The 72,089-nt window shown below is 35.5% G+C and overlaps 1 protein-coding gene and 1 pseudogene across 1 annotated transcript; both read left to right on the forward strand.

Moving 5' to 3' along the window:
• The first annotated feature begins 17,719 nt into the window (after window positions 1–17,719).
• On the forward strand, window positions 17,720–42,881 carry LOC131857736 (DNA replication licensing factor MCM4-like; annotated as a pseudogene).
• A 9,543-nt stretch (window positions 42,882–52,424) lies between these two features.
• On the forward strand, window positions 52,425–55,094 carry LOC131077574 (putative disease resistance protein RGA3). Its single transcript, XM_058015102.2, has one exon. The coding sequence runs from the start codon at window positions 52,425–52,427 to the stop codon at window positions 55,092–55,094; it is 2,670 nt and encodes an 889-aa protein (XP_057871085.2).
• Window positions 55,095–72,089: the final 16,995 nt, after the last annotated feature.

A 72,089-nucleotide genomic window follows, 5' to 3' on the forward strand; every position in this document is an offset into this window, starting at 1 on the left:
TGCTTCAAACTCTTCTTGTTTCTTGATTTCCTCATACAACTTGTGTACTTTTTCCATATTCTTGCAAAATCTCTCACTTGCTCCATTGTGATCTCTTTCAGTGTACTTACTCATTCTATCATTGTAATCATCAGATTCATCAAGATGAAAAGAACTGAATGCAGATTCAACTTTATTTACCGATGACCCACTGCTATCAAAATTACTTAACTCAAAAGCATGTAGCTTACCAATAGTAGCATCAAAGAAACTGGCATATTGGGTACAGACCTCAATTCATTGATTGTAGAGACTCGAATTGCATAAGCTAGTAGAAGGGTTCTTAACAACTTACTTGTTATATCCTTTTCTTCAATGGTTCCACCTGCTCCTTTGATTTGATTGACAATCTCTTTTGGCCTTGTACTATACTAGGTTATGTTCTCACCTTCATTCATCCTCATAGATTCAACTTGTCCTCTTAGACTATCCACTTTTGCTCTTTGAACATGTTCATCACCACCATATACAGATATGAGCTTATCCGACATTGCCTTTGCATCATTGTAGCCTTCTAGATCATTAAACTCTGAGTCAGTCAATGCAGATGTTATTTCAATCATTGCTTGGATATGTTCTTTCTTTGCCTTTATCTCTTCCATTGTCAATGGATAGGTGCTTGGTGTAATGAAATCATTCTCCAGATAATATAGAACATATTCTCCAACTTCTGATAAGTGCAGCTTCATCCTTTTCTGCCCTGTAGAAAAACTTGACTTGTTCAGCTTCGATGCATCCCTTTTATACATCTTTGGCTCTTTGCCTCAAGTACCTTTAAACTTTTTTTTTGGAGTCCCTGGTACCAATTGAAAGTTCTGATACTAAATGTTTAGTATAGATGCCAAGCTAACAAGATGAGAGGGATGGGTGAATTATACAAACTTATTCCTTCATAAAAATATCAGATTCAACCTCAGTTACCTATACATCAGTAATATAACCAAAACTGCTAAACATGCAAACTCAAAAGTATATAAACATCATAACACTCATAACACAAGATTTAACATGGAAACCCAAATAGGGAAAAACCATAGTGGGATTTTGGACCCACTAAGAAATATACTCTTCTAGAGTATGCTCGGTTAAAACCAAATCCTGTTAAAGATTACAAAACACATTGCTAGATGTGACCTAGTTAAGGGATTCCCCTCAGATCTATTAGGATCTTCATTTTGTTAGAAGTGACCTTGTCAAAGGATTTTAAACACTCAATCAGAATGTCACCTTGCTAGAGGATTTACAAATAAGACTATTAAGTCCACTTGGTTAAGAGATTTTCTATCACTTTACAGAATAACAGTAATAAAAATCTATCTACAACTTCACATCTAAAATGCTAAAGCAGATTCTTATTTGCTCAATACAATCTATTCATAGGACTTATCTTGTCCTTATGCTGGGCTCTATACTCTGTTTCTCAAACAGGTCTTCAAGCTTCAGTGCTCGGTAAATACTGTGTAGCATCCCCTTTGCTTACACTTTCCCACATACATTGTTTATCAATAGTTTCCTATTTATAAATAATTTTCTAACCGCTTAATCTCCTTGATCACATTTCCCATGATCAATCATAGCCATCAAATCTTCAAACTTGACTAGGTTCAATGTATCCTTTGATCTGAAAAATGTTTTACCCCACCTTGGAACTTGCATACATTTCTTGGCACTTGTGCTAGGGTATTGCGGTTCAATCTGAGTTGTAGATCTTCTTGCCAATTTTCTTCCTTTGCAATAGATTCTTTAACAAACTTGATGCACGACATACCAATTATTTAATCAGTTCCAGCTCATCAGCTTCCTTCATTAAATAATGCTTTTATTCATTCAATGCATTCTGTTATTACTCAGTTGCAACTCGGTGAATACTAAACTTCACTCGGTAGACATTTCGCCTTCATTAACCGATAGCGATAACCTTAGGGTTTACCGACTAGGTTCCTTAGGGTTTACCGACTAGGTTCTTTGCTCGGTAACATAGAATAGTATTAACCTTTTAAACAACAACATATGTAAGATATCAAAACAATATAAAACCTCATGATCTCATCATTGTCTAGCTCGGTAATAGTTGCCCATTGAATAACTTATTTCTCCCCTCATTCATCATATTCTTTCTATGTCTTTTACCGACTTCTTTATACTCATCAAAACATACTTGTGAAGATATGGCAACATCATACTAAATTAGAAAATCAATTTATTGACATCAATGACAAAATAAGAATATTAAGACAGTAAATATCCTTAATCATTTATATCCATAATCATCAACAACGTTCTCAATATCCTTATTGAAATGCCAACAATCTCTCATTGTAATTGGAATGCCAACAATCTCCCTTTGTCTGTTATAATGCCAACAGTGGGTTCCTCTAGGCTCTTGGAGGAAGGGTCCAGTGGGGGACCCATCCCACATGACAACTCCGGGGAGAGCAGAAAAGATCCAAAAAAATGGTCTTCCCTCTTTGGAACAAGACGAACTGGTAAATCTTCTCTTTCTCTTGTGAAGAATATTTCTGACCTATCTGGTGGTAAGTTTCCTATCTATATCCCTTATCTGGTTTTGGATCACAACATAAATAGTATGTTGAACTCCTTGGTAAACAAATTTATGGGACCACGTCAAAATATTAAAGTTGTTACGGCCTATGCTAAGCCAAAATGGGCCCTTAAAGGCAATGTGAAAATTCCAGCTTTCCGTAAAGGCCTTCTATCTTTTTATTTTTCATGTGAAGAAGATAAACTCATGATTCTCTGCGGGAGCCCTTGGTTGGTAGGAAAGACAACCCTATTCCTTCATAAATGGCAATCTGTGTGGGAGAAAAAGTGACACTAAGCAAACATGCCCTAATCTCACTTTCAACCACACACTTGTGGAATACGAAAGAGCCTAGAGGTATCACACAATTGGCTACTTCTTCTTGTGGAAGAGAGAGCCATGGGCTACCTATTAGGATTTCTATTCCCTTGTTGTAATTGAAAGATAAAATAATGCAAGTTCAATTCCTAACCCCAAAGTGCAAGTATGAACTACTAACAAGATTGCAGAATTGAACTTAAACAATGGAAAGCTGTAAACACAAGGACAAGACAAGAATTTAAATGCGTACCTAGTGTTAAAATCTAAGGGAAAATGTTTGAGATGGGGGCGTGGGCGCCACTATCCTGATTTTGCCCCTGAAACTGCTCTGGAAACTGCTGTTTTGCAACCTGGAAAGCTGTCAAAAATGCTGAAAATGTTGTCTGTCAGGAGGACCAGGGCGCCCAGCGCCCCTGTCCCAGGGACCAGGGCGCCCAGTGCCCCTGTCCTGGCAGGACCAGGGCGCCCCATGCCCCTGTCCTAGTTTTTTGCTTTGAGATTTGGTGTGTTGTTCTGTCTCGGTCTGCTTCTTTCGGATCTGCAACTTGCGGCGTCGTCTGAATTCTGAAACCTGCACTTATATCTGAAAAGGTGTGGTGGGCGGCTATATAGGGTTTTGCCTTAGTCAAACCCCCGCTTCGGTGATTTCCACCTCCACGAATAGCCAAGTTGTATTGTAAAAGTAATGTGTGTGCAGACCTTGTGTGTGTGCAAGATCTAAAATGCAAGTAAGCAAACTAGAGCAACCTAGAAAGTAAACCCTAATTGCTTGTTAATGATAATGTGAATGCTCTAAATCAAGATGCAAAGTGATCTAAAGCATGAATAAAGGATATATTGAAGCTTATGCAAAGACATGAAAACAACATGAAATCATACCCAACCCTTAAGGGAGGAGTACAAGCCAATCTTCAGTCGGTAATCTCCTATTGTTCTTCAATGTCTCCCAAGCCCTAAATGAATAAAATTGATAAATCCTTGATAGAAGGATGTTGAATGTTATTGAAGTCTTCAAAGATCTGCTCTTTCGCTGCATAGAAGGTCCCTGAAAACAAAATTCGGATCCTTTCAAATGAAGAAAGAGAGCTCTTATATATGAAACCCTAGATCTTAATTTCGACTTTTGGCCGACCTAGAGATTGAATATCCCGCCAATTTCTTGGGGTTAAGCTTTATTTTATGATTGGATCGCGCTCCTAAAATTTCGGGAAAAATGTCCGGGACCATGTGCACTCCGGGCGCCATGGTCCCGACAACTTTTCACCAAATTTTCAGGGCCGTCGGATATGATGATTTTAGAGAGAATCCTGAAGTTACAGCTGATTTCAAGATGTTTTGACCCCTGAAATCAAGCCCCCAAGTTCAAAATAGGACCTAATTAGGGTTTTTGATTAAATGATGTATTGGAAGAATAAAATGAAAGGGGCACACTTTAATGAAAAGGGCCCAACTTTATGATATAGGAGATGATAAAATAGGACCTTAGACCTAATTAATTTAATTAATTAAGTGCTAAAGGGGAAATGCAATGCAAAATACAAAATGCGCCAAGGCGGGTGCTAAACTAGGTGTGAAATTGTACCACCCTAGCAAGTGCGTACAATTTACGACGCTACATTTAGCCCCCACTTTAGCGGTCATATGAACACTACGTGCATATGCAAGCTAAAGTACAAAAAAGTAAACATTATTTGAAAAAGGATATATCCATAAGTCTGTCGAACGAAGCCCCCAGCGGTATCTGCAGTACACAGTTAGGAACCGCACCCTACAAAACACACGTTAGATCAAAAAATCACCTAATGCTTACTAAGGAAGGTGATGAAAATTCGAGGGTAGCTATATGCCCCCCCCTGTTTCGGCTTGCTAATTTTAGTGAGTTGAAATAGGGTATCATGTTTACCACTTCAAATTGTTAAAGAATATTGATGACAAATGCTCACGAGAAGATTTGATATGAGATCAAAAACTAATGGAGAATCATTTGGTAAGAAAGAGGACTAAATCTCAATTCCAACACAACAAAGAGTGTGAGGATTTGAGAGTTCTCTAACACAAGATGAAGGATGTAAATGGAAACAAAATGCAAAGAAAAGAAAGGAAAAAAGCATGAATACACACATTGGTGATCCATGAGAAGAATAGTGAGAGAGAAAAACACGGACTTCTCGCCCCTAGATCTTGTCTAGGTGATCCATGGGAAAAGGGACATGGAAAACTAGCCCCTAGAGTTTGTCTAGGTGATCCATGTAAGGGAGGAGAGTGAGAAAGTCTAGCCTTATGCCGCTAGTTCCACTCAACCTCGTGCATGTGTGTGTAAGGGAGGTTAGAAGCACCTCATAGGAGTCTATGCCCGAGTATGCTACAACCTGTATATGTATAGTACAAAAGCGTGACATCTCACTCTAAGAGTCTGTGCTCTGGTTCCGAGAATAATCACCTTGCATAAAAGAAAAATGGAGACATCTCGCTCTAAGAGTCTGTGCTCTGGTTTCGAGAATGACCCATTGCTCAAAAAGTGTAATGTTTATGTCATAAGCAAAGTAGAACAAGGATACCTACCTTCATCACAAAAGAGGATACCCCAAAAATGCAACAATGTCATAGATCCAAGCAAGAGAGTTTTTTACTCCTTAAGCAAGGATAAGATAGTTGAAAAGGGATATCTTGTAGTATGTGTAAAGGAGATCCTTAGAGGAGAAGAAATCTTTGTACAAAAGACACCTATCCCCAAGAGGAATTGTCTTAGACAAATATAACATCTTCCAGAATAAGACAAAGAAGAGAATAAGAATGCAATACTTCCTTCTTTTGCGAGGTGAAAGTGATTCTTAATGAAGGATGACGCTCTTTTTAACCCAATTAGGAGAGTGAATTCGCTATGGATGTATTTTACCAAGTGCAAAAGAGGTTGTAGTCAAGGACTTACACCTCTTGTAAGAGAGAACCTTTGAACAAACAACAACAAATGCGTTCAAGGCATAACATCAAGTAATAAAGTCCACACCATCCACAAAATAGGAAAAAGTGGATCCTTAGATAAAAATAAGGAAAGATCATTGCCTCCCAAGGATAAGGACAATGAGAAGGACTTACACAATCTTCTAGGGAGAGATTTGGACATAAGCAAAAGAAGAGATGTATGAAATAATTCTTGTCCCCATAGGAACAAGAAAATTAGGCTATTATGTTGCTTCAAAAAATATGATTGCACTTGAAATTGTACCATCATGAATGACAATGAGCCCCCAGTAAATGAGCTACCAATGTCACATAATGATGAGCAACATAATAGCCATTAATGTTATTTAAAGACATGATAGATTGAATGAGGTATTTGAATATGACATGCTAAATGCTCAACTATAAGTGAGATCAAAAACATGTATAAAATGATAAAAATTGAAGAAGAAAAATCACAAGAAATCTTAGAAGAGGGATGAGTGTAATTTATTAGAGCCTTATCCCTGGAGGAAAGGACTTTATGATGAATAGGAGATAAAGATTCATAAGTGGATTTAGAAATTTGAGGGGATTCATAAAGAGATTTGTTCATCGCCAAGATTTCCTTATGAGGGGAATGAGAGTTGATAGAAGTAGAAGATGATTTAGTTGAAGTGAGATCATCATCACTATTAAATATAGCATTTACATTGAGAGATGGTCTTTTAGATGCTTTGGTACGTTTGCAGGGATTATAGCCGAGTCCAAAGGCATAATTGTGAAAATTAGTCTCTAGAGGAACTTTTATCCCTTGTTCATGAGCGCCACAACCATTTCCATGATACCCATGCTTAGCAAAAATGCGAAAACCATGACCATAACGATCAGCCATTTCAGGAAGAGAAGGTGGTTTTTCATAAGACAAAGAATCAAACTCTTCATAATTAGAGGTGTGAGGAGAAGAAGTTTGAGAAGCGGCCACAAAATTATTGCTCATAGGTTCAGGTAAGATTGATTGATTTTTAGTTTCTTCCTTCTTTTTAACTTTAAACTCTCTAAGAGGAACCCTATACTCACCTACAAAGGTGGGATTAAAGTCAAGAGATCCCCAATCGTCATCTGCGAGAACCTTCTCAGGATCAAAAGCCTTTTTATGCATATATTCAAGTCGAGAAGGATCTTCTTTAGGAGCTTCAAACTCATCAAAAGAATTTTGATTATCAGAGGGTAAGGATTCATCCATAGGTATCTTGTTCAAAGAGTCATTACTAGAAGAGGAAGGCTTAGATGTTTGCAAACAAGCTTGAAAATTAGTATCACCTATCAAGGTATATGTCTTATTGTTATAAATGAATTTAACTTGTCTATGCAATGTAGAGGGGACAGCTTGCATACCATGAATCCAAGGTCTCCCTAATAACAAGTTGTATGTTAGATTTCCTGACATAACATGGATAGGAGTAGGCAAAGTAATGGGTCCCACTGTGATGGGTAAGGTGATAATACCTAATGAAGACTTAGCCACATTATCAAAGCCTCGAATGGGACGAGAGTCGGGCTCAATAAGGGATGTATCCACATTCATCTTATGCAATAGATTAATGCTACACACATTAAGGCCAGAACCATTATCTACCAGTGTTCGTCTTATAGCAGTGTCATTTATGATAACCACAATCATCAAGGGATCATATTGATGTTGAATTTCACTAGTAGGCAACTCATCTTGAGTAAACACAATTTGAGCTTTAGGATTCATCACAGAGTTAACCAAAGACCCTATATTACTAGATGTATTAGGTGGAGGAACATTCAAATCTTTCAAGGCATCTTGTAACATTCCATGATGAGCAGAAGAAGTTTGGATCAAATCCCAAAGGGATATCTTAGCAGGGGTAGCTTTAAGTTGTTCTATGAGATCATATTCCTTACCAAGAACTTGTGAAATACGAGGAGCTTGAGGAAGAATAGGTTGGGAAGGAGGAAGTGAAGTTGGGATAACTAGAGGAGGATTAGGTTGCCTATTGTTTCTAGTATTATAAGTATGGGCAACCGCATGATAACTCTCTCTAGTCAATTGCTTAGCATACTCATAAGGGCTCTTAGAGGAATAACCTCCTTGCACAGTAATAACTGGTTTCTTAGGAGTGCAAAAAGAATCATTAGCATAACCACCTTGAACCACTAAGATAGGCTTATTTAAAGGTTGAGAATTTTGAGAAGGACAAGCACCTTGGACAGTGAAGAGAGGTTTGTTAGGTGTTTCATTCACATGTATCAAATTGATTGAGGATGGTTTAGAGGAATGAACAAAAGTGTTGGAAGAATTATTGATAGTCTTCTCTTGCACTAAAATCTTATCACGGATCAAATCAATTTTAGGAGAGAGACAAGGGATAGGCATTGATGTTCTAGTAGGAAGAGTAATACTAGGAAAGGTCATATCATCCTCTATCATCGAAGGATCTACATGGGGAATAAACTCTCTAGGAGAAGGATCAACATTACTCTCTAAAGTCTCACTTTTGAGAGGGAGATCTTTGAAAGAGATGTTAACCATTTTGCTTTGAACTAGGGTTTCCTTATGAGTAGAACCAAGTTGAGGAGAGGGAGAATAATTGAGATCCAAGGAAGGAGAGAAACTATCAAGGGAGTTTCCAATCTTGATTTCATCCCCTTTGGCTAGGGGTAGAGAATAATCTATACCTTCTTCTAATGGTTCATCCCAAATAGTGAGGTTGTTGAAAGGAATGTTTGAATTATTGTCAATTTCGGGAGAGGAGATAACATTGTTTATTAATTCGTCATCCTTAGGAGGGAGAGCATCAATAGATGTGTTAAACTCATCCTCTTTCCTCAAAATATGTTCAATATGATCTTTAGGGGAGAGAGAATTAAGGAAATTGCTTATTATTTCATCTTCTTTCTCTAAGGGATGCTTATGGGTAAGACAAACTTTAGGAGAAGGGTAAGCATTTACCATTAATTAATCATCTCTAGTGGGAATTTTGTTGGAAAAGGAAAGGCCGTCACTAGGAAATGTAGGGATAATGTCATCTTCTTGCACAAAAGGATCCTCATGAAGGGAGTGTTTTTTAGGGGACACAAAGGCATCAAGGGCATCATTCAACAAAGCATGATCATATCTATTAAAAGGTTTACCTTTTGATTCAAAAGGAGATATCTCTTCATAGAGGGGATCATTGAAAACAACCATGTTACTAGATGTAGTGGAAGAGCTGATAGGAATGTACCCTTGAGAGGAATCATTCGACTTATCTTTCTCATCACAACGAAATGGCATAGTAACAATGTTTATGAGTTTTTGGTAAAATGAAGGTTTGGTATATTTAGGTTTCAAAAATTCATCTAAAGCTTCATCTAACTCATAATCATCACAAATATGAACATCTTGCAAATAAAAATCTGACATTTTGAAATTGCATAAAATTTTAAACACACAATGACAAGAAACACACTTTTTTTTTTCTTTTTAATGAAAATGAAATGAAAACACACTAAATCTAGATCTAGATCTAACAAATGCAATGCAAGAGGAAGCAATGATAGATTCACATCGGGTTCACCAAAAATGTGTGGGAGAAAAAGTGACACTAAGCAAACATGCCCTAATCTCACTTTCAACCACACACTTGTGGAATACGAAAGAGCCTAGAGGTATCACACAATTGGCTACTTCTTCTTGTGGAAGAGAGAGCCACGGGCTACCTATTAAGATTTCTATTCCCTTGTTGTAATTGAAAGATAAAATAATGCAAGTTCAATTCCTAACCCCAAAGTGCAAGTATGAACTACTAACAAGATTGCAGAATTGAACTTAAACAATGGAAAGCTATAAACACAAGGACAAGACAAGAATGTAAATGCGTACCTGGTGTTAAAATCTGAGGGAAAATGTTCGAGATGGGGGTGTGGGCACCACTGTCCTGATTCTGCCCCTGAACCTGCTGTTTTGCAACTTGGAAAGCTGTCAAAAATGCTGAAAATGCTGTCTGTCAGGAGGACCAGGGCGCCCAGCGCCCCTGTCCCAGGGACCAGGGTGCCCAGCGCCCCTATCCTGGCAGGACCAGGGCGCCCCACGCCCCTGTCCTGGTCTTTTGCTTCGAGATTTGGTGTGTTGTTCTGTCTCGGTCTGCTTCTTTCGGATCTGCAACTTGCGGCGTCGTCTGAATTTCGAAACCTGCACTTATATCTGAAAAGGTGTGGTGGGCGGCTATATAGGGTTTTGCCTTAGTCAAACCCCCACTTCGGTGATTTCCACCTCCACGAATAGCCAAGTTGTATTGTAAAAGTAATGTGTGTGGAGACCTTGTCTGTGTGCAAGATCTAAAATGCAAGTAAGCAAACTAGAGCAACCTAGAAAGTAAACCCTAATTGCTTGTTAATGATAATGTGAATGCTCTAAATCAAGATGCAAAGTGATCTAAAGCATGAATAAAGGATATATTGAAGCTTATTCAAAGACATGAAAACAACATGAAATCATACCCAACCCTTAAGGGAGGAGTACAAGCCAATCTTCAGTCGGTAATCTCCTATTGTTCTTCAATGTCTCCCAAGCCCTAAATGAATGAAATTGATAAATGCTTGATAGAAGGATGTTGAATGTTATTGAAGTCTTCAAAGATCTGCTCTTTCACTGCATAGAAGGTCCCTGAAAACAAAATTCGGATCCTTTCAAATGAAGAAAGAGAGCTCTTATATATGAAACCCTAGATCTTAATTTCGACTTTTGGCCGACCTAGAGATTGAATATCCCGCCAATTTCTTGGGGTTAAGCTTTATTTTATGATTGGATCGCGCTCCTAAAATTTCGGGAAAAATGTCCAGGACCATGTGCACTCCGGGCGCCATGGTCCCGACAACTTTTCACCAAATTTTCAGGGCCATCGGATATGATGATTTTAGAGAGAATCCCGAAGTTACAGCTGATTTCGAGATGTTTTGACCCCTGAAATCAAGCCCCCAAGTTCAAAATAGGACCTAATTAGGGTTTTTGATTAAATGATGTATTGGAAGAATAAAATGAAAGGGGCACACTTTAATGAAAAGGGCCCAGCTTTATGAAATAGGAGATGATAAAATAGGACCTTAGACCTAATTAATTTAATTATTTAAGTGCTAAAGGGGAAATGCAATGCAAAATACAAAATGCGCCAAGGCGGGTGCTAAACTAGGTGTGAAATTGTACCACCCTAGCAAGTGCGTACAATTTACGACGCTACACAATCGAACCTGAATATGAACGACTCTCTCTTGACACATGTTCCAGTTTGGGTTAAGCTTCCAGGCTTGCCTCTTGAATACTGGGCAGAAAACATCTTCTCTGGAATTGCAAACTCCTTTGGAGAACTGCTTTCAATAGACCCATTTAGAACTTCAAAAAGGAAACTCACTCACGCTAGGTTCTGTGTAGGAATAGCCCATGATGGAAATATGTCGGAACAGATAGATTTAGTATCCAAGTTGGGAACTTGGAAGCAACATATTGAATATGAATCTATTCCCTTTACCTACTTCCATTGTAAAAAAGGAGGCTACTGGGCAAAGTCTCATCCTTCCAAATCAAAGGTGGAATCCAAGCTGCCTAAGAGCCATATTGAGAACCAAAGGGCGCTAGAAAAAATGGTATGGCAAGCCAAAATCTCAGAAAATAAAGAAGAAAACTCAAACCATTTTAATCCCTTGGGGGAGATGAAGGCTATTCCCTTAGCCCCTATCCCTAGTCCCCCACCCTAGGAAGTTCTGAGCAATGCTTGAAACAAAGTCAACTCTCTGATTACTTCTCAAATAGGGGAGTTGAAAGACTAGACTAATCATTGAAATAAAATAGTTGAAGTGGTAGTTGATACCCTTGAGGGAAAGGAACAGCAAGAGGAAAAAGATCAACAAGAGGAAGGAGAGATCCCTGATTCCCAAGAAGAAAAGATTGATTCCACTCAGCTCATGTATAATCCTGAAATACAAGAAGCCCAAAAATGTGATATTTTGGGACTAAATCTCTCAGACTCGGATTGGAGTTCAAAAACAACTAACAGTGACTCAAATGATTCAAATGTCTCCAAAACCCCAAATTGGGGAAATGAAGAGGAAATTTCCAAACTCCTGAGCAACCTGGAAGTGGTTCCTAAGATAGATGTTGAGTTGAAAATACCAAAGCATAGGAATAAGAAAGGATCCACTCCCTCGACTTCTCTCCAGAGGAAATCTAACAGAATAGCTCAAGTTGACATGGGGTATACCTCCTCCCCAGGTCGACCCTCTAATCACATAGTTAGAAACAAGGAGGACAACAAGAACATTGCAAATAGAACCAAAAATACTCTCAAGGAGTTAGGAATTGGTAAGTAACTATGAAGATTATCTCTTGGAATATTAGGGGACTCAATAACCCCCATAAGCATGATATCATTAGGAATATGATTAGGGACAGTAAACCTGACATTTTTTTAATCCAAGAAACCAAAATGAGTAAAGAAAAAGTTGAATCTTTGAAGTTTTTCAAAAATGGTTATGTTAGTGGTTGTAGTTCTAAAGGTGCTTTAGGAGGCATAGCTAGCATCTGCAATCTTAATTCTGTTAAAGGTCATGTTATTATTCAGGACAACAACTTCTCTTGTATCAAATTTGAGTATTTTATAGATGGTACTTCATGGGTTCTCAGCAACATTTATGCTCCCAACACTTTGAAGGCTAGAAATTCATTCTGGAAAAAACTTGTTCATGTTAGGGACAGTTTCAAAAATCTTAGTTGGCTGGTAATGGGAGATTTCAACACTCCTTTGAGAGAGGAGGAGAAATATGGAGGAAGCCCCCCTCAACTGGAAAGTAGGTTGGCCCTTATGGATTTCATTAATTCTCAGGTTCTTAATGACTTGGATATTCAGGGATGTAATTATACTTGGACTAATAGGAGAATTGGAAATGACCTTATCCAAGTTTGTCTAGATAGGACTCTTATTTCTGATGATTGGTATAGTCATTATTTCTGTTCTCTGTCGGCCCATATTCGGGTTGGATCGGATCATTTTCCCATCACTTTCATAGCTGACTCTATCAAAAGAAGGAGAAATTTTCCCTTCAGATTTGAAAAAATGTGGACCCTTCACCCAGACATCAAAAGTAATATTGAGAAATGGTGGAGTATTCAGGTGGAGGGAACTGCTATGTATAGAGTTGTTAAAAAACTTAAAAGTGTAAAGGACAACATAAGACTCTGGAATAAATCCAGCTTCGGGAACATTTTTTAGGCTAAAGGCAAAGTCCAGGAAGACCTTAAAGAAATACAAGCTCAAATCTAGAAAGATGGATTCAATACTGTGTCTATTGCTAATGAAAATGAAACTCTCAAAAAATACCATGACATCATTGCCAAAGAGGAAACCTTCTAGAAGCAAAGATCCAGATGCATCTGGCTTAAGGAAGGAGACAGGAACACAAGATTCTTCCATATGTTGATGATCAAGCATAAAGCAGTCAATAGGGTCACTAAACTTGTGGTTGATAATGGGGAGATCACCAAGGAGGATGAAATCAGGATTGAAGCTAAAAGGTTTTTCTCGGATTCACTAAGAAGGGATGAGAGGCTGGATGCTGAAGCTCAATCTTCCTTCCTTCATAACATTCCTTGTCTCATTGATGAATGAAAGAATGCCTCCTTTTCTTCCATTCCTTCAACTTGAGAAATCAAAAATGTTGTCTTCTCCTTTGAGGGAAATAAAGCACCAGGCCCGGATGGATTTCCCATGTTTTTTTTCAAGACTTTTGGGACATTATCGGGAAAGATGTCTCCAATGGGGTCAAGGAATTTTTTGGGGCTAGAAAACTTCTGAAAGAAATCAATGGCACTTTTATTGCTCTCATCCCTAAAATTCAAGGTGCTGACTATATGGACAAATTTAGACCCATCAGTCTTTGCAATTCCTTTTATAAAATTATCTCGAAGGTTCTTACCTCCATATTGTTGTCTGTCCTCCCTGATATTATAACCCACCACCAAAATGGCTTTTTCCCTGGTCATCAAATCCTTGACTCGATTATTACTGTCCATGAGAATATCCACTCTCTTGTCAAAGCTAAGAAGCAGGGTCTCATCCTCAAGCTTGATCTCTCTAAAGCCTACGATAGGGTTGACTGGTCTTTTCTCATGAAGGTTCTTAAGTCCTTTGGTTTCTCCTCTAGAGTTTTGGATCTCATCACCCATCTCACCACCTCTACCTCTTCTATTTTCCTTGTCAATGGCTCCCCTTCCTCCTTCTTCCAAGCTTCGAGAGGTCTTAGGTAAGGGGATCCTATCTCTCCCATCCTCTTCATTATTATGGCAGAATGTTTTGGAAGGATTATGGGAAGTTTGGTATTGCAAGGCTCCTTTAAGGGTCTCCACCCTTCCTCAGCTGATCTTGTTTGTTCTCATCAATAATTTGTCAATGATACTATTATCATGGGGGAATCTAGTATATCTGAAGCTAAAATCCTGAAGAAAACTCTTTGTAAATTTGCCTCTGCTTCTGGCCAGCTAATCAACTGGACAAAAAGTGAAGTTTTTTTCATCAACTCCCTTGAGAGAAGACAACAAAGAATTAGTAGAATCCTGGAGTGTAGGATTGCTGATTTTCTTGCTACCTACTTTGGAATCCCCATGGGCACTGCTCCTCCTGAATCCTTCTGGAGTTCATTAGTGGACAAATTCCATAAAAGGTTAGCTGGCTGGAAAGGAGCTCTCCTAAGTAACGCTGGCAAGCTCCAACTTCTTAAAGCTTCTCTTCAAAATATTCCGATTTATGCTCTTAGCCTCTTCAAAATTCCAGTTAAGTATGCTGATGCAATCAAGAAAATTCAAAGAAGATTCCTTTGGTCTGGGGTTGAAGATAAGAAAAGAATGTCTTTGGTGGCTTGGGACTAGGTTTGCAGACCAAAGAGAAAAGGTGGTTTGGGATTGAGGAGAATCGGAACCCTAAATGAAGCTCTCCTATCCAAACAAGTCTGGAGAATGTTCCATTTTGATACTGAATGGTGTAAAATTTGGTGAAGTAAGTACTCTCTTTAGTCCTCTTCTCTTTCTTCTTTTATCAAATCAGATTTTAGCATCAATTGATCCCACATATGGAATCATGCCTCTAAATGTAGATAAAGTTTAGCCAAAGGAGTGATCTAGAAAGTTGGAAATGGTAGGAAAGTTAAATTTTGGGAGGATCCTTGGTTGTTTGATAAACCTTTAGTTGAAAACAATGATTGGGCCCCCTATGCTCCCTACTATATTAGAACTTTTGGTTCCTTAGTTGCTAATTACTGGATTGGCAACAATTGGAAGAACATTGAAAGCATCCCTCCCAACTTGTCTAAGCTCAAGATCCATATGTCAGTGGTTTGGTTGAACAAAGAGGTGGATTCCCTGATATGGAAACATGACCCCAAAGGTACCTTAACTATTTCCTCTATGTATGGTGTCTTGTCCCCCTCTCTTTCAGGTAACTCCTTCTGGTCTAAATCTTGGATTAGAGGCCTAACCCCCAAAATCAACTTCTTCTTCTAGACCATCCTGCAAAACAAAATCTTGACCCTTGACAATCTAAAAAGTAGAGGCTTTGCCTTCCCAAATAGATGTGCTCTGTGCCTTAAGGAAGAAGAGTCTGTGGACCACCTTACCATTCACTGTTCCTTCTCAACCTCTGTTTGAGAAAGACTTATTAAAAGTTTTAATTTGGCCTGGGTGTTTCCCAAAACTATCAGTGATCTATTTTTCAACTAGAACATAAATTGGACTAACCCCTTTTTGAGATCTTTGTGGCAGATTTCTCTTCCTCACATCCTGTGGGGTCTATGGAAAGAAAGAAATAACTGAATCTTCAGGGAAGTCTCCCTCAATCAAGATATTGTGTTCCAGAAAATTAAATGGGATATCCAGGAAAATATAGGGATCATTGAGGGTCCTTGTTTCTCGAATAACTCTTAGGAATCAACCATCTTAAGTGAGTGGAATATGCAGATTGCCAACAGACCTAACCCCATCCAAAATAAAAGGCTTGAAGTAAGATGGCAAACCCCCCCCAAATGGCTGGCTCAAAATCAATTTTGATGGTGCTGCCAAAGGTAACCCAGGCCCTTCAGGTTGTGGAGTTGTTCTTAGAGACAACAAAGGAATATGCAAGGAAATGGTTGTTGTCCCTATTGGAACTCAAACTAACCATAAAGTTGAAGCTATGGCAGCCCTCCAAGGCATCCTCCTAGCTAAAAAATGGAATTGTCCCTACCTCTGGATTGAAGGGGACTCAAACAACATAATTAATTGTCTTAGGGGAATTACAAAACCTTCTTGGTCGATCTACAACATAATCATCACTGCTACAGACCTTATTAGCACATTTAAAAAAAGCTACATTTCCCACATTTATCGGGAGGCCAATGGCTCTGCTGACTGGGCAGCCAATGCAGTGGTAAATAAAGAGGAAAATATTACGTGGATGGGAGAAAAAGGACTCCCCAAAAATGTCAGGCAAATCATTTCAAATGATCATTAGAGAAGCACCCCAAATATTCTTGATGGACATGATAATTATTAATAGTACTAAATTGAGAACTTCGAGTCATTATAATAATAATAGACTCATTCATTATGATATCAATGCCAGTAGTTCTCACGCTTTCTAGGTAGCTTTGATAGTTCCAAAAAGCTCTCAGGCTAATTTGCTCTGCAAGTTTCAAAATTTGGCTTTCAATAGTGAAAATATGGGCGGAAATAGGAGGACATATGAACCGATTAGTTGTAAAGAATGGAAACAAAAGGATGAGGTTTTTGGTATTCTGCAGAAGGGAGGTTTCTCAAATTTTATGTAGAGACTCCATGGACGTGATGACAGAGTTACTAGTGTTTTCTGCAAAAACTGGAAAAAGGGTATTCTAAAAATGGGAGACAAAATAGTGGAAATTGATAAAGATTTAATTGCTCAAGCCACAGGTCTCACAAGAGAAGGGTGTAACTTATACAGAGATAGGAAAGTTACCAAGGAAGCAAATGAAAGATACCCAACCATCGAGAAGGAGAAGAAATGACTGGTAAAGTTGAGCAAAACTTACTACTTGCCTAGGGCTTTCACTAAACCCTGGCCGGAAGTTCTCTTTGTCTTAATGCGTTATATCACTCTAGATGGGAGGTTCACAAAAGTTTATGGTTATCACTTTATTCTGTTATTTCACTTTAGGCACAATGAAATGGTTAACTTCCCTTATTTTCTTCTCTGTTCTATGAACGCTACCATCAAGGCTTACAAAGAAAATCCAATGGGTGATATTGCTATGCACCGAGGCCTTATGGTCCTCATCTATAACGATATTAAGTCCAACCAAATATCTTGTATGTAGCCCTCTGTGGATTCTAAGGATGAGGGGTCTTATCTGGCCTTTTTAGAGGATGAGGATTCTGACAGTGACCCTTCGACTGATACGGAGGATAGCATGGATGTCTCAGACCATGAAATCGGGAAGAAGATGAGTTACGCCAAAACAAGACCTTCATCCTCTAAGGGAAAAAATCCCAAAGGTAGATCCCAGATAAGTATTTCTTTGGAGGAAGAGACTTCATATGACTCTGAGGACATGATCCCTCAAGGGCTGCTGAAGAAGAAAAAAAAAGCTAATACCCAGACCAGGAAAAAGCACAAGAAGAAAGAGGAGACTGTTAAGGAACTGGATGTCCACCAGCAGGAAAGTGACCTACATGCTGATCAAAATCTAGAAAAGGAGACTATGGGAGAAGCTCTTAGGGTTGTTGACACAATCATCACCTGACACATTCCTAAAGAGGAATAGGCAACCCCTGTAAAAACCGATCCCCCTACTAACCCTCCCCCCGAGGGAATGAAAGGCTTCATAGAAACTATGGATTGGCTTATTAATGGTCACAAGAAAGTTGTGGATGAAAATAAAAAACTCTGCAATAGAGTTTTGATCCTGGAAAACATTAATACTGGGGAAGGAAAGACCATGGCCAACTATATAGAGGATCTGAAAAACACCATAGTTAAAGCCGAAAATATAAGGGATGCCTTCAATCCCAGGTTTGAAAAAATTGAGAAGGATTTGCTACAAAGGAATAAGCTTTCTGATGCAAATGAACAAACTCTCTCAGACACTGTTAATAAAGTTGGCAAAATTGAGGAGTGTCTAAAGAGCATTTCCGAACAGAGCCTTAGCATCTTGAAGATTTCAGCAAGCAACACCAACACTCTTATCAGCAAGCTGGATGAAGAAAAGGAAATCCTAGACATTGACCTGAAAACTGAAGGAACAGGGGAAGCTCAAGGTCCTAGAACCCGCATGAGAGGAAAAAAGAAGGAAAAGAAACCCAACAAGGATCTGGAAGAGCTTAAAGCTATCGGGGCCACTTACAACGAGCTGGTGATAAAGGCAGAGGATCTGTTGAAGAAAATTACTATGTAGCGCCTTCTCTATTTCTTTGATGTTGTTAGTTTTGCTATCCATTTTGGCTGCTGGCTTTTTGCTAGTCTTTATGTTTGTGATTCCTTTTAGCTGGACTTTATGGTGTTTATTCTAATTTCCTTTGTTAAAGGTTTTGGGTCCTGAAAACTTGCTTTTTTAATTAATCAGAACTATTGCACAACACCCAAGGGTAAAATGCCCTGAATGTGTTAGAGAGTGCATGCTAGACATTTAAGACCATAAATTTATTTATATATCCATATTTCTTTTATTATCTTTAATGTAATTCAATCATTTATGAAAGTCTAGGCAATTATCCTTTATGAAGAAATACATATGCTAGGAGATAAAGTATCTCATACATGCACAAGTAATACACTCATATCATGACTAATGTTCAATATATCGTATCTATAAAATGATCACATTTACCAAGTTATAATAGAAACAAATATTAGAACCTTAATTAATCACTTGATGGTATACTAGAACATACACCATTTCTCTCAATGCACAATAAATAACATATAGCTGATTATAATGTCCCTCATGATGTCATTAAACAATTTAGTCCATCATATATCTACACAAGAAAAATTACTTATAATAAATAAGTCTCGTTACTTTAGGAAAAATTTAATATCAGATTCCAATCACACCTACTCCTATCACCTATGATCATTTTCGAACATACCATTAACTAGCTGATTTTTCTATATTAAGCATAAAACTAGATATCAGAGCCATACTTGCAATTGGACCTTATTTCCATTCACATTTAATGTCACAAAAATTCAAATACATACATACATTATTATATTCAAACTCATCTTCTATCAACCCTTAACTATAATCATTCTTAAACTAAATGCTTCTAGCAATTGAAGGAAAATTGTCATTTAGGAACACATTACAACCTCACTCAATTCATTTTGAATCCATCCTTCTATAATTCATTGAGTAATCACTTTCTTAAAAGTTGAATAGGGTAAGGAGATAGCATATTTTCTTAATTCACTCGTTTGATCCAGTAGAACATTTCATCAAGATCACACAACTCCTTCACGAAGCTAAGACTTTTATCTTACCAAACCAAACGAAGACGCAATGGTATGATTTTAAATTTTCTATACTATGCATGCAATGCCCAAACTTTACTTCATACAAAACATATATTATAGCATGATCTTTGAACCTATTAATTCTTTAAACTTTCTACATTATTTATGCAAGAGATATTCTACCTACATAAAATTTCTTCTTTTAAATGGAAATCATGGATGCAATACATAAATTTTAATTTTCAATGCAAATTTATTATGTCCAAACTTCTCTTTTAATGTATGAAAAATCATTTTTCGTTAATGAGTATTCAATGCTTCTACTTAATATCAATAAACTCCTATGCACTATGACTCTTATACCTAAATAGAGAAAAGAGGGAGGAAGAACATTGCCAAACAATCAATTGATGCACACAAAAATTATACATAGACAATTTGACTTTCTTAGACATGTCATATTAATCATATAATGCAGCTACTTACATCATTCTCTAATATATGCATAGTCAACCTTCCACAAGGGCTCCTAAAATTATAATGCAGCTAGAAGTCTCAAATCCTTAAAAGTTGTGATTTATTCAAAGTTTCTTTTCTTACATGTAGGATTATACACATAGATAAACACCCAATAGTTCTATTTGGTACCCATACATCACCAATTAACTTCGTTACATTTTACATAAGAGAGTAAAGGAAAGTGAAGGGTGTCATTAAGCTACTATTTGCTTATATATAGTTGCATCTCATGCAAGTTTTTAATTTACACATCATGATCTACACTAAATCATTCTTATATGCATAATACAAACACTTCATCTTTCTATTCATAATAAAATCAATGTAATACTCAAATGTAACAAGATAATCCTATAATTATAGCATCAATTAAGGGAATACACACAATTTTCTCTCACTCTATAACATAATAATTTATAGAGTAAAAACAACCTTTAACATTCAGGTAACCACTAGAAATCACAAGGCAAAGCAAGGCTGCATTAAATCATATAAACATCACTCGCATATAAGAGACATGCATAAGAAATAAATACACATGTTGTGCAAAATTATGAATCCTAGGAAAAATTAGGGATAGAACACAAAGTATACACATCTAAAATCACAAAGGTTCCAATGACCTTTTCTAAATAGAAATCCCAATGAACAACTTAAGTTGAAGAAAAAATTATAACACACCATGAAAGAATAAGAACAAAAAACTTAACCAAAGATCCTAGTGTTTGCAACATGGGCTCTAATACCAGATGTAATGCTTGCCAAAATAGTCTATAGAAAACTAACCAACTAATAAGAAAATATAGAGACAATTTTTCTTTTTTAATCATAATTAACAAATGTAACTCAACTAATCATAAAGATTATCTGAGCATGTTCTCAAATATTACATACATCATCTAAAGATACACATAATTATTTCTACCATGATCATAATAACATAAGTACGAAAGAAGAAATATTTAACATCACATAGATTAACATTCCCTAGGGTATCTCAACACCATTACTTAACATGTCACTAAGAATATAAGCAACATCATAAAACTCTACAATATCACTTCCTACATTACCTTAATATTTAATTCAACTAAATGATAGGAAAGAAATCATTAATATGAGCCATCTTACTTATATTTGATGGACTTGAAAAGAACTAAGAGGGGGGGTGAATCAGTGACACCAAAAATAAAACTACTTCAAACACTAATTGGTAGATGAACTTAACAAAACTTCTAAACACAATGCATGTAATCGAATATGATATAACGACATCCACAATAAGTAAAACCTCCACCATAACACAAGTGTTTGTACATGGAAAACTCAAATAGGTAAAAACCACAGTGAGATGGAACTCACAAGTTAACTATTTGTAGTAATAGATAACTGATCGGTTAGGGTCTACAAAGTGCTCTGCTCAGAGTGAATCTTGTTAGAGATCCCAAAGCTTGATTAGAAGCTTATAGCCTGTGAAAGGTAGTACCCTATTAGGAGTAACCTCGATGGATAATTTTTGAATCCAAACTAATGGATCACCCTATTAGAGGATTTGAACATTGAAGCTTGTTAGAGCTTACCCGGTTAGGGGATTTGAATTCTATTGTGATTGTTGGAAAATAACAGGATTGGTTTGATTTGTCTGAGTAGCACAATACTTGCTTGATCAGATCCTTCTAAACATATTCAAAACTGCTCTTTTGCATACTTGACAACTTAACTCTTTTGACTTTCGCACACAGCATATCACTTTCACTCATATGAAATAATTCATTGTGATGTCAATATATATAGACATTTAGATTTCACGTCGGCCCAAAGAAATCATAACACAATTTCCTAGGTGCACTATATCTGGTCAAGTGATCATAACTCATCACAAAAATACAACCAAAAATTGTCGGTGGGATAACTCATCACTATTTGTGATAACTCATCACACAATTAATGAATACCAATTGGAGTTAAATATATGAACCATTATCCTTGAATCTTCATGTTGTTGTCGATTAATGTGTATCCACTGGTTGTCTTCTATGCATATACTGGTTGTCACAAAGTACCGGTTAGAGATAAACCTCTTCGTATACCAGTTATAGTGTAAACAACTTGAATTTATATCATTAGACAATATAAACATATGTGTGTGTATATGTTTCATCAATGACAACATATGATGAATTCATTACAATCATCATCAAGCCAACAATATTAAATATATTTCATCAACTCTATCCATTTCTTAAAAGATAAAACCATAAAAATCTAACTCATATCTCACATCACCATTACACATGATAGAAATAAGATAACCTATTTCAACAAAGAACCATATCTCTATTAACAAGAATAGTAACCATCTAGTTTACCAAGAAAGTTTTACAAGACTATCATTTCCTACAATACTCCTAGTGATCATTTCTCCTAATATCATAGTTAACATCTATTTAACAAGACATTATATATATACAATTATAACCCAATTCACTTCTATGCTATAGGTTTATTTTAGAACACCAAATCCAAATGCTTCTAATCACTTATTCCCAACCATCATATATCCATACAATTCCAAGTATCAATTCTAAAGCATAATCATTTTCTATTCTCTAATAAAATATATCACACAATCCTACAACATAATTCCCAATGAATCACATAAAATACACATATTTCTAATCCAAATAACATATTTTATTCAACCATGAATCTCAACCTCTAATTACATGAATAATGAGTAACCAAGATACATTGTATATCTAGCAGGATTATAACAACATCACATACTACAATATCCATAGTCACAATGTACTATATCCATATCTTGATTATGTATGAATACAAATACGTCTTCTAATTACAAGTGCTCCAAGAATCCAAGAAACATGCTAAAAAGGTAAGAATACATGCACTCAAACATCCAATGAAGAGGAAAATCACAATGGAAGAAGGAATCAAACCACTTGACCATTTGGAACGATAAGGAACCATCCACCATGCTCTAGAGAATGACACAAGATACCACACACACTCTAGATCTAGGCTGACACCTAGCTACCAAATGACATAAAAATAACAACATCCTCAACTGAAAACATCAACATGAATAATAACCCAAATGACATCACAAGGGTAAATCAAAATCATAAGACTCCCAAACGCTGCCCAATAAAATAAGGCATAAGCAACTAGGATCTACATGTAGGGAAGAGTGTCATCGCATGCTATCACCACATAATAGAAAAGGGAAAGTTGGGATATTTTTATTGGCATCCATTATACTCCTGTAGAATTGTCTCAACCTTTGAGTAAATCAAGGGAGTTTGGTTTTCTTGGATTACCAAGGCCTTCCCAAAGCTCATCTCGAGTTTATACTAGCACTCTAGAGCCATGAGTTGTGGAACCATAAATCGACTTCTTCCCTTATTAATGTGAATCACTACTACCCATCCCACCTAAGATTAATTTATTAAGCTATAACTTGTTTACATAACAAAAATCCCAATGAGATATCCCAATGGTCTAGACCCTGACACCTATGACAAGGAGTCCTGGTAATCTAATCCTTTTTAACTCGACCACTCACTTGGAAGCCCACTCCCCCTATCATGCTCCTAGACCTTAGGGTAACAACATACAAATTCTTATATAAACAAGGGCTCTCACATAAACATAACTTGATTATCTAGGGTTATCTATATCAAAATGATAAATCATAATAAATGCATATCAAAATGCCAATAATCTAGACTCATACATAGGCATCATGCAAATCACATAATATCCAATAATCATAATATCACATATATCCAACATGAGCCCAATAATAAACAAGGCATATTCATCTTGTTAAATCCATAAATAGCATAAATACCATGTTTGATTAAATAAATCAATTTAGAAACATCATAGGAACTTATAAGGATTCAAAAGTCAATCTTTGGACTGACAAAAAATATAATAGAAAGAAAAATTGACTCATGAAATAAAATATAGTAGATTTGTGCATTTGTAGAGTGAAACAACACATTCACAAAATAACTCAGCCGTTATGAAAAATAGTTGAACGCGTATAGATATCAGTTCGATGCATATAACCACAAGAATCATGCATCTAAGAGATAGTCTAGCACTTTTGTGCTATAGAAGAACACATACAAAATTATACAATGCATATAGAGTATATACTAGCTCGCATAAAGTACCCAATATAGTGCATCCATCAAAAAGTTCAACGCATATGATGCAAACAATAGCACATATAAGTCAGGGGGCTAAAAAGTCTCAGAAAATGAAAAAATAAATGAACGAATAAGTTATAAATTTATACAAAAACTAATTACAACATTCGACAACAACTTTTAGGCCTAAAACAATCATAAACACTTACAAAAAAATAAACCTCAAAACAAACATCTAAGACATGTACAAGGCTTCCCAATATTTTACAAAAAAGTAATCCATAGAGTCAAATCCTCCTGGCAACACAAACTACAAACCAAACTCCAAATTCACAACACTACAAATATCCACAAGGAATGGGAACTTTAAAACTCCCAAGGAATAATAGAACTAACAAACCAAGCATATGGTAACACAATAATGAACACCATTCACAGGAATGTAGAGTCATAGGAGTTAAAATTCTAAAATACCAATAAACAAATATCAAAAGATTATAACACAGTAAATACATCAACCATTTATTTACACAAGCACATTGTTTTACAATAGACATGGTGAATTAAATATTTTCAAATATAAATGCATAAGAAAGATTAAAAATATCCAACCTCGAATTAGAAGTTATAAAAATAATATTGTTGCAGAGACACAACCAAGCCCAAATATTCAATCTATTAATAAAATCAAGCCTCCATAAATCCAAGCCAAACTCCAAAATCCAATTCAATTCACATAAAAATGTTCATCCGAAATAGAATTCAGAAATTTCTCCAACCAAGCAACTTCCCAAACATCTCAAATCTCCAAATAAATAAAAATCAACTAGAAACTATGCAACCTTCCCAACCAATCAAAATAATCCAAAATATAATATTTCCTACCAACCATCTTGAAAATCAATATAATGATAATATAAAATAATATTATCTTAATCTCCAAATCTCATAGCCAATAGTAAAAAAGGGTAAGTAAAGTAAATAATAAATAAATAAACAAATGGATAAAAGATAAAATAACAATGAATAATAAATAAACTCATTCACCAATAAATAAAATAGAAAAGGCTAATAAATAAAGTAAATAAATCAAAATCCCAATAAATGTTAAACTATAAAAAAAATATTAAAAAATAAATAATATTATCTCACAAGCAAAACTCCCAAAAAGGTCAATCATAAGAAGGGGTAAGTAAATAAATAATAACAATTAAATTAACAATAAATAAATAAGACAACAATATATAGATAAATAAACAATGAAAAAATAATTAAATGGACAAATAAATAGAAATGCTCTAACAAATATAATTTAAACTCAATACCATTAATATCTCCCAAAAACATATAAAATATAATAAATAAATAATCTTTCATGCATAATTATAAATGCCAATTATTATGATCCACAAAATAACATTAATAAATAATAACCCTTAACAATTAAACACGTATTTATATGTAATATCAATGCCATCCATTAATTTAATTTACTATTAATAAAATATATAAACCAATTAATTAACTAATAATTTATTTAATAACCATAACTCTTCAAGGCAACCCAACATAGGGTAACATGGAATACCACATAATACTAAACAATGCAACTCAAGCGAAGACACCAAAACTGACAATATACCAGCTAAACCTAAGTATAGAATAGTATCTCATGTAACCTCTAATCAACTTGGCATTGGGATTGAAGGCATGCTCAAACCTGTGGTATGGCATCATCTGTCTCACTAATGCAATAGTAGAACAATTATGACAAATATAGCATCATCTTCATCATCATTACATGATATAAACATGAACTGAGGTTAGTACATAACAAAATATAGACCTCACATGCATAATGAGAGCATATAAATCATCAATCCTAAGTCCCTCATTATAATAGCCTTGAATATATTGTTAGCCACATGACATTATAATGTCTCATCTGTCAATATGAAATGTCTAGCACAAGGTAAATCATCCTAAAAAATAATAATGAACCATATGTCCTAAATAGTGCAATAATTACAAAGCTCAACATAGTCCTAACTCTAATAATCACACTAGAGCTTTCAATCAACACAATAATCATAATGAATCCACTACTGTCAAAGAGAAATTTCATATTAAGAATGAAATAGGTGTTGGCATTTTGATAATTTTGTGATTGTCATTGATGGACACACACTTGCTTTGTGTACACTTTCTTGATGTATGAGTTATGCTCAACTGGTATTTATTCCAACTGGTATTATTTATTATAGTCTTTAGACTATCGGTGTTTTGCAGAAGATGTTTACCAGTCTCAAATTGTATGAAGACCTCAAGCGGTTCAAGAATATCAAGCAATACAAAGGAACAAAGCAGTAGTTAACATTTTTCCAGTCTTCATTTTTGACAACCGGTAATTGGTAAATTGGATGAACCGGTATTACTCTGCGATGAGTTAGCAACCGGTATTTTTGTGATGAGTTATCATCCACCTACACTTTGGTGGTGATTTTTTGTCATGTTACCAAATGTGTCAACATGCACTGAACCTAGGAACTTGTAATTTAATCCTATTGGACCAACATGAAATCAGACTCCTTTATAAGGACATCATGTCTAGGGTTTTAGGAGGGGATGAGGGTTTGTATGTGCGATCATAGAAGAGAAGATTAGGTCTTTGTGAAAAAAAAGAGTGTGGAGATATTGAAGACTAAAGTAATGCTGAAATGCATTAACAGTGAGCTATCAAGGATCTAACCAAGTATATTGTGCTAGTATCTAGATCACTCACTTGTTGATTACTCACATCTTTGACAAGTCTGAAACCCTTAACTGGGTAGGCCTAGCAAAACCTTTGTAAATCCTCTAAAAAGTTGGTTCACAACTATGAATCTGATATCCTCTCACAAGGTAGTCTTTGACAGGACTTATCTCCTAACAGAGACCTAGATTCCCAACAGGATCTGTTCTAGTGAAGAACATTGTATGACCTTAACCGGTCTGGTTTCTATTCTATAGATAGTTACTTGTGACTTTATGCTCATCGTGGTCTTTCCCATTTGGGTTTTCACGTCAAACATCTTATGTTATGGTGATTGTGCTCTTGTGGGTGAATGCTTTATTTGCTATTTGGCTTGCATTTATCTTAACCAGTTTATTAGTGAATCTGTTATACTGGTTATCTGCTAAATTGTTTAGAAGTTTGAGTTCAATAAATTTTGGTATACTAATTCACCCCCCCTCTTAGTATTCATCAATTGGTATCAGAGGCAACCTTTCTATAAGTCTAACCACTTGGAAGGAGATATGGGGGAACTCACTGTGAGGGAACTTACTCATCGCCTCACTCAGACTGAGAGAGCATATGATGAACTCAAAGTCAAGTATAGAGCCTCTCTAGAAAAAAGAAGAGAGCATGCTGAGAAACTAATGGAGCTTACTAAAAATAGTTCTTCTGATGAAGCAGACATGGATGCCCTAGTTGAAGAAGTTGAAAAACTGAATGAATCTAATGCCAACCTGATAAGGGAGCTGGAAGGACTGACTATCAGAATATGCCAAGAGCTTAAGAACCAAAGGAAAGCTGAAGACCTGGTAAAAGACAAAGATCATAAGATCTCCAAGCTGAAGCAAGAAATCAGTGGCCTTACCGCTTATCTCCAAGAGAGTAAAGTGGAAAAAGAAGAAATGGAAGGTGAACTAAACATGGCTATTTCAGAGAATGCAACCTTGAAGGAATCCAATGATTCTATTTCCAAAGAACTTACTGAAACAAATGAGATACTTGCCAAATTCAATCAGAGTATTGTTAAGCTAGAGAAAAAGCTTGAATCAACAAAAACAGTAAAGAATACCACTAGACTTGGTTTCTCGAGTTATGAGGAAGGTGAGACCTCTGCAACAAAAGATGTAGCATCAAAGAAGAAACCAACATCAAAGGATAAAGGTAAGAAAAAGTTTAAAGTATTTTGCTTTAATTGTCTCAAAGGACATACTGCTAATGTGTGTAGAAGCAAGGCCTACAATAACTTTCCTTATTTTCTAAACAATAAGCCTAGATCCAATAGATTCAATGGAAACTTCTATGCTTGCAACAATTTTGGGCATAGAGCATTTGAATGCAGGTCTGTTTTGCACAACACTGGGAGATACCCTCCAAGGACTCAAGGAGTTATCCCATAACCCACTGTGAACCGGAATGCAAACCAGTATAATGCCTATGACCATCAGTCAGGTGGTGGTGGCTATCAAGCGGCAACTGGTTGGAGAGAAACATGTTTGATCTGTCATGGTAGCGGTCACACTGTTGCAACATGTAGAAGGAAGAATAGTAGTATGAACAATGGACCATGGAGAACACCTAGAATGGTATGCTATCATTACAACAAACCGGGACACACTGCCAGAACCTACAGAATGAGAAAGAACCTATCGGATAATATACCAATCACTCCAGAAGGGAAGATTGATGTTGAAACTATTCAAGTGGGAATGAATAAAACATGGAAAAAGAAACCTGAATAAGTGTCACAAGATGAACTGGTTTCTGCACCTAGTGTGGAAGTCTCTGAACTGACAAACTGAGCTTCAGAAAAGCTTAGGGGGAGCATATCGATGAAATATTTGAACCCCCAATTTATATCGGTAAAGACCATAACCGGTATACGTTACCTGTCAATCGACAGAATATTTTGAAGTGGTAAAAGGAAAAATTAGGGTTTGTACCCTAGCGGTGGAACATTTATTATCGTAGGTGAAAGATTGTTTAAAAGGGATTTTTGACGCCATTCTCACATATCTATTTTCAAGCGAAGAATTTTCAAGTGTAGAGCAACAAGAGCGATTCGTCTAGAAAGTCAAAGTGAATTAAAAATCTTGCAGAAGAATTCAGAGATCATTTTCAATCAATCAAGTGAAGGACACCAAAGCGGTAATCCAACAACCGAAGTGGTGTGTTGTGAGAAACATTGCAAAACCCTAAATTTCAAAGTGTGATGGTATTTCTTGAAATTTTTGTCTATCATTTAGTCATGGCTTCTGCATCGCACTCCAATTCTACAGCACCTGTAGACTCAGCGATTTTTATTCAAAAGAAGATGAAATACAATACCCTATCCTAGATACCCATTGGAGTCATAGTTGAGAAAGATATTTCAGCGTATTGATTGCAAATTGGAAGACCTAGGATCCCTAGTGATCCATTCCTAGCTAGGTCTATTATGTGGGGATGACAAGAAAATCAAATTGGAATATAGCATCCTAGAGAGGAAGAAACTACACAATGCAGTTTATTTTCTTGAAGAGTTCATGGAAGATCACATCCGCATCATCTTGAGCAGAGTACATGGTGATAAAATGTACCTCGAGCAGACGCATAATATCACACCAGAAGCAATTCATGTCGTCACCGATTTCTGTAACATTAGTGAGGTGCCAACTTTAAGGAAGGTCATCAAGACTTAAATGACTAAGCTCACTAATTCTCTGAGTGACCAATGGGGAATGACTATCAACCTCATCAAAGATGACTTGGTTAAGTATGCTTGCATGGTGATCAGCTACCGGGTGTTTTATGCCAATACAATAAACTTTGTCCCCGCTGCTGCAGTAAATGCCGCCTACAAAATGATTTAGGAAGATGCCTCATTTGATTTGTGTACTTGTTTGCAGAAGCAATTGCTATTGAACCTAAAGTCCATTAAACAGGATAATGCTTTAAGGTTCAGGTTTGGACAACTTTTGGTCGGTATATTTTTCTACTTTCAAGGCTATTTTCTTGGAGTAGGTGATATTCAATGGTATGTTGACCAACCGGTCACTAAGCAAATTAGGGAAAGTCTCCAAGTAGTGGGAACCAAATATTCTGAGGTTCTGAATAAATATCTTGATGAATTCAGGCAGAAAATGAGCCAAAGGATCAGGATTTCTAGAGATATTGTAAAGAAATATGAAGATGACATCTGCTTTATCATAAAGGTAGATGAATGCATAATGGAAGCGGTAGAGCCAAGAAAGGAAGTAGTAGAACCTATGGGGTATGAAGTGATGTATGACATGTTGGATGGGTATGCCTCTACCCCGATTGCCTCACCTCTAGATGCTAATAAAAAGTGAACTGACACCTACTTGGAGAGAGTAACACCAGTTGAAGATCCTATAGTGAAAAAGGGCAAGGCAGTGCCATCGGTATTTGCATCAGTTACCTCAGCCAACCCAAAAGTGACCAAGCGGTCACCTACTAAGAAGAAACCGAAGTTGCACCCGCTAAAGTATTTGAGAGGAAGTAGAAGACCAAAAACAACTCACCGGAGTCAGAGGATACCGAACTGGAAGTGCAGCCTAAGAAAACTAGGCAATCAAGCAAGAAGGCTAAGTCTATCGGTAATGCACCTGCATCATCAGCACCAGTAAATATAGACATCTCTTCTTATAAGCCTCTGACACATTGTCAAAGGACTTTAAAGAATATTAAGAGAAAGGTGCTTGATGACAAAAGAATATTTTGATGATTTTTTTGATAATGAGAAGGAAGAAGTAGAGCAGGAAATGATAAATATCTGTGTGTTAATGCTCGGTCGCCATATGAAATTAGATCGATGACACTTGATTCTTTATAAAATTCTTTGGACAATAAATGGTGCATTGCCGTTGAGAAAGAACAGGAAATAAGGGAGAAAGTCTTTGCTCAGTACTTTCTCGATGCCTCCAATTCTGAATTGTTTGAGATAATGGAAAAGAATAAAGGTCTCTTCTTCATGAGAAGAAGAAGACTCGGGCTACTAGAAGGCATAACCTCTGAAGTGGAGAAGGACACTCATCTACATACAAAAGTTGTTGTTAGATTACATCAAGTGTCTGAGGCTAATAAGAAAGTTGAACAAGAACCTAGCCTATCCTCAGCCAAATCGGATGAGGTATATGATGGTGAAGGAGAAAGAGTTACAAAAAAGGTTGGCACTATTGATGTGGATGCATTAGATGTTGAAGATGTCAATCCGGACACAGAGAAGGAGAAACGGGATAAAGAAAAACAGAAAAGGAGAAACTGGACAAGGAAAGGGCTGATAAGGAGAAAGAGGAGAAAGAGGAAGAGAAAAAGAAAGAGGAATTGAAAAAGAAAGAGGAAGAGAAAAAGAAAGAAGAGGAGAAAAAGAAAGTGGAAGACAAGAGGAAACATGAAGAAGAGAAGAGGAGAAGAGGAAAGAAGAGGAGAAGAGGAAAGAAGAGGAGAAGAAGAAAGAAGAGGAGAAAAAGGAGGAAGAATATAAGAAGAAGGAAGAACTGAAGAAAAAAAAAGAAGAGGAACAAAAGAAGAAAGAAGAAGAAAAGAAAAGAGCAGCAGAGGAGACAGAAGAAAAACAAGCCAAACAAGCGGAGACTCCCAAGGAAACCGGCAGTCAAGCCAAACCGATTGACATCGCCAGTCCTATTGATCTCCAATCTGCAGATGAATCAGAGTTGCTCCAAAGCATAAAGCTTGCACATGAACGATTGGAAGCATTGAGGGGGAAGAAGGAACAAGATGTTATTCAAATTGTGGTTGATACTCTTACTAGTTTGATTCCCGGTACTAACCTCCCCAGTACCGATTCCTCTCTATCAAAGCTTAAACTTCTATGTACCATTGTAGAGGACCAAGTCCAATTCTTGGATGAAGTTGTTGAAGAAAATGCAAAGAAGAAGCATGAAAAGGAACTCAACACTGCCTTAGTCAAGAAACTGAATGAGCTTTGGTCTCAACTTTAGAAAGAACAGAAGGATGTAAGTGTTGCTATGGATGAGGGCAAACTACTGTTGAACAAAATCAGTCAACCCCATCTATTATGTGATGATGTGCTCAAACAGAAAGATAAACTCCAATCGGAGTTCCAAGCATACATCAATAGTTTCAAGTTGCCCTATGACTCATTCACTACATATGGGAAAAAAATTCATCATTATCAGCTTCAGACTGCCAGGATAGAATTAGAGATCAACAATCGGTCAAGAGATTTGCAGGAGCTTCAACTGGTCTTATTTCCTAGACTGCAAATTCTTCAGAAATGCTTTCTGAATATGGAAGCCTTAACGGTAACTCAAGAGATGAGCACCATTGATGCCATGGAAGAATGGGTATCTCAGATGCAGACTGAGAGTGAGGTTTCTACCTCATTACTTGATTCATGGTCATTAACCATGAAGACTTTTATGCAGGATTTTAAATTTGTTTTTGACGAGTTTCATTCCTTATTGTCATAAACATTTACTCAATTTTAATAATAATGAGACACAGGGGTTATTTGGTAGTACTTTGTCATTGTTGGCAAAGGGGGAGTAGTATTTAAAATTTTGGTCAATGTTACCATTTCATGTATACTTTCATGTTACCTCTTTAAGGGAGTAGTATACATTGTAATTTTTGCAAAGGGATAGTGTATATGCTTAGGGGGATTAATTTTGCATATGGCATATTTTTGTTGTAAAAACACTTAGATGTCTAAATTTTGCTAAGTGTTGCCATCAATGCCAAACGGGGAGATTATTGACATTTTGATGATGTTGTGATTGTCATTGATGGACACACACTTGCTTTGTGTACACTTTCTTGATGTATGAGTTATGCTCAACCGGTATTTGTTCCAACTAGTATTATGTATTATAGTCTTTAGACTATTGGTGTTTTGCAGAAGATGTTTACTGGTCTCAAATTGTATGAAGACCTCAAGTGGTATTAAGACCTCAAGCGGTTCGAGAATCTCAAGTAGTACAAAGGAACAAAGTGGTAGTTAAGATTTTTCCAGTCTTCATTTTTGACAACTGGTAATCGGTAAATTGTATGAACTAGTATTACTTTGTGATGAGTTACGAACTGGTATTTCTGTGATGAGTTATCATCCACCGACACTTTGGCATTGATTTTGTGTTGTGTTACCAAATATGTCTACATGCACTGAACATAGGAACTTGTAATTTAATCATATTGGACCAACATGAAATTAGGCTCCTTTATATGGACATCATGTCTAAGATTTTAGGAGGGGATGAGGGTTTGTATGTGCGATCATAGAAGAGAAGATTAGGTCTGTGTAAAGAAAAAGAGTGTGGAGATATTGAAGACTGAAGTAATGTTGAAATGCATTAACAGTGAGCTATAAAGGATCTAACCAAGCATACTGTGCTAGTATCTAGATCACTCACTTGTTGATTACTCACATCTTTGACAAGTCTAAAACCCTTAACTGGGTAGGCCTAGGAAAGCCTTTGTAAATCCTCTAACAAGGTGGTTCACAATTGTGAATTTAAAATCCTCTCACAATGTAGTCTTTAATAAGACCTATCTCCTAACAGAGATCTAGATTCCTAACAAAATTTGTTCTGGTGAAGAATATTGTATGACCCTAACTAGTCTGACCTTAACCAGTCTGGTTTCTATTCTGCAGATAGTTACTTGTGAGTTTTTGCTCACCGTGGTTTTTCCCATTTGGGTTTCCACGTCAAACATCTTGTGTTATGGTGATTGTGCTCTTGTGGGTGAATGCTTTATTTGCTATTTGTCTTTCATTTATCTTAACCGGTTTATTAGTGAATCTGTTCTACCGGTTATCTACTAAATTGTTTAGAAGTTTGAGTTCAGTAAATTTTGGTATACTAATTCACCCCCCGTGTCTTAGTATTCATCAATAGGAAGCATTCAGAACATGAAAAAATCTAAAAGTGTTTATCACAACCTCTCATAGAGGGTGAATTAGGGAGGGACACTACACTCCCCAAAATTAGAGTATTTACGTGGGCTATAATTTATCACAAAATTCTTACCAGTGATCGACTTGCATACTTGGGAATAGGTCAAAATTTTAATTATGTTTTATGTAATCATATTATGGAAACGTTAGACCACCTCCTTGTGTAATGCAATTTTTCATATTAATTTTGGGGAATGGATCCAAAGAAAACTACATTGGACAACTCCACTTCCAAATAATTTTACAAGAAGTTCTAGAGAATTCGCCTTCACTTCACTAGAAGTCCTTTTTGGTAGAAATGTGGGTCATTTATCCACCTATATTAATTTTAAATATTTGATGGGAAAGGAATAAAAAGGATATTTCCTAAGTAATCTCACTCTATTAAAAATGTGATTCAAGAAACTGAAAAAGTAATTTTCAAAAACGTCAAAGCCTCAACTCCCAATTCAAGGCATTTATCCTCCTTGGTTACTTCTTGGGATTCACATATGTCATCAAAATGAAAATACTCTTACCCCCCAATTCAAAGGGAGGGTACTGGGGAATTTTATACGAAAGATAGATACAAAGTCAATTAAGTGTAAACCATCTCTTTTAGGATTCACAAAAAATATCTTTGATGTAGCTGCAAAGGGTAATCCTGGAAGTTTGGCTCTTGACCATGTTCTTAGATCACATAAGTGAAGGGTTTTAGAAGCTTTAGAATGCAAAATTCTAGATGGTTCTATTAATGTTGCAGAAGCTAAGGCCTCTCTTTTAGGTCTTAACATAGAAAAGAGGCTTAACATTTCCAATCTACTTATTGAAAAGGATATTCGCTGATAACTATCAATGCTCTAGCTCATAAATAGTCATCAAACTAGCAATTAAAATACATATTTTTAAAATAATGGGAAATAATTATTTTCTTTCAAAATTATCAAATTTATCGTACACACAAAGAAGGAGATAAAGTTGCAGACTATCTTGTCAATATTGGAGCTAATCTCAATAGTCGGGAAGCCTTTTTCTCACACGAAGAGCTTGTTAATATTGTAGATCTGGTGTAGGAACTGAGGGAAAAATTAAACTAAATATTTTCTAACCTATGTTTTAGTTTTGTAGATTTGATGTGTTCTATTTTTTTTGTGGTGATCTCATTTCATGTTGTTACATCACATTCCTACTGGAATCTTTCGACTTTATATCTTAGCTCATCATTTGTGTCACTTATCACACTTGAACTCATGTGAGGCAATTTATTTTGCCCATGCTAGATATTAGATCACGCAGCCATGAAAATAAAGAGATGTATGTGGAGCTCTTTCAAGTGTAATGTGAAATTGAAAATCTTTATTATATATGAGAATGAAGTCTTCAAATCCTACCAAATTAATTAATGTTCATTTCTAAACGTTCCATCTTCACATTCTTCTACAATTGTTTTCATGAAAAAAAATTCACACATGTGGCTACACCTTTTAAGTTTTTCCATTTGGTTATCTTTCTCATTTCAACTTAATTTTAATATTGCCAGGGAAGCTTAAGTTTGTTCATTTTTGCCTACTGCTAGTTTTCTTTGTCATGGTGAATTCAGTAAATAAGGCAAATAGAATTTATGCATCATACAATTATAGGATCAAATACCAATGAGATTTTGGGAGTCCCTAGTATCAATTTCAATCTATTCTTTACATCTTTTGAGTCTTTTAATTTTATTTCAAATCTTCATCCATGGAAGATGCCATTAGTGACTTGATTGGAGACCACATCCTTTCTCCTCAATCTCCTTGTGCCTTGTTTCCATCTCAACTCCTATCCATTTTCCTTTCAATTGCTACAACCTCTATCAATATTATAATGTTTTGTCCCATATTACATATGAATTTGTACATGATGAATTCAATGCTAACCATGCTTTTGGGGTGGTTGTGAGGGGTTTAGACCTTTCTGAAGGAGAGAATAATAATGGCATATTATTCCAAAGAGTAGAACTCTAAAAGAAGCCTAAAATAATATCAATGTATGATTTTTTAAAGATTTCTATTAAAGTCCAACATGATCAAACATTGGGTAGAGCATTGTATTCTTTCACAGATAACATTGTTTCATTGAGGATTGGAGCTATCTAGAATAGGTATAGGGAATTGTCTCTCCTCATTAATCAAGAAGGCAATCATAATTCTTAGTCCTACAAGATGAAAAGTTTATTTTTTGGTCATCCCAGGATCCTCCAATGTAATTTTCATTTGGGTGTGAAAGAGGCCGATGAACATATTAATAAGGTTTGAGTCATGGATTTTAGGGACATCAAAAAGTTTGTAAAGAAAATTAAAGATACCACAAAGGAGTGAGGTTTATGGGACTTCATCCCAAGCCTTTTGTTAAAATTTTGGCCTATTATTCTATGGGTTTAGTATGTTTTTGGATGGTAAAAGCTTTGCAAATATTCTATATTTCCTCTTCACTTGGTCTATTCTCTTGTTATCTTGGTGTTTCTATTGTGGATTACTTGCTTATCTATCCTAGTTAAATGCATATAGTTTGTAGGTGGAAACCATGTTTTTGGGTTGGTTTTGTTATTTCTCATCACCTATTTGAGATTTTCTCCCTATTTTTTGTTTCTATATCTATTCAACTCTTATACTTTATTAGATTAATATATATACATACTTTTGTGTTCTTCCAAAATAAAACAAATGTACTATATATAATTCTAGAATGGTATTTGCATATTGGGGTAAAGACTTTTATATGTATCTAGGTAAAATAAGGTAATTTCCTTTGAGTAATAAGCTTATCTCTTATGTTGATAAGACAAACCTTATTTATTCGAGTTTTTTTTGAAAAATATTACAAAGATTCTAATTCAACATAGAAATATATTTAAGATATGTGTTGTGGTAAAGGTTGTTTAATGGTTACAAAATCCGTTGTTGGCCATTAAGTACTAACAACTATTAGAAATTGTTTAAGGGAAACCTATTGGAGTAAGACATAGTACGTAAGAGAACCTTGGTTATAGGAACTTATTTGTAGGTATCTTTTAAGAAACATTGTGAGGATAATTGCATGTGACTTTGATTCATTTGAAAGTGTGTATGTAGGTGGTTCTTTGGTGAATGATACTTGTATGTCCTCAAGTCCATAAGGGAAGGATCGAGTGGAAATAACTCTATGGATTGGGTTTGTTCCTAATTTTCTTGACCTTTCCTCTTTTATAGGATTTAAATGAGGCTGAAATTTGGTAATAAATGGTTATAAAAGAGTTACAAAAACATGTTAGCTTATATTAAACACATAATTTGATTCTAATTAGCAAGCTAAAGGAAGTGAATGGGTTGACTACCTTATAGTTGGTATTTTCATTAGGGTACATTTTGAGTTGATGCCACCTTGAGGTAGTTCTATGTGATTATTATATGCTTGTAAAGCTTAACCTTAGACTAAAAAGAATACATGAATAGACTTCTAAATAGGTCGATTGTGTTACATACTTATCCATTTGTTCACTACTATAAATCTTATTAAGCATGAGCTTCACAAGCGTGAATCATTGGAATATTTATGTAGTGTTAGGTAGTCACTAGAATATGCTAATGACCGATAAATAGATACTATAAGAAACTAATAGGCAATCACCTACTTCATAGAGGTGAATTTGCCAATGGCTACCTTAGAGTTGATGTAGTTAGAAGGTAGTCACTAGAACATACAAATTCTAGTTTCCTAGAGCTACTATTGTATCTTTTATATTAGTGCATATTCATCTAGTTCACAAAAAGGAATGTTTACTAGGGGTTATCTAGAATTTGATACGGTAATAGCTACAGGGGTAGTTACCACAACTATATTTGGCACCAATTTTCGACGCATTTTTGTTGAAATTTTGACGAACTATCTTCGGATTATTGGTGAAATACTCAACAAAAATTTAATCACTAAAATTTTGTCACTTGTTCGACATTCCTATTTTTGTCAAACTCTTGACCAAGTGTCGTTGGATGGTTTAACGAAAAAATGCGAGCTATTTTCATCAAAATATTGACAAAAAAATTTGTTAGTCTTGCGATGAACAATCAACACAAAACATTGTTAATTATGACAAAAATATCATCGCACATACAACAACTTCATTGGATATTTAACTAGTTCATCATAATTGCGACGATGTGGAGCATGCCAATTTGACAAAATTATCGTCGCACATACAACAACATCGTCGGATGTTGATTTCACAAGAGTCAAAAAACAAAGGATATGAAATGGCGAATCTTTTGCTATTTTGCGTAGTCTAAATATGAAGGATGCAAAATAGAGAACATGTCGTTGTTTTTGCGAAGCTAAAATAACAATTTGTGAAATGGTGAATACATCCCCATTTCGCGAAAGACAAAAGAAAGGATTGCGAAATAGCAAACTCGACGCTATTTTGCGAAGGGCATCAATTACCACATGATAATTGGTGAAAAGGTCACCATTTTAAAAGGAGGAAGAACGTGGGTTTGCGAAATGGCATTATAAACTTTAATGTCATCTTGTGCGCATGAATTATGTGAATGAACTATAACATTCAGAGGAATGATGGCAGAGATTGTCATCAACGGTGAATGGCTGTCATAATTGAGTGTGAGGTGTTTAAATCTTGATTGGACTGGAGAGAGTGTTGTTGGAGTACCATTTTATTGGTATAATGTTGTATGTAGAGTTGTCTTGGGTGCCTTACACAATGTGGAAGCCAATTTCTCCTTCCATGCTAACAAGAAATTAGTCCCATTTCTTGGATGATTCATGGATAGGAGGCTAAAAGGTTTGTTTTCATTTAAGGATGAGCACTTGTATGAGGTTTTGGAGATGCTGCTGGGAGAGGAAATTGTCCATGTAACTCATCTCTATAGGAAGAACCAAGAGGCATATTCATTGATTGCAACCTAAGGTTTCCAGTTTGAGATAGAGGTGGACAAGATGAAAAATGCCTTGAGAGTTGTAATTGACTCAAGGTATCCATTAAACCTAGATAGTGTGTTTGCTCATGTGGTCCCAATGATGGGAATTATTCTTGAGGCAGGGGTAGCTGGTTCGATGACACCCTTACCATTCATTTGATAGGCTGGTGATGATTTGAAGGCAAGATGCAAAGCTCTTTCTTTTCACGGGTGTTAGGCACTCAAAACTTTCAAAAGGTTGAACCAATGTCATTAGGTTTTAGGGGTTCTTCATGAAGTGGCATGAGAAGAGGTGGGTTGAGAGTTGCGACCAAGACCCCAGACTTCCCAGACAATGAAATGACTCTCAAACTTCTATGAGGAACTGGAGTATAGGCTTCCTCTGGGTTAATCCTTCCATGGCCTATGGAGTTTGCATTGTCTATTTGTATATTTTTGCTCTATGACTATTTTCTCCCCAATTCTATATGTACGTGAGGATTTTTGCTAGTAGTTCTAGTATGCCGATTCTACATGTAGTAGGGTTTTTTTTTGCTAGGATGGTGGTTTTGAGGGTGGTTTTTTTTTTTGGGGGGGGTGGCAGAACTCTGGTGGTTTTTCAATACCACCTATACTTGCATATTTGTAATATTTTATTTCCAAGCAATACAATACATAAATTATCGATCAATATTTTTATTCCAAGTAGTACAATACATAAATTATCAATCAATTATGGATCAATATTGTATTTTCAAGCAATACAATAATGAATGCATTCTAACCAATAAGAAGGGTCTAACAATGAGTATATTCATGTGTATACTCTGTGTATGCTCTGTGTGGTTCATATATCCATGTGTATGCTTTGTATTTTCAAGTGTATGCTCTATGTTTGGCTCTCTATTTTTAGTTAATTTACAATATGAGAATAACAAGAGTGAACCAAATGGGATATGAAGGTCATAGATGTTTCATGCTTCTCACCTTTGTTTGAGAAAATTAAAATCAACATTGCTTGAGGAAAAGTAAATTTGGGAAGGGCGGACTATAATGTCCCTACTTTGAAATATAATTTAATGATTTCATAATAAATAATAATAATAAAATTAAGGATTAGAAACTATAAACTTATTTCTAGGATTAGAAGAATAAAGGTATTTCTTTTGCATAAATTTACATAATTTGGTATGAGGCTTATTGTACACGTGCTAAACCAATTTTGTAGCTAGACCTAAATTTATCACTGAGATGTTGTGAATACCCAATCCACCTTTAGACTTAAATCTAAACTCATGTTTGCTAATGAGATTAGACAGTTTTTTTTAAAATCTAGATTTACTTTCAAAATGAAATTTCTGGTAACTCTCTAATTTTGTGACTACTGATTTGGGAGCTTTTAAAACAACCATGTAACAATTGGTAGTGGTGTCAAGAGCTGATTTTATCATTTGTATTCTAGATGCCATTGATAACCAGTTGTCTTTCCAATTAGAGATCCTACTTTTTATGATTTGAATGTTTTTTTGATAGTCTAAAGATTTATTATGAACCATGAAGAAAGGAATGCCAAACTACTTTCAAGGTAATTCTATCATTGGAAGTGTAGGACTCTAGTAATATTAGCATTTACAAGACAAATAGAGTTAAGGATGAATACCTTGGATTTGGATGAATTTATCTTTTGACCAAAATCTAATGAGTATCTTGCCAGCAAGGACTTAAGAGTTGAATAGGGAGAACTTTTATAAGGCACCCTACATAAATATATTCTCACCACTATCTCACTATACAAATCTTTCTTTAATAACTAATTTGACTATACTTGTTTATATGAGCAACCCTTAATATAATTATTAGTATCTTCTGATTCCATTTTGCAGTTGCAGATCAATAGAGGTTAAAGGTCTTTGCTTCCAAAATCCAATCAACATCTAAAATCAGAACCTTTTTTAGTCATTTACCCTAGGGGACATTACAAATTTGTAAAATTTGAACCTCATTTAGTCAAAACCTTAAGGCACCCTACAAGATGTCGTTGAATAGGGAGAACTACTATAAGGTACCCTACATAAATATATTTTCACCACTATCGCAATGCATGAAGCTTTCTTTAATAAATTATTTGACTATACTTGTTTATATGGGCAACCCTAATGAAAATAATGACTAAATGACTAAAATCGGGACCTTAATTCAAATAAAAGATTCTTAGTGAGCTTTGAAATTTGTAAGGTAGTGGCATGTGCGGATTGGCCTATTTAAAGATGCCATGTGTTTTGTCTTTGTCCAGAAGTGTTGGATGGTCACATAACACTAGCAACCAGGTACTTATATCATTGAAAAATGAAGTTTACAGAACATAAGGTTAGAGCTTCCACAAATCATGTCAATTTATAGATACACATCACTCTCAATTCCCCATACCCAATCATATAACATTAATCATTCATTCATCCAATAATAACATATAACATTAATTCATTCATCCACTAATAACATATAACACTAATTATTTCATCCATTACTAACATATTAAATTCATTCATTAACATACACATTCATTCAATAACATATAACATTCATTTTTTAAGTTTTTACATTATCAAAAATATGGTTGTCATAATATGATTACAATCATTTTTTTTGGTTTCTTTTTTGTAGCTAAATAATGAATAAGTGGAGCATCATTTTATAAATCATCCCTCCCCCCTTCAGTTGTTTTGCCCTCTGCTAGTGATCTTAATGTATGCCTACTCATGTATTCATGACATGGAGGCTGCTGCAAGGGGGGTCTATTGTAATAACAAAGAAATGTTAAATTGATATGTTTTATTATTATTGTTACAAGTATTTTATTAATTAAAAGAACATTATATTGGTGCTCTTTACTGGATAGGGCCACATCATGTTCCTAATCTTGTCTTATAGCCTCATGCTCAACATGCTAAACACCCTCTAAATCCTCTAGAGTTGAAACACAAAAGGTTACATTAATTAATACACCAACTGCAATTAAATATGTTTAAAAGAATATTAGAGTTATAATGAATAGTTCATAAGGCACAACACTTGTCATAGGTTTTGCAAAAAACATAATTTTCTGCCCCAATAAGCCGTCCCTAGTCAATTTGAAAAAAAATAACACTTTTGTATGTGCATATGTTGGCTCCTCAAGGCATTTATACAAGTGGTCATGGAAGTTTTGTAGTTGGTTTGACTTCTTATGTATCAATGGAACTTGAAACTGGTGAAATAGTTCTAGAAAGTAGAGCACTGGTATTGAGTGATAGGGTTATTTGTTGCATAGATAAGTTTGACAAGATGTTGGATAATGCTCGTAGCATGTTACATGAGGTTATGGAATAGTAAATAGTGTCAATTGCAAAGGTTGGGATCATAGCATCTCTTAATGAAAGGACATCGGTTTTAGGTTGTGCCAATCCTAGCAGTTCACACTACAACCCTAGACTATCAAATATTGATAATATCCAACTTCCTCCAACCTTGCTTTCCAGGTATGATCTCATCTACCTAGTTCCTGATAAAGCTAATGAACAAACAAGTTGATGCCTTGCAAGGCATCTTGTTTCATTACATTATGATGAACCTGAGGACCAAACACTAGATGCATTGAACCTCCCAACCCTAACTTCATATATCACTTATGCAAGACACCATATACATCCTAAAACATCTGATGAAGTTGTAGAGGTTCTGATCTGTGGTTATGTTGAAATGCATAGTAAGGGCAACTTTCCTAGTAATAGAAAAAGGGATATCACAACACCTCATCAAATTGAAAGGTTGATTTAAGAATTAATGAAGCACTATCATGCATTCAATTCACTGAGTGCGTCAAAAGGTGTGATGTGGCAGATGCATTCCACCTACTTGAAGTTGCACTTCAACAATCTGCCATCGATCATTCAACTGAGAGCATTGACATGGATCTCATCACTATGGGAGTTTCAGCCAGTGAAAGAATAAGACGAGCCAATCTTGTTTCATTAGTTAGGATTCTTCTCATGGAAAAGATGTAGGCAGAGGGATCATCAACACATATAACAAAGTTACTAGAGTAAATACACAAAGAGGGATCCGAGGAAGTCAACCTCAATGATATTCACAATGTAATTGGAAACCTTGTGAGTGAGGGGTTTGTTACAGTCCTTGAAGACAATGTTAAGAGAACTTGAAAAACATTTAAGGATGATACAACACCCATATGATAATTAGTAACAGTGTATTTCATAAGACTGATGTCTTAGTGTTGTGACAAACTAATTTAATATGCTTTGATAATTATGCTCTATAGTACATCGCTGGGTACTTTCTCTTGTAACAAAATGTTGAAGTAGGAAGGAATGGAAAGCATGGTTGTACAATTTGATGACAAAAATTGACATCAAAAAATAAATTAAAATAATGTAAGAACCATAAAATGGTTGGGCAAACCCTATGAAAGAGATTTTCATGCCCAATCCCATACAACCTAGGCAATCTCATGAAGGAGATGTATGCCTACGAACTCCATCAAAGCTGATACAATTTTTTTGCCCCAGAAAGCCTTACCCACTCAATGTAAAAATACACAATACCATTTCAACCTTGTTTAGTAAATTGGAAGGATTTTATAGTAGATTTGAAGATTAATGGGAGTTGACCAAAATATAGAATGCAACACTTATAGTGGATTTGTTGACACTTGCACTTGTTCGTCCTCTCTCTCCCTCCATTTTTCAATTTACGGTTAGCTGGATGCTTTCTGGGCGGCCTTGTATTTCAATTGATCCTTGTAGTCATTATGCCAATGAGGGTTCTACTAGGATTGCTTATAAAACTTGATTATGCCATATGTATTGTAGCCCCAACTCTCCTCTCCTGCACACACAAGATTCAAATAAAAACTAGCCAAATAGACTAAAAGTTTATTTTTATACTTTTAAAATAAAATTTTATATTTCAAATAAAAATAAAAATTTGGAGCCAATTATTTTTCTTTGTTTTAATTATTATGTAAACTTGAAGCAAAAAATATCTACAATACACTTTATTTGAACACCTCCTAGAAGATATGAAGGCCTAAAAAAAATAATCTAATAATAATGCAAGTTTGGGTGCATTGTCATTGAAAATTATGGTATGTGGGAATTTAATAATGTTAGCTTCAACTGATTTTTGAAATACTAGTTTGATAAGCTCCACCAAGGAAGTGTACATATGTTTTTGATGATTTTGGACTATTGAATATCCTTGTGGTATAACATGTGCTAGTTGCTGGACATTTTGAAACATTAGGATATTTTTATTTAGGTACATGTTCGAGCTCTAAATGAATTTGGATTTAATTACCGAGCATCATTTGATAACATTTTGGTTTAGCCCTGTGTTTTTTTCATTGGTTTAGTTATTATGTTATCTTTGTCTTTATTATAGTTCTCAACCAAAATGTTGGCAACAAGGGATTTATAGATGGTGACCCCCATATCTATAATATCATCAAAAGTGGGAACACAATGGAATTGTAGATGAAAAGCCATTCTAGAATTAATATTTATGATGAAAATATAGAATTTGTTTTTTGGTTAGGCCAATGAAACTACCTAAAAAGGCAACTCCATAATTTAAGGAAGGAAGAAAAAAATCCCCATTTTGTTGTTTTGCATTTGTATGCCCTTCCCATTTGTGGCTTGGAGATGTGTTGATCTCTATAATAACTTGACTATGTATCTAGGGGTGCATAGGTTGTCGTTGTATTTTGATTCTAAGTGGTTGCTCAACCTTTTTGCCTCATTGTAACACTAAGCCTTAGTGTAACCCTAACCATGATATCAACCCTAATTTATTAAACTGATCACAAAATTTGAAGCTATAGAAGTTTTCTTATAAAAACTTTTACAACAGTACCCTAGATAAAATGTCTATTTTCACCTATAGGAATGTAAATGTTTTCTATTAGGGGAAAACGAGTTTTGAAGGGTCCCTAAAACCCTTTACATCAAATATTCAAAAGATAGCCATTAGAGAACACTAGACAAGCAAAAGACAACAGTCATAGAAACGATAGTTAGCTGGAAACAAAAAGCCAGCAGTAGAAAGACACAACACAAAGAAACTAAACACCAGACATCAATAAAAATAGAGAAGAACAACCAAGTCTAGGTGAAGCTCTTTATCAACTCGATAGCTTCTAGTTCCAATTTCTCCATGGTCTCAGCAGTTCACTTGATGTCTTCAATGTCCCTGCTTTGGTTTTGCTTCTTTCTCGTACTTGTGCATGTTCTTTTTCCAGGACCTGCTTCCTTATCTTTAGGGGTACCATTTGTCTCCTCAGTAGTGTCCTCGAGGGCCTTTTCCCCCTGGACCCATTCAAGTTTGCTGATAAGGACCTTGATACTATCAAAGGCAACCTTTAAAATCTTGTAACTCTGCTCCGCAATCTTTTTGAGAGTCTTCTCAATCCCTTCAATCTTGTTTTCAGTTGGCCCAGCATTGGGAATTTATGATTTCCTCTACATTGGTGCTAGCTTAAGTTACCTCACTTAAGAAATCAAGTAGAGAGCTAAATTTATTGATGTCAGTAGCTTCTAGAGCTTCAAGTTTTCTATCTTCCTTGACCTGTTTGGCTTTTATGCTTTTTATTTCCTTATAAACCCAAAAGAAGACCTTATTGAAGCAGTCCATTTTATTTTTGATACAGAGGTCAAACTCCAGAGGGGAGCCATCCTGAGCCTCATCTCCCATAGGGTCCAAGTTCACCTCTAGACCCACCTCCTTCCATTCTATTGTCTTGATTTCCTTATTGGGGTTGTTCTCCCCAACCAAGCCCTTACTGTGATCCTTGGAGCTGGTAGGAAGGGTCGAATATTTATTAGCTCTCAACTTCTCATCTCTCAACATCTTCCCCTTTTTCTTCTAGCTTGAGATAATTTGAACCTCCTCAGTGTCTGTCTCTGTGTCATCTTCACTCACCTCTTCTTTCTCATACAAACTGTCATTGTCCTCCCCCTTCTATTTTTGACTGATTGACCCTTTACCCTATTCCTCTTTCCTAATTTACCTTTTACACTTGCTCAACCCGGTGGTATGGGTATCCACCTTAATATTTGCCTCTGTGTCGTATCCCTCATCATCTTCATCATGCGAATCAACCAAATCCTCTTCTAACTCAAAAACCTCAGATATAGCATTTTGAATAGTGGTGTTCTTGATATGGTTGTAAATAACTACCATAAGACCCTCATGTAAAAGATGGATTGGTCTTGGGTTTAGAGATAGCATCCATAATCCTTGAAATTAGGGCACATAATAGGTAGTAGGGGAGGGAAATTTTCTGCTTGTGCCGGAAATGATTAAGAATAACAACATGGTAGCTATAAACTATGGTATATCTACCATCTAAAATTATGAATTCCATGAAAGCAAACAAAATCCATTGCCAAAGCAACTTGATTACCTTAGGGGAGTAGTAAGTGTGGATTCCCTTCACCAGTTTTACTTTCTTTGCCTCGTCCTTGGGGAATTTCTTCATAGCAACATCTGACAGCTTCCGGTCCCTATAGAATTTGATTCCATCCATCAGAAAACCCATATCCTTAGTGATCATGGTTTCATTAACCTTTAGCTTCCTCTTGCCAATGGTCAGGGTGCCCTTATTCCACCCCTTTTTTAAAATCCTAGTGATTTTAGGTCTTCTTTCTTGCATTATTTCCATGAAATCCAATATTTTTGCTTCTTGCAGCATAGCCCAAACCTGGAATGGTCTTGCCATTTATCAATTTTTGTAGCCTTTGTGCACTTACGATTTTCCCCTATCTTCTTATCAATATGAGCAGAATGTAAATTCCTACAAATGTCACTCTCTCTATAGACTATTTTTTTAAGAAGCAAAGAAGAAGCCCCTAGAAGAAAATAGATATTTCTCCAGCTTCCACTCAAAATAGAAAGAAGCACCCACAAAGCATGCATGATATTATGGAAATTAATAGTGTACCTCACTCTCAGTTGATTACGATATCGTTTCATGATGCCATGACCACCCCTTCCATTTCAAGAAATGATATCAAATCTTGCCTTGTTTTCCATGATATCTAATAATTTAAAATGTCACATGCAACTTGAGGGACCTCCCCCTCTCCATACCTAATTTTTATTTGCCCAATCAACACTCCTTTTGGACTCTCTATAATAATGAGAAATGTGATAATGATTGAATTCCTCAAGCAACTCCCTGACCATGTCAATATTGTTTTTAATCATCCATGACAGTTGTTGCTTACCAAGGAGGTAATTAATTATATTTTTACAATCCCCCTCCAGCCATAAATATGTAGCTCCCAGTTGATGCACTAAATTAATAGCTTGGAGGGCGCCCATGGCTTTAGCCAAATGATTTGTTTGGTTCCCCAAGGGGGAGGCCACCGCCCCCATGCAAAAGCCAATGTGCTATTCTAGATAACTCCACCATAACCAACTGCCCTAGGGTTCCCTTTAGTAGCCCTGTCAAAGTTAGCCTTAATCCAATTATTGGGAGGAGAAGACAAACAACACATCCTTCTTTTGAGTTAATTGTTATTATTGTCCATGTAGGTTGGGATATTCCATCTCCTTAAAACAACATACTCTTCCTTACTGTTGCAATAATGAGATCCAATAGTTATCACATTCTCAATAAGATTGTGTTTTATATTATCCCATGCCACTTCGGGGGAGTCAATGGCATTCCTGAAAATTCTATTATTCCTTTCTTTCAGATACCCCATAGGATATATGGAAAGGAGAACTCCCACAAAGTCCTTATAGTCATATTTTTAGTTCTACAAGACCAACTCCTGAAACAGTGTTGAATCTCCTCGGGGAACACCCAATTTAAACCCCAAAGCTAGAAAAATATCGACCAGATAGGTTGGACAAAAGGACAATGAATAAAAATATGGTTCATGGATTCTTAATCATTAAGGCATAAGTAGCATATGTTGGGTCAATGTAGAATCCCCTCTTTCTCAGGTTATATTTGGTTATTATTTTATTTTGCAAAAGAATCCATTAAAAAATATTAATTTTAGGAGTCAAACCTGAACACCAAACTTTGGCCTAGTGGGGGAAATATTCTTGAGACTGAGCCAACATAAGGACAATAGATGCCGCCAAATAACTCCCTGAAGGGGTACCTCCCCACACCAAGTGGTCCTCCCTTCTTGGATTAATGACAACCTGGTGGAGCTTTATATTAACATGCTTTAAGTTAGGATCAATAGAGCTCATGTCCACCCACTTCCAATCTCTCTAGTAGTCAGCAAATTTAACGCCAAACTTGTTCTTGCAGGCTTGAATGGTCAACTAAGAAACACAATGATCATTAAGAGGATCCCCTCCAATCAGGCCATCATCCCAAAAATCCACCTTTGTACCATTACCAATGGCCCTCATTTTTCCTAGACTCACAATACCTTTTGCATGAGTAACATTGTTCCATATGGTAGAGTCACTCAGGATCTGATCTGAAGCAAGGAAATCTTCCATGGTAGGGTTCACACATAAGTATTTAGCCTTCCAAATTTCACTCCTTTCACTTGTTCCTTGATAGATTCTCCAAAATTGTTTGGCCAAGAAGGTTTTATTCAAGGTTTTAATATTTCTCAGGCCAATCCCTCACCTTCTTTGATTTGCAAACTTTATCCCAGACAACGAGGGAAACTCTATAGGATTGTGAATGTTGTGAATCATATTTATCCTAATTATCCCAAAAGCCATCCCATGGGTTTGTTCATATCTTTATATATTTGTACACAATCCATACCTCATAAGCCTTCAGAAAAAGTTTTAATATAACATGTTCAGTCAATGAGGACCTCTGTTCATATGCTATTCATTGTTTTGCAAGAGTCAAAAAACAAAGGATGTGAAATGGTGAACCTTTCGTTGTTACTACAATATTTATACAAGTGAATTTCTTCAGATATGAGAATTATGGGGTTTCTAGTTACACCAATCTTTGTATATGTGTTTTTTAATGATTGATTTTACTTTATCATGTCATGTTATTGCATCAACATTTCTGGGTCTTATTCAGAGACAATTTCATCATCATCAAAAACATTAAGCAAGGTATAATATTCTAGATCCAATATTTTAGTTCAAATCTTTCCTTTCCATCTATCTTCATTATAGAGTTGATTCCAAAGCCAGTGTTTGACTAAAGAAAAAAACTATTTATACATGGAAGTTTTAGACTCAATAGAGAATAAATATAGATTAGGAAAGTAAAGATTCAAAGAAAATGAATCAGATTTTAAAGAAGTAAAAGATTGTGGACCATGACAACTATTGACAATATCTAACAATATTTTGATAATTTTTTAGTGAATTACTTAGAGAGGCATCTTGATCCTGAATATATTTTTGATATCCACATTAGAAACTTGGAGAAAAATGAGACCTATCAACATAATCCTAAACTTTTTTGCTCAAATTACAAACACAAGATTTTTTATGATCCTTGTTTCTAGATTTGTACTCAATGTTTTCATGTTTATTATATAACTTACTATTTATGTTGAATATGATTAATGTACCTCATTAGAGCTAGTTACTACATTCTTTTATTAGATCAAAATCACTCAAATCATTAATCATAAAGAATATTTTAACAATAGCTCCCAACTCCCTTCCAATAGGTCTTAACTTCGGCCTATTATTTTATTCTTTAATGTATTTTATGGTAAATGACTTTTTTATTCCTACTCTACATAATTAGACTAGTAAATCCCATTTATCCTCCATTACATTTTAAGGTGAACCCAAAGTCTCTTATGTTTGCATTAAATTACATGATTCTCACTTTCATATATGATTTGTATACATTTAATTGACCCATATTTGTAACTAGTTCTGAAGTATTTCATTTATGCACTTACATTACATGAATTTAGAGGTTTAGTTCACGAAACCTTACATTTTTACATATTTTTGATTGGAGGCTTTCAGATTTAATTTTTCATTATGAAATTTACAAAATGTGACTGGTTTTCACTTTAACATGTGATTGCATCATTTATAAGATATATTTATCAAAATCATGTGTTGAATGTTGGCTTCTTTCATTTTACATTGCTGGAATTGATTCATTGCACTCTAATGTAGTGCATAATAAGGGTTTCAAATATGTTTCCCACATTGAATTCATTTCTAAAAGCTTTAATATATATTTCATGTTGATATATGATGATATTTTTAAAGGTATTCATGGAATGTGTAGATTTCATTAAAAATTTAGTGGATGTTTCAAGTGAGACTGTCTATAATCCTCTTAGATATGTTGAGATGAATCATACTTATACTTCTCCTTAAGTATCTCTTATTCATGAGGAAATAGCTAATACTTTTATCAATGATTTCTCCACTAGAAATTTAGCATTAAAGACAAATGATGCAACCTCTTCCCACAAAGATACTTTGGTGCAATAGGGACAAGCTAAATGTATTGGTAATCAAAATCTCAACATTTCTATCATAAAAATATTTTGAAAATCATCGAATTGAAGAGTTTCAAGCTTTCCACATCCATTAACTGTAATCTTCTCGATTCTCCTTAGACCTTTAAAAAAAATGGAAACTTCTCAAGGTCCATAAATTAAAGAATGCTTAAGGCTACAAGCTCTTCACAACACAACTCTATTGTTTTACAAAATTCATAATATTCTAAGTCAAAATCTCCCCCCCTTCATATTTATATCAAATTTCATCCTCTCTAGATACTTTACACCCATGAGGCATAACTGTTTCAAATCAAGGTCTAGATGTTGACTAATATTTATCAGCACAAGAAGATTAGATCTTGTTGCCAATCTGTAATATAAGGAAATTTAAAGTGTTTACCCCTATTGAATTTGGTTTGAAAAATTATACATTGTAAGTTTATAAATGCAAACATTATTTTCTAACATCTATTGTTAAGATTTATAACATAAAAAATAAAACAAAAAAATTAAAATCAACCAATTGTAACCTCATATTCTTTAGAAGCTTCTCTTTGAAAACAAATTTTATAATAGGTAGAATTGTATATCATGTGAGCATGTATCTCTACTAAATATATAGATTTTGAGTTCAATTCTTGAGTTCTTGGGTTTCACCTCCCAAAAAAACCCAAACAATATGTCTCCAAAATTGTTGGAGTATCATCCATGATGAGTCGTATCCACTATTCTCCATCAAGTTGTGTCATGAATCTTGTAAGGGTATATAATTCCCAATATCTCTAAAATCCCAAACTCATTGCACACCTATCCATGTTGTTATTTATCTAGAGTAGATCCATTCTCATCTTTAGGGTGAGGACTTCGATACCTAACTATCTATAGTTACAATATTACCAAGTTTAATTTTGCTTCGATAAAAAACACAAATATAATAATGTTTCTTAAGAAATCTACCAATTTGGATTTAGAAGTTATTTGAAGATGTATAAATGCTCTAATCTCCAATGCCCTGCTCTCCTCTTTTACCTCTTTAAACCTATAATAATAGGAATAGCATGTGATTGTCTAAAATTTCTATTAGATGAAAGATAGATGAACTCAAAATTACTAACATTTTTTTATATATATATGAATATAATTAAAAAACAATTATAAGATTTAATAGATAACACACCCTCACAAAGTAGCTTCAACTGAAAATAAAATAAAAGAAACCACAACCACAACATAAATTTATGCAAAGATTTCAAGACAACCAGAACATGATATATTCCACTATATAGACTTAGTCGAGATTTAATTTTTCACTGTGAGAACCAAAATAGCTGTAAGTGATTCTCGCATTATCCAAAATAGATGCTCGAACAGTGCAAAATTTGAAGAGGAACTCATAAAAGAACGTCCATTTGATTGATTGCCTTGAAAGAAATGTAATGTATTCTTTGTTTTACATATCGAGAAGGCCATGTACGTGCTTTAATAAGTTTTATTCCCAAGAAAGCATTAAATTAAATATCTTAGTTGTGAGAAGATGCCCTTAGTTCAGTCCTCTCCTTGAAACATCCGAGGTGAATTATAGAAAGGAAGGAAAATGATTCAAAATTAGCTCTACAAAGAATAAGGTGGGCTCAGTCCTTTCGTCACAATATTCGATGTAGAGATTGGATTCGATTTACTTTAGAGATTGTTTTCTGTCGGTCAATAACGAAATGTGTGATTGCAAAACTTGAGTGTGCTTGAGGCTCTCCAGGAAAGCTTTATATTTTGAGTGGAATAATAAAAAAAAACAAAGATGCTTCTCCTTCTTCCGTTAGGTTGATATTGTAGTCCCTAATTCTAATTATAGCTGGTATTGAGAAAGACACTTTGGCAACTCTCATGCATTTCGAGCTAACAAAATTCTAATCATAGCTGGTATGTTGGTATGAATTATTACTGTGTCTACAGCAACAAAATTCTTTTTAGCTTTGTATTTTCCATCCCTGTGCAATTGCCTTATTCATTTCTCTAGAAAAGTAAAAGAATGTAAATCTGTAAACGTAGGTATCAAGAAAAGGATTGCAAGAAAAGAGTAGAAATTGGTTGCTATAAATGGCTAGTTTTTAAATGTTCAGTGTCACATCGAATCCAACCTTATCAAGTCTGCGTCATGTTTTTGTGTGCCCATCAACTCTATTTTCTAAGTCCTTGGGTCACTTTATTTTGTCTGCATAGAAAGTTGTGAGAGCAATTTTTTTTGTTCAATCTCATTTTTCTAGCATGGCATTTCTTGGAGAGGCTGCTGCAGGAAAAATTTGTGAGATGGCCGTGGAGATGGCCGTTCAAAAATTAACTGAGGAGGCAAACCTACTACTGGATTTCAGAGATGATTTCTCGTGGTTAAAGAACAATCTCACATATGTAAGGGACTTTCTGCAAGATGCCGATCAACAGGCTCCACATAAGGAGGGTGTAAAGCACTGGGTGGAGAATATTCGCGTTATTTCCTTGCTTGCAGAAGACATCTGTGAGGAATGCGCTATAGAATCTATGTATGGAAATAATGCTCGAGCTTGTAGTCCAAGTTGTAATCAATTGATTTTTCGCTATAGGATAGGGCGGAAAATCAAGGACATCAAGGAGCGCATGAGATCTATTATTGAAGATGTCAACAAGCTGAAGCTATTGCGTGAAGTTTGTCCTGCAAGTGAAGCATCGCCAAGTACATCTCATAGTGGAGCCCGCAAGAAATCTTATCTTCTGCCCAGTGTACACTCAGTGGGAATAGAGTCCAAAGTTGATGACATGCTCAGATTGCTGGACAACAATGCCTCTCCAATTATTGCGGTGGTTGGGATGGGAGGCATAGGCAAGTCCTATCTTCTTCAGCATGTTTACAACAGCGTAAAAGAAAGGTATGATAAATGTATATGGCTTTCATTTTCTCAGTCTTATTCAATTTCCACGTTGCAATGCGACATAGCTTCCCACTTAGGTTTAGGGCAGCAAATTAGGAGTCAGGGGATATCTCCTGAGAGAGCAGCAGAGTTGATTCATGAAAATCTAAAAGGAAAAAGATATCTCGTGGTGTTAGATGATGTGTGGGAAGCAAGGGAAGATTTATTATCTAAGCTTGGCCTCTTAATTGGAGACAATGTGATTTGCAAAATTCTGGTTAGCACAAGAAACAGAGAGGTTTGCACAATTCTGAATGCTCATATTTATGAGATGCAATTTTTGTCAGAGAGTGAGAGTTGGAGTCTATTTTGTTTCTATGCATTTAAAGGAAACGAAGCGCCAAATCATCAGCTCGAAGAAGTGGGCCGTGACATTTTAAAACAATGTGCGAATTTGCCGCTTGCTATCAAAATGGTAGCTGCATCTCTGCCAAAGACCACAATGCCAAGGGAGTGGGAGTCCAAGCTACATCGGATTAAAGAGGTAGTCATTGCCGATGATGATCAGATCATGCCCATTCTCAGACTCAGTTATTTCTCATTGCATGCTCGTCTTAAAGCTTGTTTTGCTTATCTTTCTTTCTTTCCCAAGGTTGAGCAGATAAATTGTGAGTATCTAGTATATCTGTGGATTGCGGAGGGATATATTCCAGCAGGAGAGGGTCAGTGGGACGTGGCATGGGATTGTATAAATCAGCTTGCCAATCTCTGTCTGCTTCAACTATGGGAACAGTATGAGGATAGACCAGGTTGTAAACTAACCAATTATTGTAGAACTCACGATTTGCTGCATGATTTGGCCATTAACATATCAAAAGAAAATAAATGTATTTTTTCAGTTGAGGAAGCCTGTAAAGGTGAAAATGGTGACTGCTGTCGGATTTTACTGGGTACGAGAGATGTAAATGAGCCTCCCATATCAGAGAGGCGTCTTGTTTGCCTCCGCACCCTCTCATTGTCTCACAATTGGAGGATTACAAGCATTCCAGCAAAATTGTTTACCGCTATGAGAGGACTGCGTGTTCTCGATTTGAGCGGGACAGGCATCTCTAAATTGCCTCGAAGCCTTGGAAAGATGAAGCTTTTAAAAGTCTTGAATTTAAATGATACAAAAATTGAGAATGTACCAGAGTGTGTGAGACACCTAAAAAGTCTCTTGTTTTTAGCTCTTCCTCAAAGATGTCAGATATTACCAGTATGGATAAATGAAGTTAAATGTCTCCAGCATTTAGAGTGCAAGGGTGTTACACGCGTGCCAAAAGGAATATCAAAGCTGACTGCTTTGAGAACACTCCGATCAAATTGGTTGGATCTTTCTAATGAAGGCGACGAATTCATGAGACCAGAGGACTTTGTGAAGATCACTCAGCTTCAGGAACTATCCATAGATGTTAACAAGGAAATGGATTCAAGGATAGAAGAAGGGATACTTGTACTACTGGTAAAGATGCGTCGTCTGACAATTTGTAATAGCACTGAAAATGAATTGGAGCTTCCGAAGAAAATGACAGCAATGAAAGATCTGGAAAGTCTTATACTGTGGAGGTTTGCGGTTGGAAGTTGGATATGTGATATGGCAAATCTGAGGGAACTTGAGTTAACGTGGCATAGTTGTAATGATTATCCAGAGTTGCAAACAATGCCTAACCTAGTGAGGTTGGAGTTGTCAGGAAATGATAAGTGTAAAGAACTGCCAAAGGCTTTTGGTCAGAGAGGAGGGTTTCGCCATCTGCGCTTCTTCAAAATTGACTGTTTCAATGATTTAGAGGAGATTCCTGAATTGGAGGAGGGGGCAATGTCTTGCCTTGAGGAGTTCCATTTATGTAATTGTACGAAAGTGAAAAAAGTTGGAGAGGGTTTGGAGCGGTTGAAAAGATTCAAGCTCTTCTATTACAAAAGGACGGATAAGTTAGAGGAGATATTCAGAGCAGGTGGAGAATATTGGAATAAAATTAAAGTCATCAATCCTCATGTAAAAATCACGTCATATTAGATTGGCATTATTAAAATATTTTCATGTTTTAAATCGTGAATTTTAAATTTTAAATTGTTCTATTTTTCACTTTGTTATAATTTAAGGTATTTAGTGTTTAAATTAATGATGAAATATAGATATTGAAAATTTGTGCAATCATTCTTGTGAAAGGTAGATGGATATGTGGAAACATATGGAATTTACGGTGTCATGTCATTTATATTACCTTGGAAAATTTCTAGATACCGTTCTTCTAATAAGTACTAACGATCTCCTTATTGTTGGTATAACAATTATTTAGTTCTCATTATTTAATGCCTCGTCAAGGAACCCTAGAGGATCTAACCTATCTAACTCAACTAAGAGATGAAAATATAAATTTTTATTTATTTAAGGTATCTTTATGAGTAACCAAATGCAATATTCTAATTAAAGATAACTTATAAACTCAAATGCACAAGTGGAAGAAATAATACTAAACTATCGTCTAAGGTTCCTTAACGTTGTTACTTGACAACTCATAAAAAAATGAAAGAAAACTATATCAAAAATAATTACCAAATTATACATTCATTAAGAAATGAGCATTAATGAGCTAGTTAACATAATCTGAAAGATTCATTTCCATTCATTTACAATATGATAAGAAACTAGTTGCATTCATTTAACTTTTAAGTCTAGGTTCATTTTAGGACCCAAATCCAAATGTTCCTACAATTCCTTAGAATGATAAATGATTAACATATGCTTAATCCAAATTACACAATAACATTGTTGCAACTTCTATCTTAAACCCGACAAGATCATTTCACTAAGATGACATCACAATAAAATTATTGTTTACATCATCTACCATATAGGCGTGTCCAAAATTACAATCATAATTGATATACATATAACATAACAACAATATAAAGAATGTATGAAACTATCTCTGATTAACATATGCTTAATCCAAATTACACAATAACATTGTTGCAACTTCTATCTTAAACCCGACAAGATCATTTCACTAAGATGACATCACAATAAAATTATTGTTTACATCATCTACCATATAGGCGTGTCCAAAATTACAATCATAATTGATATACATATAACATAACAACAATATAAAGAATGTATGAAACTATCTCTGATCCACACAATAAACCATATCCAAGAGAAGAAACTTGAGAAAAAAGAAAAAACCCAATCCACACAATGAACAGGTAGAAACACCCAATGGAAGAAGGCAACTACCACCCAAACATATGGCCCACATTTTCTCAAGCAAGGCTTAAAGAAAAGAAAAGCCACTACTTACATCCATAGGACAATAACCACAAGTAGGGACCACAAAGATGAACAATAACATAACAAGGACAACTCTAGAGGATTTCCAAGAAACAACACAAGGGTAGGACACTAGTGCTAGAAAAGGAAGAGTGTCATCACATAGCTTGGCATAGCTTATCCTTGTAAGTCTGAGCCATAGACCCCGATGCCCATCCTAGGTTACCTTGGCAATCTCTATCGACTACCGACCTCCATCCATGACTCATGTGGAGCCAACATACCTTTTGTGAAGACAAGGCAATTGATCTTGACATTCCTGGCCTTCCAAATCTCATCCCAAGCCTAAAACAATACTTGAGGCCATGAGTGGGGCATTACCATTATATTGATTAATGTGAAATTCTACCCAATCCCTATGTTCATTTATTGAGGTTATCACTTATTAAAACAACTCTCCCAATGGGTTATCCTAGGAATCACTTAGGACCCTAGCCCCCATGAAGAACCACTCTCCCTTATGACACTATTCCTATATGTAAACCTAAATCAAGGTATAAGAAGGAAACATGAATCATAAACAAATGAACAACATAATATGATTCCATTAAGCCTCATAATAGAGATCTGAAGGATTATTACACCATAAAGCATTAAATACAATAGCTTCCATCAAAGACAAAAATAAGGCTCAATCCCATAAGAAAAACAATGAGATAACAACAAGAGACTAATAAGCCACCATAGACATCCATAAATCAAGCTCATACAAAAAGTTTAAACATGATATTACTGACAATCAAGACCTAAGATCAAAACTCAACCTCTGAAGCCCCCGAAAGACACTCGAGCCAACACAACTAAAAGGTGCATAACCCTGACACCTATTGGTTTAGATTACTATTAACATTATTGATCAAGGGGTTGACTTTTAATTAATGATAAAGGCACAATTTTGAAAAAAATACTTATACCGACATTAATGAATCAAGGACTTGTTTCATTAACAATGATAAGAAACAATTAAGATAAAAATAATAATAATAATCACTTTCACGTATAACAAATTCCAATTAAAATTACATAAATATATATTTAATTCTATTCTTCAACGTTATTTAACTTAATTATATTAAAAAAAGTTACATTACCAATATAAATAAGCATTATTAATTACTTAATAATAATAAACTTCATTTCATTAAATTTTCATTGAAGAAATTAAATAATGTAATGCACACTTATTACCAAAGTGAATATTACAAAGAAGTAGAACATTAAAAAAAAAAAAGAACATACTACATAATTATTAAAAAATATTATGATCATACTCACTCTGACCTTCAACTGAAACTAAGGATAAAAATGATTATAATTTAATCATTACCCAATTAACAAAATTGTCACTTCATTTCTAAGTTTTATCTTCCTTGTTTAGTTCTTGGCTCGACCTGCCACTTGTACCTACATACATACCTACACCACTAGATGCACAATATTAGATCTATTAAATGCTAGATACATTATCAACAAGATAAATCATATCATTACTTTAACTAGGTCAATCATATAATAGTCTACAATTAAACTCACAAGTACAAATACATAACATTAGGAAGGAGTGACAAGACCAAACAAACTTAGATGAGCCAGACCTAAGGGCTAGACCTATAGTCTCAAGGACTCAACACATATGGCCTTACCTACATGAAACCATAGAGACTTTGTAGTTTGACATAAAAAATTATATAAATCTATAAAAGTGGGTACACAACCCTTAATAGGGCCTTATAACTCAGACAGTTCTCTTGTTGATTGCCATCTACATAGGTGAATCAAGGATGAAATTATAGGTATTCCTTTCTCTTCTATATCTCTATATATAAAGTTAACGAAGGTTTTATGCTAATATTACTTATCTTGTAAGGACTTTCATGCTTGATATTATCTATAATATAATCAAGAAAAGACAACAATGCAATTACTAATCTTTGCTAAGTGAATCAAGAAATTGTTGAGTCACACAAGGCACCATGACAAATAAAAATCCATTAATATATAACGTGAATAATTATGGATTGGTACCATTTCTTATAAATAGGAAATTGTACAATCTTTACATATTTATATGTTGCCATATTCAACTAAAGAAACCAATTGTAAATAAACTCAAGGTAACCTTTAAGTGACACTAAATAACAATAAAATTATAAACCTTGAACACTATTAGTAGGAGCCACTTTCAAATATCATATATTCTCTTAGTGTACAATCTGAGACATAAGAGCCAAGAACTTACTAGACTTAAAATACTAACTCAATTGCTTTTGTACTAACATGTGTACATTTAACATTGTCATAAGTTGACATTAATTATATGCATGTGATGGACAAAGAGAAATCTCTTGGTAAAAATAGTTGCATCTCAAGAACAGACTATGGACTATTATAAGATGATGATGTTTGACCAAATGTCTTTGCAAAAGTTATAATGTAGAATATCTTTTGTTTTAGACAAATTTCCTTCTACTTATCAAACCTCTATCATCTATAATGCCTTAGTCATTCAATTAGAGTTGATCGGAGTCTATGGACTAGAAAATATATAAATATTATAATACCACCTAGGTCCTCCAATTATCATCAATTAATTTAATAGATAACATAAAGTTTCCCCTATGGAGATTTGTCACTTGTGACAATAAAGGAAACAAGAGTCGTTGAATTACATTATCTACAAAACACATATCAATACTCCATTAACCGATATAAGTTAAGGTATCTAGTTAACCTTATGAGATAGCTTGACTTATTATAGTATGAATAATCCTTTTCCACACAAAGTTAAAGTACTGAACAAGAAAGTGCATATTAAGATTTAACTTAACCATAAACATGAAAAGTGTGCATTTATGTTCCATCTGTTACAATTACTTATTAATAATTATCTTGTATGACTAAAAATCAAATCACTCTATCTACCATCATTATAAGTATGCCCTGCATTACTTAAAGCAAAAGCAAATCTGCTCAAAGACCTTCTAATGCTTATAAAATATGGCATAGAGACTAGAACAATATAGGTGATCTTTTGATATATTTTACCATTAATAACGTAACACATACTAAAACTATAAGTTGATGACCCTTACCAAAAATATGAGTAATTATTGGTGCTAATGTATCTAGGAAATGCATATTTTCTTTATAAATCAACAGTTTGAATTCAACTAGCAATATTAAAGACATAATTTCAATAACACTTATATTAGCATTAATGACTTAAGGATATGGTTATATAACAATAATAAGGAACAGTTCAAATAACATTAATTACTTTCAAATGATGCACCTATCTAAGGATTCAATTAACAATATTGAAATATATTTAATTCTATTATTCAATGTTATTTGGCAGATTCTAATAATACAATTCTCATATAAAGTAAGCAATATTAATTACCTACCATTAACCTAATAATGTTTAATTATGAAATATAGGGTTACCTAGGAGGGTAAATTTAAACCTAATGTGTAATGTCTATAATTAAGTTTTAATTATATTAATTCAATCAATTTAAATAACACAATACATACATAATGACTAAGTCATTTTTATTTACTCTCCATCCAAATATCATTCTGGATATAAAACTACAATATAATTCTTTCAAAATATAATTAAAAAAATTACTAGCAAATTTATTGTATAATACATTATCCAGATCACGAAATAACTATAAAAGCCCTAAACCTAGAAGAAAAAAAAAATTATAATAAAACAAGACATAATGAACCCTAATGTTATATACAGGAAACTAAAATATATAATGTAGTGAAATATTGGGCAATCGAAAAGTATTATAGTATATATGACTGCTGAAAAAGTAGCTCTAAACAAATTTTCGTAGAGCCCTCAAATAAGCCCTGACACAGAGGAGGCAAGGCTGAATGCATGGTTAAATACATCATTGTTGGAACCATCTTCAAATAAATTATGCAACAAATCTCGATGGCCAATAAATCATAGGAAACAAATTTCACACATCAATCTATAAAGATTAACACTGCAAGTTTCTTTATGGTTTATCTTTGACCATCTTTTAAACATAATGGAAAATAAAGATGCTAACTACAAACATGCTAGAAAACATAACATATGATACAAATTAAGAAAATACACATCAATTAAGGACAAATTAACAAACTAAAACTCATCCATCAACAGAGAAAATTAATCATTCAAACCACATTGCTCAAAGGGGAATCAAACCAACCTAGGCACATAACACCTCAATGTCTAAAAAAAGTTTGCAATCTTCCACTCAGGCCAATTCCTTTTCACTTCATCTCCCATTCTTTTGTTGACATTTTCATGAAGATTGCATTAATGATATTGTATGTTGTCACTGATGTCAATTGAACCGGTAATGGTATTTATGATATTGCTGATATTGATATTGGCTTGTAACTAGAAGGAAGATCTTTGTGGATGATGTTGTAAACTGGTATGTTAAGTTTGTGAGCTGAACTGGTAAACCAGTGTATAAGGTTAAACCCTTTTCTATGCAAAGTAATCGATAAACCCTACCAGTTGTTTTTTGTTAAACCCTAACCAATCAAGTTTGTTTGTTTAAGATCTAATGATGAGTGGTAATGATGGTGACACATGTGATCATTGTATGAGGATTAGTTCAGATTCATTTCGTACGTTTGTTTGTTTTCTAGGGAATGAGAAAAGTGGATTGCATCTAATGCACATCGCGTGATGACTTACAAAGTCCCATGAAGCGGTGATCATGGAGCGGTTGGAATTTTCTTGAAGAGTGTGAAGATATTTTTATTATTTCTAAAGGTCAAGATTCAACTGACTTATTTGTAATCTCTACAAGAGAATTAGGTTTTTGTTGTGTTACCGACCTAATTGTTTTGTATTTAAAGTCGATGAAGTTCTTTGTAAGAGTGTTGGAAAAGTGTTGGCTGAAAATAGTTGAGTGTGTGGTTGCCTAACCGGAGAATGGATCTATAGTTTGTGTAGTAGCAGATTGAAGCTTAAAAGGATTTGATTAAGCAAATGTAGTGCTATTCAGATAGACCAAGAAAACTTGTTGTTTTATAACAATTAGAGAAGAAGTGAAATCCCCTAACCAGGTAAGATCTAACAAGCTTGGTTACTTATTAAATCCTCTAACAAGGTGGTCAATTAGCTTGGATTCTCAAACCCTCTATCGAGGTTACTCCTAATAGGGTATTTTTCTTTTCATCAAGCCATTTTGTAAATCCCTTAACTGAGTGATTCCTAATAGAATCAGTTCTTAACATGACTTATTGTAAAAGATTTAATAGGCTTTGCTCCTAATAGGGTGAACTTCATAAGAGTTTAGATATCTATCCTTTTGAGTCTCATTTCACCATGGTTTTTACCTATTTGGGTTTTCCACGTATAAACATTTGTGTCAAGTGGTGAATGTTTTTTGCGGTTATGATCTTATTTGTTGATTTGATTGACTACTTAACTATTCTGATAAGGCATGATAACTAGAAGTATCGAGAGATTGAATATGTTGAGATATGATTAAGCATTTTGATGTTTACAAGATTGAAGTTGTTTACTATTAAGTTGTTATAACAGTTAATCGGTTGATGTTGAGTATTGATCTTGATAGTGAAAGTTTACTTTGTGAGTTTGAATTTGAGATGGGGAAGTTTGTATCAGTTTTTTAATTTACTAATTCATCCCCACCCCCTCTCAGTATTCTACCAGATACTTATTCTTTCAACATACCATCACCCTTTTTGAAGATCCCAATCCCCCCTCATAATACTTTTGAGAACTATATAAAACTCCCCCAACCATCATAACCATTCTTTTTACATTAATTAAACCATTGCATATTAATTTTCCATTAAAATTAAATGTTTAATTATTTATAATATCAAATTAATTTAATAAACCTTAATTAATTAATGATATCAAACTTCTAATTATTTAAAATATTAATCTTTATTTTATGAACTTAATTAATTGATTATGTTTGTATATTATATCATTATTAAAGTTACACGTATACATTCATATGTATATAAATTATTTTCATTTGTTGTTTAATAAGTTTAAATCTAATTACTTTTACATCCAAAAAAAATGGATGGATCGGGGAGGGGCATTACACCCCACTCCCCCCTCCCCCCCACACCCAAAAAAAAAAAAAGAATTTTGTAAGTCGCAAAACTAGGATAGAACATGCAAATATTAGTCCTAAAAATACTTTAGCCAACATCAATTATGCATCCTTTCTCAAATATATGAAACAAGATAACTAAATTCTTCATAAATATGATCAACCAACAGGTAGAAACATTTAAATTCATTCATTTCTTATCATTCTTAGTCTTATAGTTTTAAGAAAAGTAGTTAAATAAGAACCTTTTTCCATTTTTGACCATTCCAAAATCGATCTGTCACTCACAATAATAGCAAGATACATCATTTTTCACAATTTCAAATATAGTAAACATACCAATTCACTTAAGTTCATTCATTATATCACCACTAGCAATAGAAATTCTTAAAGGGTGTAAAGTTACAATTCAATCAATTTCATTTAAATTACAATAATTTTAACAATATCATGTAAAGATGGATTATTAATTTACTCAATGTTTTTCAATAATATCGCTATTTTCTGAGCATGATGCATCATTTTAGGAAGCATCATGACATGATATAGTTTCAAAGTTCAATGCTATAACATCATTGACATCCACTTGCACAAAATAAAATGGTCTTATATTTAAACAGGCGCGCTCATTCATTTGTACCATTTATATGCAACAATAACATAGGAAAAAAATCATTTAGCACATATGGTACAATATGCATACTCATCCACAACACTAGGAAGTACACAATGTTGGGAACAAGGCATAAAATTGAGGTACGAGGGAGGGCGAGGTGGGTGAATCAGTTTCTCAAAATCCTTACTTAACTCAAACACAATTTCAGATCTGGTAGATAGTAGTGAAGTCATAAATCAACACCACATCAATAACACACATAACACCAATATTTTGACGTGGAAAATCTGGTAAAGGGAAGAAACATGGTGGGTACCTACCCACAATATGATGATAACTTGTTAGAAGTACATGAAATATTGCAATGGGGAATGCACATGCATTTAGACACACTACCTAGAGCTCACTGCTCAAAACAAATAACAAAGAGGGCTACAACCCTTAGGAAGACTCGCTGTCTTACAAAAACATTCAAATTACATCTAGAGGATAATGAACTAATAGAATAGCATCTCCTCATGCTTGGTTACAGTTTTGATTAGACTCATAACATATAATCTTCTCTTTCACACTTCTTCACACTACTTCACTGCTTTTGAAAGATCAAAGCATTATTCGCACACACAAATCATACCTCTCACAAGAGTATTACATTTATTTATACATATCAACAACCTATCTTTGAGGGTTGGCTCAATACGCATCACAGATTACAAAGATCTAATCATATACACTATAACATTACATGCAGACCAAAACAATTTCATCAAAGATAGAGTATGGATATAAATCACCACATCGAATAAGAATCACCTCCAATAATTATGCCTCAAACATCCACAACATGCTACAATTATCATGTTGGGAAGGAACACGAAGAACACAACCCAACCAAGGAAAATTATTAATAACATGCTCAACGATAAATGAGGACCACCAACACAAATAGAACATGATCTAGAAACATCCAAAAGAAGAATAAACTACCACAACAACTGCATCAACTCAAAATACTAGAATCATCATCATCTCAATACTAGAGCTCAAGAACACTCACACAACTAACTGTCATACTGAAAGATTCACTTGCAGAACTCCAAATCATAAACCATCTGAATTGAAGACACATATGAGAATCTAAAATACATTCCACACATCCACAAACCAAGATATTACAACATGGATTAATGCAGAGAAAAATCTAAAATATTGATGAACACTGAAGAACTGAAAAACCAACCACAATACCGGATCTCATAACTCGACCAAATATACATGTGGACCACTAAAAAATTAAGCTGAATCAACTAGAGATACTTATCTCAAAACCTTTTAATCCACAAAAACTCAACATCAACACACTAGCCAAACCAACTCACTTAATTTGACTACATCACTGGAACACACAAAGGAATATATTCGCATCAATGAAAACACATCACTCAGTCAATCAAGAAATATCTCTATACATCTAACACATAGCACAAGGCTCTATGAGTGACATGTTTCTTCAGGCAAGTATCAACTCTTGGTCACAAAATACATATCCATATATAATCCATAATCTAGATCCATAATCCATGTCCACAATTTTATAATCCATGATCCGTAATCCTCACATATCACACTCAATGGCTTGATGGTTCTAGTTCATACCCACATATGATGAGACCCTTGATACAAAACTATCATGCCTATCCCTTTTTTATTTAGGGTGGTTAGCCCCTAAGAGATAGTCACCACACATAGTTTGGTAGTGGGTCTTAGTTGTATGACAACCTCACATACCCCAATCCTCAAGGTTCCCTATGTCTGCTTCCTTGTATACATTCAACCAGGTCAATATCATAAATCCTTGGAGAGGAATCACATTACAAGAGTAGACCACCATTCAAATACAATAAGTGTAAACTAGTTTAGCCATTGAAGTCCATAAATAAAACAAATAAAATTCTTATTTTCAACAATAAAGCAAGGAAAATCCATGGAATTTTCAACACTAAATCAAATGTTCAAAATATTCACAAGTTGTGGCTAAACCATCGTAGACAAAGCTAAAAATATATTGCTAGTCCACACAAGCAAAGTAAAAAATATCATAAATTGCACATTACAGGCTATGTGCAAGATCATGGGGGGCCAAAAAGTGACAATGGAGAAAAAAATGTGTTTTCAACCTTTCCAAACACGCCAAAATCCACTTTGACTTTTTGTTTGGGTTAGGCAAATTTTGAATTTGGTTTGGTAATACCAAACCAAATCGGATATCTAATATTTTGTGATGTCACCATTGTGATGTCACTATTGTGATATCAGACTTTTGAAATATGATATCCGATTTTGAAATCGGATATCTGTTTTTCTCAACATAAAAAATATAGTTTAGTAAAATGAGCATAACATTTGCGTTTCTTATCAATTTTTTTATTTTTTATAGGCGTTGGAAAAGTAATTTAGAGATATATCAAATGGATGAGGTATTTTGATGATATTATAAAACAAAAATTAATTATAATCATTTGAAGTTAGTCCTTCAATTTTAAAACTTTAAATACTCACAAATTTTGCATACAAAGTCTCATTTTTTTCCTATCACCTCATTTATCTATCACTTGTCTATCTATACTTATATAATATATTTTATATATCTCTTTCTTCTCTACTTATGTCACTTATTTTCTCATTCCATCTAGATAAAAAAATTCGCAAGTTACATGCATCTCTACATATATCTCCATCTTTATATTCCTATCTCTCCCTCTCCCTCTCCATCATTGTCACTCCTTATTTCTATATTTCTCTCTAATAATCTCTCTTCTCTCTATTTATCTCCCTCCTCTACCTTATCCTACCTATACTTATATATTACTTATCTCTATCACCTCCTTTCTCTCCCTATCTTGTCCCCTCTCTCTCTATATCCCTATAGATCTATCTTCATGTATATTTATATCTCATTATCTCTAAATATCACTTATTCACTTCATCTCTCCCTCCATTTTTCTTACTCTCTCTATCACTTTCTATCCATATCTATCTCTATCTCCATCTTCACATCTCCATCTCTTTCCCTATCAATATCTCTTTTTATATTCCTCTATCTTTATATATCTTCCTCTATACATGATTAATCTACTTCTTCGTCTCTTCCTCTATCGCCCTCTTGAAGTATCTTTTGTTTTCTCTACTTTTATCTCTTTATTTACTCCATCTTTATATACCTTTGTCTCTCTCCCTACATCCTTCTCCATAGCAACTTTATAGCTCTATATCTTCCTCTTTCTCTCTCCCCCTCTCTATCTATCCCTATCTATAATCTCTATCTCTCTTTCTCAATCTCTTGCACTATCTATATATCTCTATCTATTGATATTTCTCTTCCTTTATATCTCTCTATCTCTTCCCTTTTTTAATCACTCTCTTTACCCCTCTCTATCCATTTTTCTCCATCTCTTCATATATTTATCTTTGTCTTTACCTCTCTCTTTCTCTATATCTATTCACCTCCCTCTCCCTTTATCTTCATTTTTTATCTCTATCTTCCTCTCTCCTTTTCAATATCTAGATATGTCTACCTCTTTCTATCCATCCTTGTCCTTTAGTTTTTCTCCCTCTCACTTCATACTCCTTAATATCTATATCTCTATTTATTTCCTTGTACTTTAGTTCTTTTCCCTCTCTTTAGTTCTTAATCTCTCTTCACCCTTATATCTCTCCTTATTTGAAACTTAGTATATATGGTCTCCTAAGGGGTTATATCATGTCCTAAGGCATCATAGAACATCATATGACCCCTTAAGACACAATATGACCCATAACGACACCATATGGTCTCCTAAGGGGTCATATGGTGTCCTAAGGGGTCATAAAACACCATATGACCCCTTAAGACATAATAAGACCCCTAACAACACCATATGGTGTCCTAAGGGGTCATAAGACACCAAATGACCCCTTAGGACAACATACAACCCCTAATGACACAATGTGGCATCCTAAAGGGTCATATGGTGTCCTAAGGGATCATAGGACACTATATGACCCCTTAGGACACCATACAACCCATAGCACAATATAGTGTCCCAAGGGATCATATGGTGTCCTAAGGGGTCATAGAACATCATATGACCCATTAGGAAACAATACAACCCATGATGACACCTAAGGGGTCATATAGTGTCATAAAGGGTCATAGGACACCATATGACCCCTTATAATACCATACGATCCCTTACAACACCATATGGTGTCCTAAGGGGTCATATAACACCATATGACCCTTTATATCATAAGAAGACCCATAACAACATGATATGGTGTCCTAAGGGGTCATATGGTGTCAAGAGACACTATATGATCCCTTGGGACACAATATGACCCCTAACGATACCTAAGGGGTCATATGGTGTCCTAAGGGGTTATATGATGTCATAGGAACCTTTAGGACATAATATGACCCCTTAGCACACCATACAACCCCTAACGACAACATATGGTATTGTAAGGGGTCGTAGGAAACTATATGACCCGTTAGGACACAATATGACCCCTAACAACACCTAAGGGGACATATTGTGTCCTAAGGGGTCATAGGACACCATATGACCCCTAATGACACTATATGGTGTCTTAAGGTGTCATATTGTGTCCTAAGGGTTCATAGGACACCATATGACCTGTAACGACACAAAATGACACCTAACAATACCTAATAGGTCATATGGTATTATAAGGGGTCATAGGACACCATATGACCCCTTAGGACACCATACGACTCCTAATGACACTATATGGTGTCCTAAGGGATCATAGAACACCATATGACTCCTTAAGACACCATATGATGCATAATGATACTATATGGTGTCCTAAGGGGTCATAGGACACCATATGATCCGTCAGGAGACCATATGACCCATAACAACATAATATGGTTTCCTCGAGGGTCATATAAGACCATATGACCCCTTAGAACACCATACGAGCCATAACGTTGCCATATAGTATCTTAAGGGGTTATAATACACAATACTACCCCTTAGGACATAATATGACCCCTAACGATGTCATATAGTGTCCCAAGGGGTCATAGGACACCATATGACCCCTTAGGACACCATACAACATCATATCAGCCTTTACGACACCATACAGTGTCCTAAGGGGTCATATAACACCATATGACCCCTTAGAACACAAGAAGACCCACAACAACATGATATGGTGTCCTAAGGGGTCATATGGTGTCATGAGACACCATATGACCCCTTAGGAAACAATATGACCCCTAACGATACCTAAGGGGTCATAGGGTGTCCTAAGGGGTCATAGGACACCATATAACCCATTAGGACACAATATGACCCCTAAGAACACCTAAGGGGTCATATTATGTCCTAAGGAGTCATAGGACACCATATGACCCCTAAGAACACTGTATGGTGTACTAAGGGGTCATATTGTGTCGTAGGACACCATATAACCCCTTAGCACACCATACAACCCCTAATGACACCATATGGTGTCCTAAGGGGTCATATAACACCATATGACCCCTTAGGACACCATAACATACATAATGCCACCATATGGTGTCCTACGGGGTCATAGGACACCATATCACCCCTTAGGACACCATACGACCCATAACAACATAATATGGTGTCCTAGATGGTCATAGAACACCATATGACCCCTTAGAAAACCATATGACCCATAACGACACCATGTAGTGTCCTAAGGGGTCATAAGACACACTATGACCCCTTAGGACATAATATGACCCATAACGATGTCATATAGTGTCCTAAAGGGTCATTAAAAACCATATGACCCCATAGAACACCATATGACCCCTTAGAACGTCATATAACCCTTTATGACACAATATGGTGTCGTAAGGGGTCATATGGTATCCTAAGGGGTCATATAAAACTATATGACTGCTTAGAACACACGAAGACCCATAACAACATGATATGGTGTCCTAAGTTGTCATATGGTGTCACGAGATACCATATGACCCCTTAGGACATAATATGACCCCTAACAATATCTATGGGGTCATATGGTATCATGTGAGGTTATATGATGTCCTAGGAATCTTTAGGACATAATATGACCCCTTAACACACCATACAACCTCTAACGACACCATATGGTGTCCGAAGGGGTTTTAGGACACTATATGACCTGTTAGGACACAATATGACCCCTAACAACACCTAAGGGGTCATATTGTGTCCTAGGGGGTCATAATACACCATATGACCCCTAATGACACTCTATGGTGTCCTAAGGGGTTATATTGTGTCCTAAGGGGTCATAGGACACCATATGACTCGTAATGACATAAAATGATGCCTAATGATACCTAAGGGGTCATATGGTGTTCTAAGGGGTAATAAGACACCATGTGACCCCTTACCATACCATAGGACCCTTAATGACACAATATGGTGTCCTAACGGGTCATATGGTGTCCTAATAGGTCATAGAATGCCATATGACCCTTTAGTACACCATACGGTGCATAATGACACCATATGTTGTCATAAGGGGTGTTAATACACCATATGACCTCTAATAACATTGTATGGTGTCCTAAGGGGTCATATTGTGTCATAAGGGGTAATAGGACACCATATGATCCCTAACGACACAAAATGATGCCTAATGATACCTAAGGGGTCGTATGTTGTTCTAAGGGGTAATAGGACAACATATAACCCCTTAGCACACCATACAACTGTTAATGACACAATATGGTGTCCCAAGGGGTCATATTGTGTCCTAAGGGGTCATAGAACACCGTATGACCTCTTAGAACACCATATGATGCATAATGACACCATATGATGTCCTAAGGGGTCATACAACACCATATAACCCATTAGGACACAATAAGATGCCTAACGATACCCAAGGGGTCAAATAGTGTCCTAAGGGTTCATAGGACACCATATGACCCCTTAGGACACCATACGACTCGTTGCAAAACCATATGGTGTCCCAAGGAGTCGTATGGTATCACAAGGGATCATATAACACCATATGACCCCTTAGAACATAAGAAGACACAAAATAAACTCTTAAGACATAATATGACCCCTAATGACACCATCTAGTGTCCTAAGGGGTCATAGGACACTCTATGACCCCTTAGGACACAATACGACCCCTTTGGACACAAAATAAACCCTAACAACACCTAAGGGGTCATAGGACACCATATGATTCCTTAGCACACCATACGACCCCTGACGACACCATATGGTGTCCTAAGGGGTCATATGGTATCCTAAGGAGTCATAGAACACCATACAACCCCTTAAGACACCATACAATAGATAAAAATAACAAATGGTGTCCTAAGGGGTCATAGGACATCATATGACCCTTTAGGACACCATATGACCCATAACAATACCGTATGGTGTCCTAAGGGGTCATTCAACACCATATGACCCCTTGGGTCACCATATGACCCATAACGATACCATATGGTGCCCTAAGGGATGTTAAGACACCATATGACCCCTTAGAACATAATATGACCCCTAATGACATCATAGAGTGTCCTAAGGGGTTATAGGACACCATATGACCCCTAACAACATCATATAGTGTCCTAAGGGGTCATATGGTGTCTTAAGGGGTTATAGGACACCATATGACCCCTTAGGACACCATAAGACCCCTTAGAACACCATAAGACCCATAACGACACCATATGATGTCCTGAGGGGTCATATGGTGTCCTAAAGGTTCATGGGACACCATATGACCTCTTAGGACATAGTATGACCCCTAACAAAACCTAATGCATCATATGGTGTCTAAGGGGTCATACGATGTCCTATCACCCTTTAGGACACAATATGACCCCTTAGCACACCATACAACCCCCAAAGACACCATATGGTCTCCTAAGGGGTCATAGGACACCATATGACCTGTTAGGACATAATATGACCCCTAACAATACATATGGGGTCATATGGTGTCCTAAGGGGTCATAGGATACCATATGACCCCTAACGACACCATATGGTGTCCTAAAGGCTCATAGAACACCATATTACCCCTCAGGACACCATAAGACCCATAACAACATCATATGGTGTCCTAAAGTTTCATGAGACACCATATGACCCTTTAGGACACAATATGACCCCTAACAACACCTTAGGGGTCATATGGTGTCCTCAGTAGTCATATGATATATTATGACCCCTTAGCACACCATACAAACCCTAACGACACAATATGTTGTCCTAAGGGGTCATAGGATACCATATGACCCCTTAGGACACCATACGACCCATAACAACATGATATAGTGTTTTAAGGAGTCATATGGTGTCCTAAGAGGTCATAGGACACCATATGACCATTTAAGACACAATATGACTCCTTAACACACCATATGACCCGTAACAACATCATATGGTATCTGAAGGGCTCATAGGATACCACATGACTCATTCAGACACAATATGACACCTAACGATGCCTAAGGGGTCATATGGTAAAGTTATAGGTGAGCATAGGTATGATAGAGAGATGAAATTTGGGGAAGAGAGAATTAGAGAGAGAGTTGGGGGTAATTAGGGGTTCGGAGGAGAGGAGGGATGGGAAAGTATCAACAAAGGGAGAGAGGGAGAGATGAGGAGAGATGTTCAAAGAGAGAGGTCTAGAGAGAAAGTAATTAGGGGAAGGGGAGGCGGCGAGAGAGGGAGGTAGTATCAACAAAGGAAGAGGTGGAGAGAGATGGGAGAGAGCCCCCTGATTACCCTCTCTCTAGTCCATCTCTTTGTGAATACTTCCTTCTTCCCCTCTGCTCCCCCTATAAATCTCTTCACCTCTCTCCACATCTCTCCCTCTCTTCTTATCCGATAATTACACCCAACTCTCTCTCACATTATTTCTTTCCCTCAA

This window comes from Cryptomeria japonica, chromosome 8 (assembly GCF_030272615.1).
Source record: "Cryptomeria japonica chromosome 8, Sugi_1.0, whole genome shotgun sequence".
NCBI lineage: Eukaryota > Viridiplantae > Streptophyta > Pinopsida > Cupressales > Cupressaceae > Cryptomeria > Cryptomeria japonica.

What these genes read in the sequence shown, in the direction of transcription:
- LOC131077574 (XM_058015102.2), top strand. Translation starts at nt 52,425, where the DNA reads ATGGCATTTCTTGGAGAGGCTGCTGCAGGAAAAATTTGTGAGATGGCC.